Source organism: Schistocerca americana, chromosome 2 (assembly GCF_021461395.2).
Source record: "Schistocerca americana isolate TAMUIC-IGC-003095 chromosome 2, iqSchAmer2.1, whole genome shotgun sequence".
In the NCBI taxonomy this organism is placed as follows: Eukaryota; Metazoa; Arthropoda; class Insecta; order Orthoptera; family Acrididae; genus Schistocerca; species Schistocerca americana.
Window position 1 is genome coordinate 580,589,706 of NC_060120.1, and position 72,089 is coordinate 580,661,794.

The window sequence follows — 72,089 nt, forward strand, 5'->3', positions numbered from 1 at the left end:
GCCCAAGTGACGCAGCACGTCCAGCTTGTGCGGCAGTTCTCCGAAATGACCATCCCGTTCCTCAGAAAGCTACAGTTCGAACCCTTTCACACTCGTTCAATTGGCTGTAAAAAGAGAGTTCGCCTCCGTGCCTGGTTGAGTTGTTCGCTTCACACGTTTGCATCACACTCAGACGTCTGCCTATGAGCTTCCCAGTTAAGAGTCCGACACAGGTGGCGCTTGGGTAGCTATGGCACTATGCTGTCCGTTGACGGACGACGCTGAAGCCATTATCAGTACATTTACTATGCCCCAGGTGGCATATGCCATCATTGGATCAAAGTCGCCAACGTCTTTCAAGGGGTACTATTCATTTTTCCGGCTGTGTAACTTAGGGAATACAGTCAGCTAACGTACTCCACAACTGCTGATATTTTGATAGTTCAACACCCCGCCAATTCAAGAAAAACGAAACTAGAGAGAGCTGTGAATGGCAGTTGAAATCCTCGATGGGCAGAGCTACACCAAAAAGGAAACAAAAAGATGGCGTATGCAGAGAGACAACACATTATCGACACACTAGTGCTGCCTGACAACCAAAGGCTACCGTTCTTCGTACATCCATCCTCTGGTGGATATTGGGGCAACGTCTGTTACTGCCTCTTATATGTTGTAAATATAGCATCACCAGCTGTATTTACATAGCATAGTCAGTAGCATTCGATAACGACTGACGTTGGCAGTCTTTCGTATATGTCATAAGGATAACACCACTAACTGTATGCACTGGTTTTATTCATACGCAACCGATTTCGATGTTACAGTAGAGAATGTTCTGGTCCCCTTTTGAGATTCATCACTTATTAACGCTGACTGCTGGCGTGTCCTTCGTTGGCTTGATTTTTGTCGCTCTAAACTCGCGGTTTTGTCCCGTTTCCAGAAGGCGAATATACGGAGACTGGACGAACCATACGAGGGAATGGGATAAACCCGCGAGTTGACACCGAACGATATCGAGCTCATGAAGGTGACGGGGGCCATCTAGTTCAACAAGACATGCATCTCAGAGGGGATTGAGGATGATGATCCGTAACACCGGTTGCGTAGGAAAACCAGTACACACAGTTGGTGGTTTTATCCGTACTACATATACGAAAGATTGCCAACGCCAGGTGTTACCGACCGCTGTTGACTATTTGAATTAAAAAAACCAATGCTCGAACTGGATTTAAGCTAAATCTTTTGTAAGGATTCTTCGCAGACTATCAAAACTCTTTACATGTTTACTCGCAAATCCTATATCGCAACTACATAAATTCTGTATTAAACTTGCTACCGATAATATCATAGAAGGGAGGAAGCATACACTGTACTGTATTGTATTTTGCAGTCACTAGCTTACACAGATGCTTCTCTCTCTCTCTCTCTCTCTCTCTCTCTCTCTCTCTCTCTCTCTCTCTCTGTGTGTGTGTGTGTGTGTGTGTGTGTGTGTGTGTGTGTGTGTGTGTGTGTGTGTGTGTGTTTGAAGCAGTTGCTCTTCAGAGTCTTTAATAATAAATAAACAGGTATACCACATTACACGTCCCATTAAATAAGCTGCAACACTGTTAAATAATGTATTTTACGTAAATGTGCTTCACTAATTCCCCATGACGAGTTTCCTCTATATTCGCTAATCATCAGTGCATACACATCGTCGCAACAAACGGACACACAAAAACGTTGGCCACATGGGCGGTCTACTTGCAAAGACATTAAAGTGATTCTACTCTGTGGGTGTGTCGCATTATGGGAACAAGATTGCTGTTGAGATAATTTAGTTTCTCTCGTAAATACGATTAACGATTAAGTAACTGAAGCAGTATACTTTTTTCCCTAATTGTATTGCAAAATTGATCATTTTAATTTTAGAAGGGACTGTCGGCACAAGTTCTACCCTTAAATTTGTAATACGATATTTGGCAGTATACGCCATACGGTTCTAAATACGTGACGGGCCCAAATAATATTTGATTAGTCAAACGGAGTCTGGCCTCGTGAACATCGATTGTCTGGCAGAAACTGCAATAACGTAGAGTGTGCCACCCAGATAATCCAGAAACGACAGACACTTGTCCCTAATATCAGTGTGGCCACAGCACGCTGACTACTTGCTGACGATATCGTTGTAGACAGGGAGGTAAGCTCATTAAGTAGGAGCAAAGTTTATCTTATTAACTTGGCGTAGCGAACGGTACTTCACCTTAAAGTATATAGACCCACATTCAGGCGCATGAAAAGGCGTTCGAATAAAGCATTAACATTATGCAAATGGACCCTGTCACACTACTAAAAAATATGTTTAACGTCGCTTAATCACAGTTAAATGGTACTAGTATATTAAAATATTTTTTAGGGATAGCGTTTACAAGATTTTAATTCATTGCGAGATAGCGCATCATGAAATGAACCATGTAAAAGGCACTTGCAGTACCTTGAGTGTCGCTAGTGTCGTGGGACTCACACCAAGTCGAAATGAAGGAGCAGATTCAAAGAATTCAGAAGAGTGCTAATAGATTTGCAGCTGGTCTTTTCAATTAGTAAAAGTGTAATTCAGATGGCCACAGAACTGAAATCGGTATTGGTGTAGAATGACACATATCTCGTGCGTAACGTTACGGCAATTAGTATTTGAAACTCCACAAAACGATTCCATTGCCGCTGTTTCGCACAAGGACTGTAAGAACATAGTGTTCATATCACTCCTCAATGTGTTGAAGTTCTGAAAGTGAATAAAACTACACAATTGTCGGTCGGAACTTTCGATGTCAATACAGTACAAGAGTATAGAGCACCAATCTATTTCTGAACGTGAAAATAACTAATAACGGTATGGAGTATGTTGCACTAAAACAGTGGCGGGATACTGTCCACTTCGCTCGTGTTGAAGGCATTAAGAACGTGGGTCCCGCTTGTACGCCATACTCCTCAATTACATGGCAGTGTTGTGCATGTGATTTGTGCGCGGTCCATTGTAGCGTCTTCCTGGTTGTTCCATCTGTCCAGGGGCAGGCGATGGACCTTGTTCGCTGTCGCACGCCCTCAAAGTACAAGTGAATGATCACGGCACGGACAGATACACGTACTGGCTGCGGGATTAAATCAGTTTGTCGCCGCAACAGCGCTGTAAACGGCCCTGCCACACGGCACGCCGTTACGAGAGCTGCATATCGGATCGAGCCGGCCTGTTACCTTCTAATAGGATCCCATTCTGTCATGTTACGTTCTCAGCGACGCGCGCAACCTCGCCAAATGGACTCGCCCTCTCCCCCTCCCCCTCCCACCTTCTGCTAGTTATTTATTCTGATGTTACCATTCCTGTAACCGTTCCTGTTTTCAGATCATTTATGTACGTAGTACTAAACTGATGTTACTCGCCCCGTTTCCGTGTATGTGAAGGCCTATCTCACGAACTACAGTAGTCATTTTGATACGGTTTTTACTGATACGCACACTGATGAACGAGGAAGATTTGTAAATATAATTTATCACCGCTACGTCAGACAGGTCGCCCCGTCGTAGATGGTAAGTGGTACCAGTGCAAAGCGGGGATAGGTCGCTAGTGAGTTATCACTGATACGCAGCACACATTAACTACGCTTCACACAGTACCACACAGTACAACAACGCTCTCATATGACATAAAAAACAACGAAAATACGTGAATGAAATGCGACAAAGTCAAACTGGAGCACGAGACCTGCTTTGAAAGATAAAATTTTATTCACAACTAGCCTAGGGCCCGCTGTTTTGCTCACGTAGACTATGTGGTCTGTACAGATTTATTTTTTGTAATCTAATTTTCATACTGTTCACAAATTACAACACCTACTAAATTTTTCACACTGCGGCAATAGAAGCATGGTTTTTCTCGAATGTACTTCTGACGAAAAGGGATTTTGGTAGCAAGAGTGAGAGGTTTCTGTTAATCATGCCTTTTGAGTTCTTGGAACGATGTTGTTGTTGTGGTCTTCAGTCCTGAGACTGGTTTGATGCAGCTCTCCATGCTACTCTATCCTGTGCAGGCTTCTTCATCTCCCAGTACCTACTGCAACCTACAAACTTCTAAATCTGCTTAGTGTATTCATCTCTTGGTCTCCCTCTACGATTTTTACCCTCCACGCTGCCCTCCAATACTAAATTGGTGATCCCTTGATGCCTCAAAACATGTCCTACCAACCGATCCCTTCCTCTGGTCAAGTTGTGCCACAAACTTCTCTTCTCCCCAATCCTATTCAAAACTTCCTCATTAGTTATGTGATCTACCCATCTAATCTTCAGCATTCTTCTGTAGCACCACATTTCGAAAGCTTCTATTCTCTTCTTGTCCAAACTATTTATCGTCCATGTTTCACTTCCATACATGGCTACACTCCATACAAATACTTTCAGAAATGACTTTCTGACACTTAAATCAATACTCGATGTTAACAAATTTCTCTTCTTCAGAAAGGCTTTCCTTGCCATTGCCAGTCTACATTTTATATCCTCTCTACTTCGGCCGTCATCAGTTTTGTTCCCCAAATAGCAAAACTCCTTTACTACTTTAAGTGTCTCATTTTCTAATCTAATTCCCTCAGCATCACCTGACTTAATTCGACTACATTCCATTATCCTCGTTTTGCTTTTGTTGATGTTCATCTTATATCCTCCTCTCAAGACACTGTCCGTTCCGTTCAACTGCTCTTCCAAGTCCTTTGCTGTCTTTGACAGAATTACAATGTCATCGGCGAATCTCAAAGTTTTTATTTCTTCTCCATGGTTTTTAATACTTGCTCCGAATTTTTCTTTTGTTTCCTTCACTGCTTGCTCAATATACAGATTGAATAACATAGGGGAGAGACTACAACCCTGTCTCACTCCCTTCCCAACCACTGCTTCCCTTTCATGTCCCTCGACTCTTATAACTGCCATCTGGTTTCTGTACAAATTGTAAATAGCCTTTCTCTCCCTGTATTTTACCCCTGCCACCTTCAGAATTTGAAAGAGAGTATTCCAGTCAACATTGTCAAATGCTTTCTCTAAGTCTACAAATGCTACAAACGTAGGTTTGCCCTTCCTTAATCTAGCTTCTAAGATAAGTCGTAGGGTCAGTATTGCCTCACGTGTTCCAACATTTATACGGAATCCAAACTGATCTTCCCCGAGGTCGGCTTCTACTAGTTTTTCCGTTCGTCTGTAAAGAATTCGCGTTAGTATTTTGCAGCTGTGACTTATTAAACTGGTAGTTCGGTAATTTTCACATCTGTCAACACCTGCTTTCTTTGGGATTGGAATTATTATATTCTTCTTGAAGTCCGAGGGTATTTCGCCTGTTTCATACATCTTGCTCAGCAGACGGTAGAGTTCTGTCAGGACTGGATCTCCTAAGGCCGTCATTAGTTCCAATGGAATGTTGTCTACTCCGGGGGCCTTGTTTCGACTCAGGTCTTTCAGTGCTCTGTCAAACTCTTCACGCAGTATCGTATCTCCCATTTCATCTTCATCTACATCCTCTTCCATTTACATAATATTGTCGTAAAGTACACCCTTGTATAGACCCTCTATATACTCCTTCCACCTTTCTGCTTTCCCTTCTTTGCTTAGAACTGGGTTTCCATCTGACCTCTTGATGTTCATACAAGTGGTTCTCTTATCTCCAAAGGTCTCTTTAATTTTCCTGTAGGCGGTATCTATCTTACCCTAGTGAGATAAGCCTCTACATCCTTACATTTGTCCTCTAGCCATGCCTGATTAGCCATTTTGCACTTCCTGTCGATCTCATTTTTGAGACGTTTGTATTCCTTTTTGCCTGCTTCATTTACTGCATTTTTATATTTTCTCCTTTCATCAATTAAATTTAATATTTCTTCTGTTACCCAATGATTTCTACTAGCCCTCGTCTTTTTACCTATTTGATCCTCTGCTGCCTTCACTACTTCATCCCTCAAAGCTACCCATTCGTCTTCTACCGTATTTCTTTCCCCCATTCCTTTCAATTGTTCCCTTATGCTCTCCCTGAAACTCTGTACAACCTCTGGTTCTTTCAGTTTATCCAGGTCCCATCTCCTTAAATTCCCACCTTTTTGCAGTTTCTTCAGTTTTAATCTACAGGTCATAACCAATAGATTGTGGTCAGAGTCGACATCTGCCCCTGGAAATGTCTTACAATTTAAAACCTGGTTCCTAAACCTCTGTCTTACCATTATATAATCTATCTGAAACCTGTCAGTATCTCCAGGCTTCTTCCATGTATACAGCCTTCTTTTACGATTCTTGAACCAAGTGTTAGCTATGATTAAGTTATGCTCTGTGCAAAATTCTACCAGGCGACTTCCTCTTTCATTTCTTAGCCCCAATCCATTTTCACCTACTACGTTGCCTTCTCTCCCTTTTCCTACTACCGAATTCCAGTCACCCATGACTATTAAATTTTCGTCTCCCTTCACTATCTGAATAATTTCTTTTATTTCATCATACATTTCTTCAATTTCTTCGTCATCTGGAGAGCTAGTTGGCATATAAACTTGTACTACTGTAGTAGGTGTGGGCTTCGTATCTATCTTGGCCATAATAATGCGTTCACTATGCTATTTGTAGTAGCTTACCCGCATTCCTATTTTCCTATTCATTATTAAACCTACTCCTGCATTACCCCTATTTGATTTTGTGTTTATAGCCCTGTAGTCACCTGACCAGAAGTCTTGTTCCTCCTGCCACCGAACTTCATTAATTCCCACTATATCTAACTTTAACCTATCCATTTCCATTTTTAAATTTTCTAACGTACCTGCCCGATTAAGGGATCTGACATTCCACGCTCCGATCCGTAGAACGCCAGTTTTCTTTCTCCTGATAACGACATCTTCTTGAGTAGTCCCCGCCCGGAGATCCGAATGAGGGACTATTTTACCTCCGGAATATTTTACCCAAGAGGACGCCATCATCATTTAATCATACAGTAAAGCTGCATTCCCTGGGGAAAAATTACGGCCGTAGTTTCCCCTTGCTTTCAGCCGTTCGCAGTACCAGCACAGCAAGGCCGTTTTGGTTATTGTTACAAGGTCAGATCAGTCAATCATCCAGACTGTTGCCCTTGCAACTACTGAAAAGGCTGCTGCCCCTCTTCAGGAACCACACGTTTGTCTGGCCTCTCAACAGATACCCCTCCGTTGTGGTTGCACCTACGGTACGGCCATCTGTATCGCTGAGGCACGCAAGCCTCCCCACCAACAGCAAGGTCCATGGTTCATGGGGGAAGCTTGGAGCGATATTTCCGTAGAAACTCATCCCCTAACGCACAGTTCTTCATGTGTAATAGAGGTGTCAAGTACCTATTTCATTTATGTAGGTTTTGCTTTAGTAGCATTTTAGTAATGACTTATTTGCAAAAAAAACTTTCACCAGGTAGTGACTTAATTTCCAAAAAGCTGAAACATGTATTTCTTTGTGACCGAGAAACCAAGTACCAATTTTCGTAATTCTAGCTTCAATATTACCTTAATAGCGACATTTTTTCAAAAGAGGTTTCTTCCCATATTTCACCCATTACAATATAAGATAAACTAAAAAAAAAAACTCCGTCCGAACAAGTCTCAGAAGACCCTAACAGTACTGGCCAAACGCAGTCATCCTAGCGCTACGGGCGTCACTGGATGAAGATATACAGTCTGGAACCGAGCGACCGCTACGGTTGCAGGTTCGAATCCTGCCTCGGGCATGGATGTGTGTGATGCCCTTAGGTTAGTTATGATTAATTAGTTCTAAGTTCTAGGCGACTGGTGACCTCAGATGTTAAGTCCCATAGTGCTCAGGGATTGTCTTAATCACATTTAATGGACTTACTTTATCGGTTTCGATTCAGATGATTCTCGAAGGAGCCAAAATCTTGTTGCAAAAGAAATTCAACAAATGATCATGAACCATCACCATGGTCACTTGAAATCAACAAGGTGATAGGCATAATTATTCGTAGCAAGATACTGTTGCTACTGATAACTAGATAAGAGTAGCTTGGTTGCAGTTGTCTGAAAACCTTGATTCACCACAGTCCCATTGTTCCACATGGCTGCTTGTCCTGTTCCAGAGGTTGCCCCTCAGTCTGCAAGATCCGGGCAGTTGCAGAGGGTGGGCTTACTGGTAGTTGGGAGCTCCAACGTCAGGCGCGTATAGTCTGTCTGTAAACTGAAGAGTGAACAGCGCCTTTGGTGGGGGAAGTGGCCTTTCCCGGAAGAACGCTGCCACTGGCCTACAGGGCCACCCAAAATCAGTTGCCCTGTTACCCGTCTAGCGGTGTAGTTCAGCGTGCAGTGATATACTGATATACGTCGTTTCTGTTTGTGGAATCTTTGTTGCCAGCGTCAGTAAGTTGACTTTGTGTACTCACTGATATACTTCAGTATCCCGAAGTGATGGATAATCGCCCTGCATTGCAAGAAAATGTGCGGAATACGAAGAAGAGGAGGTATTTGCGGAGTAACGAGCGTTCGATCGTCTCTAACGTTATTACAGCGTGTGTTAAGGAGGCAACACAAAAAGAACTGTTGGTTAACATTAACAGCCCCAATCAAAGGGCTGCAGTTTATGCAAACGTCAGCCTCGCCACTATAGGACGCATAAGGAAGGAACGTGAAAACAAGCCGCATGGTTTACTGGAATCGCCGCGAAGGAAAACTGATAATTTAGGGAGGAAACCCATCGTCATAGACAGTTTCACAAAATCAGTCATTCGACAAACGATGGAGGACTTTTACATAAACCAAAAAATAGTGCCGACATTACGGAAATTGCTTAATGCCGTGAAACAAAAAATACATTTTCCTTGGCAGAAAGATGTTTTACACAAGACATTGCGTGAAATGGGATTTACCTGGAAAAGATCTGTAAGTAAACGAAAGATTCTCGTAGAAAGAACGGATATAATTGACTGGCGATGTAAGTATCTGATCCAAGTGAGGAAATTAAGGGAGCTAGGCAGAAAATTCTTTTATATTGATGAAACTTGGGTGGACAATAACATTACTTACAGAAAATGTTGGCAGGGCCCTGGCGTTGAGGGCATTATGGACAATGTTAGCGGAAGCAATAGGATTATAGTGGTGAATATTGGATCAAAAGATGGGTTCTTACCCAAAGCACAGTTGGTTTATAAAGCGGGTTGTGCAACAGGAGACTACCATGGGCAAATGAACTACGAAAATTTTTCTAATTGGATATCGAATAAAGTGATTCCGAATCTGCCACCGAACTGTGTTATTGTTATGGACAACGCTTCATATCACAACAAGGAACACAACAAAGATCCAACTAGGTCCTCGAATAAAAGCGAAATGATTGAATGGTTATTAAAAAATAAGGTGGAAGCTGAGTTGACAATGAGAAAAACAAAATTATTTGATTTAATTAAACAACATAAGCCGGAAGACAAAGTATTTGACATTAATAAAATACTTGAAGCCCATGGACACACTGTGCTGCGACTTCCACCATACAACTGTGACTTAAATCCAATTGAAATGGCGTGGGCAAAGCTCAAGAATTTCGTCAGAGGAAGAAATATTCTTGGAGATATTTGCATGACGAAGTTGCTGCAGTTGGTGAAAGAAGGTATGTAGACATTTTCTGAGCTTCCATGTTTTATTCCGAACTAAATTTTGCCGTAACCGAAAGAGAGCGTATACAAAAACTTGTCCCAATTGTTACAGGTTTTGAAACGATAAGTCAAGATGACTGGAGTGCATACTGCCTCCATGTGGAGAAACTTGAAAGAGAATATTGGGTTAAGGATGGGGTTATGGAAGACATAATAGACGCTATAGTTATTAATTTAGAAAGTGATGACGACGAGGACGACGACGACGACGACAGTAATGATAGTGACAATGTTGATGATGACCTCTAAAATACGATGTATGTAAACAGGCAATGAATATTTTTTTGAAAAATATGTTGTGTGTTCTTTCAAGCCTGACTCTGCTCATACACTATGAAATTTCTTTTGGTAGAAATGTAGTACATGGTAGTAAAAGATTTTCCAAGATAAATACAGTCAAATGTTGTCCAAAGCAATAAATACCATTATCACTTGTTGTACAAAACCAGGAATAACTTGAGAGCTTCATGGTAAAATCAATTAACGTTTCGCTAGCAGAACGTGATTCAATCACGTAATACATTTAATGCCTAGAGAACAGCAGCATTTGAATATACTCTGTCACTAAAACTCTATCTCGGTTACTATTCACATGATTCTAAGGAATATTGCTTAAAACATGTGTGCAATAGCTAATCTAAACACTACTGAAATTTCTTTCGAGACACGTATACCGATTCTGGACTTCTATGTAAAAAGCTTGACATACAAGGTGCGTTCACATATTAATTTTTATTTTTTGGTAAGAACTTTACTTGTTAATCTACAACAATGTTATCCTATTCAAAATATTCCCCAGTACATGCTATACACTTATGCCAGTGCTTTTTCCAATTCCCAAAACACTTTAGGAATTATTTCCTCGGGATAGTTCATGTTTGTAGTAGAATACTGACTTCCGTTCTTATGTTAATATTATTTACTCTATAATGTTTTGTTTCGAAGAAGCTATCGTCTTTTGTTTTCCTTATACTCTTAATGCATTTGTCTAAAAATAAACACAGCCGGGACGTATCTATACGCGGCGTCGCCACAGATATGAAGCGCGCACCGCCGCAGGGCCGGTACTACGTTGTGAAACAGCCTGTAGAAGCGCCCTGTGACGTAGCAGGGTAGGCAGAGTGGGGACTCGCTTGCTCGCTCTTCAGTTTACAGACAGACTATAATGGGGCCCCTTAGGGAAATGGCAGCAAGAGAGGGGAAGAAAACCAATGTGCACTCCGTGTGCATACCGGGGGGAGTCATTCCAGATGTGGAAAGGGTCCTTCCGGATGCCATGATGGGTACAGGGTGCACCCATCTGCAGGTGGTCGCTCATGTCGGCACCAATGATGTGTGTCGCTATGGATCGGAGGAAATCCTCTCTGGCTTCCGGCGGCTATCTGATTTGGTGAAGACTGCCAGTCTCGCTAGTGGGATGAAAGCAGAGCTCACCATCTGCAGCATCGTCGACAGGACTGACTGCGGACCTTTGGTACAGAGCCGAGTGGAGGGTCTGAATCAGAGGCTGAGACGGTTCTGCGACCATGTGGGCTGCAGATTCCTCGACTTGCGCCATAGGGTGGTGGGGTTTCGGGTTCCGCTGGATAGGTCAGGAGTCCACTACACGCAACAAGCGGCTACACGTGTACCAGGGGTTGTGTGGCGTGGGCTGGGCGGTTTTTTAGGTTAGATGGCCTTGGGCAAGTACAGAAAGGGCAACAGCCTCAACGGGTGCGGGGCAAAGTCAGGACATGCGGGGACCAAGCAGCAATCGGTATTGTAATTGTCAAGTGTCGAAGCTGCGTTGGTAAAGTACCGGAACTTCAAGCGCTGATAGAAAGCACCGAAGCTGAAATCGTTATAGGTACAGAAAGCTGGCTTAAGCCAGAGATAAATTCTGCCGAAATTTTTACAAAGGTACAGACGGTGTTTAGAAAGGATAGATTGCATGCAACCGGTGGTGGAGTGTTCGTCGCTGTTAGTGGTAGTTTATCCTGTAGTGAAGTAGAAGTGGATAGTTCCTGTGAATTATTATGGGTGGAGGTTACACTAAACAACCGAACTAGGTTAATAATTGGCTCCTTTTACCGACCTCCCGACTCAGCAGCATTAGTGGCAGAGCAACTGAGAGAAAATTTGGAATACATTTCACATAAATTTTCTCAGCATGTTATAGTCTTAGGTGGAGATTTCAATTTACCAGATATAGACTGGGACACTCAGATGTTTAGGACGGGTGGTAGGGACAGAGCATCGAGTGACATTATACTGAGTGCACTATCCGAAAATTACCTCGAGCAATTAAACAGAGAACCTACTCGTGGAGATAACATCTTGGACCTACTGATAACAAACAGACCCGAACTTTTCGACTCTGTATGTACAGAACAGGGAATCAGTGATCATAAGGCCGTTGCAGCATCCCTGAATATGGAAGTTAATAGGAATATAAAAAAAGGGAGGAAGGTTTATCTGTTTAGCAAGAGTAATAGAAGGCAGATTTCAGACTACCTAACAGATCAAAACGAAAATTTCTGTTCCGACACTGGCAATGTTGAGTGTTTATGGAAAAAGTTCAAGGCAATCGTAAAATGCGTTTTAGACAGGTACGTGCCGAGTAAAACTGTGAGGGACGGGAAAAACCCACCGTGGTACAACAACAAAGTTAGGAAACTACTGCGAAAGGAAAGAGAGCTCCACTCCAAGTTTAAACGCAGCCAAAACCTCTCAGACAAACAGAAGCTAAACGATGTCAAAGTTAGCGTAAGGAGGGCTATGCGTGAAGCGTTCATTGAATTCGAAAGTAAAATTCTATGTACCGACTTGACAGAAAATCCTAGGAAGTTCTGGTCTTACGTTAAATCAGTAAGTGGCTCGAAACAGCATATGCAGACACTACGGGATGATGATGGCATTGAAACAGAGGATACCACGCGTAAAGCTGAAATACTAAACACCTTTTTCCAAAGCTGTTTCACAGAGGAAGACCGCACTGCAGTTCCTTCTCTAAATCCTCGCACAAACGAAAAAATGGCTGACATCGAAATAAGTGTCCAAGGAATAGAAAAGCAACTGGAATCACTCAATAGAGGAAAGTCCACTGGACCTGACGGGATTCCAATTCGATTCTACACGAGTACGCGAAAGAACTTGCCCCCCTCCTAACAGCCGTGTACCGCAAGTCTCTAGAGGAACGGAGGGTTCCAAATGATTGGAAAAGAGCACAGGTAGTCCCAGTCTTCAAGAAGGGTCGTCGAGCAGATGCGCAAAACTATAGACCTATATCTCTTACGTCGATCTCTTGTAGAATTTTAGAACATATTTTTTGCTCGCGTATCATGTCATTTCTGGAAACCCAGAATCTACTATGTAGGAATCAACATGGATTCCGCAAACAGCGATCGTGTGAGACCCAACTCGCCTTATTTGTTCATGAGACCCAGAAAATATTACACTCCTGGAAATGGAAAAAAGAACACATTGACACCGGTGTGTCAGACCCACCATACTTGCTCCGGACACTGCGAGAGGGCTGTACAAGCAATGATCACACGCACGGCGCAGCGGACACACCAGGAACCGCGGTGTTGGCCGTCGAATGGCGCTAGCTGCGCAGCATTTGTGCACCGCCGCCGTCAGTGTCAGCCAGTTCGCCGTGGCATACGGAGCTCCATCGCAGTCTTTAACACTGGTAGCATGCCGCGACAGCGTGGACGTGAACCGTATGTGCAGTTGACGGACTTTGAGCGAGGGCGTATAGTGGGCATGCGGGAGGCCGGGTGGACGTACCGCCGAATTGCTCAACACGTGGGGCGTGAGGTCTCCACAGTACATCGATGTTGTCGCCAGTGGTCGGCGGAAGGTGCACGTGCCCATCGATCTAGGTCCGGACCGCAGCGACTCACGGATGCACGCCAAGACCGTAGGATCCTACGCAGTGCCGTAGGGGACCGCACCGCCACTTCCCAGCAAATTAGGGACACTGTTGCTCCTGGGGTATTGGCGAGGACCATTCGCAACCGTCTCCATGAAGCTGGGCTACGGTCCCGCACACCGTTAGGCCGTCTTCCGCTCACGCCCCAACATCGTGCAGCCCGCCTCCAGTGGTGTCGCGACAGGCGTGAATGGAGGGACGAATGGAGACGTGTCGTCTTCAGCGATGAGAGTCGCTTCTGCCTTGGTGCCAATGATGGTCGTATGCGTGTTTGGCGCCATGCAGGTGAGCGCCACAATCAGGACTGCATACGACCGAGGCACACAGGGCCAACACCCGGCATCATGGTGTGGGGAGCGATCTCCTACACTGGCCGTACACCACTGGTGATCGTCGAGGGGACTCTGAATAGTGCACGGTACATCCAAACCGTCATCGAACCCATCGTTCTACCATTCCTAGACCGGCAAGGGAACTTGCTGTTCCAACAGGACAATGCACGTCCGCATGTATCCCGTGCCACCCAACGTGCTCTAGAAGGTGTAAGTCAACTACCCTGGCCAGCAAGATCTCCGGATCTGTCCCCCATTGAGCATGTTTGGGACTGGATGAAGCGTCGTCTCACGCGGTCTGCACGTCCAGCACGAACGCTGGTCCAACTGAGGCGCCAGGTGGAAATGGCATGGCAAGCCGTTCCACAGGACTACATCCAGCATCTCTACGATCGTCTCCATGGGAGAATAGCAGCCTGCATTGCTGCGAAAGGTGGATATACACTGTACTAGTGCCGACATTGTGCATGCTCTGTTGCCTGTGTCTATGTGCCTGTGGTTCTGTCAGTGTGATCATGTGATGTATCTGACCCCAGGAATGTGTCAATAAAGTTTCCCCTTCCTGGGACAATGAATTCACGGTGTTCTTATTTCAATTTCCAGAAGTGTAGATACAGGCTCCCAGGTAGATGCTATTTTTCTTGACTTCCGGAAGGCGTTCGATACAGTTCCGCACTGTCGCCTGCTAAACAAAGTAAGAGCCTACGGAATATCAGACCAGCTGTGTGGCTGGATTGAAGAGTTTTTAGCAAACAGAACACAGCATGTTGTTATCAATGGAGAGACGTCTACAGACGTTAAAGTAACCTCTGGCGTGCCACAGGGGAGTGTTATGGGACCATTGCTTTTCACAATATATATAAATGACTTAGTAGATAGTGTCGGAAGTTCCATGCGGCTTTTCGCGGATGATGCTGTAGTATACAGAGAAGTTGCAGCATTAGAAAATTGTAGCGAAATGCAGGAAGATCTGCAGCGGATAGGCACTTGGTGCAGGGAGTGGCAACTGACCCTTAACATAGACAAATGTAATGTATTGCGAATACATAGAAAGAAGGATCCTTTATTGTATGATTATATGATAGCGGAACAAACACTGGTAGCAGTTAAGTCTGTAAAATATCTGGGAGTATGCGTGCGGAATGATTTGAAGTGGAATGATCATATAAAATTAATTGTTGGTAAGGCGGGTACCAGGTTGAGATTCATTGGGAGAGTGCTTAGAAAATGTAGTCCATCAACAAAGGAGGTGGCTTACAAAACACTCGTTCGACCTATACTTGAGTATTGCTCATCAGTGTGGGATCCGTACCAGATCGGGTTGACGGAAGAGATAGAGAAGATCCAAAGAAGAGCGGCGCGTTCCGTTACCGGGTTATTTGGTAACCGTGATAGCGTTACGGAGATGTTTAATAAACTCAAGTGGCAGACTTTGCAAGAGAGGCGCTCTGCATCGCGGTGTAACTTGCTCGCCAGGTTTCGAGAGGGTGCGTTTCTGGATGAGGTATCGAATATATTGCTTCCCCCTACTTATACCTCCCGAGGAGATCACGAATGTAAAATTAGAGAGATTAGAGCGCGCACGGAGGCTTTCAGACAGTCGTTCTTCCCGCGAACCATACGCGACTGGAACAGGAATGGGAGGTAATGACAGTGGCACGTAAAGTGCCCTCCGCCACACACCGTTGGGTGGCTTGCGGAGTATCGATGTAGATGTAGATGTAGATATTGGATGAAAGCTTTAAATTGTTGTAAATTCACCAGATGTGACAAGATAATTGTGAATAAAAAAACTGTTAACATCGCGTTTGCATCGTCCCTAAAATGAGTCATTGCACTATAGGTCCCCTTCTGTCAGTGAAGACAGTTTCCTCTTAGTCTTCTGTGCCCTCGAAGTGTGTGCAGTTGGCGCTACTTCAGGAGTCGTGGCTTAGGTGAGAGCTGGTTTGCCTACTGTATCATTATGCGTGCGCAGCTACTACTGAATCACAATACTCTTGACTCCCTTCCAAGCAACAAGCATGCCAACTTCTAGTTATTTCGTCTTTGAACTACTACTTTTTCGTAACTATGCATCTGCATTGAAAGAAGTCCAAAAAAACCGTTCAAATTTTTGTTCCTTTGCTCTTCATATGTACATTAAGAACATCATATTTCTTTACTTGAATGGTTGTTGGTAATCCTTGCCGTACGAGCTTTCATCTCTTCTTTTCACATGCAAGATTTCTAAGTAGTCTTCTATTCCCTTTAAAGGGCGGCCTGTTCAGTACACATGGTTAGCTATCGTTGACTTGTAGTAATTCCTATGTCATTAATCTATACTGCTATACAAGGAAAAGTCTAGTTCACATATACCGTATAAAGGGAAACGTCTTTTTGCAAAAATCTGGAAAAGTGTTAACCGATTTACTTCAAATTTTTATACGGTACTTCATTAAAGTTCGGACAGACAGAGGCAATACATTTTAATACATACGATATATAAGCATATAAGCACTCTATCTATGGGAAAGGTTGTTAGGAAAAATCTCCAAAGCTTCTTCACATTTTTGTTACTTCGTTTCAAGATGAAAACGCTTTACGTTCTGTGCAACCGAACAACTGCGATACACTATCAGTATCGAAAATAAATTTACGTATTTTTCCTTAATCTTATTTGGGTGCTTTGGAAAATGTCCTATAAATAGTAATGCCGTTGCTGTTTGTCCACTTACTGTTTAATGGTGAATGAAATAGGGCGTTGCTGTTCGAAACGATTCACGCCGGCGGTCTGCTGGAGTGACTTAGGCAAACCACGGGAACTCTAAAGCCGACTGGCTTCCCGAGGATTTGTAACCCGCTCGTTCACGTACGTATTGACCATTATTTAAAATCGCTCTCCAGCTGAGAAAGAGCTGAAAGCGTTTAGTGCCCTACGCCTAATTTGAGTTACGGAATAGAAAACAATTCACTGTTCAACCTTTAACTGCAGCGAGGCTAATAAATGCGGGAATTTTACCTGAAAATATCAGAATACGAGAGAACCTATCAATGCTTCGCAATTGCTGATTATGTTTGGGATTTGGATATACGTCACTCTCTCTGACCTACAGCCTTGTTTATTATTACGAGTGAAACCTTGATTTGGCATTGAAGTCACTTAAAATGAATGGGTAAATTGGTAGGGATCATTGGTATATGGGATATGAAAGAAATCACCTGCTGTTTGATCTACGAGGGTATTTTGTCTGCGAACAGGTGGGATTACAAAGTTCCAGACGATTTAGATTTTGAGGTAGTATTCTAATGATAAACTGATAAAACAGTCTCTGAGAAAGAAAACAAAACCGCATATTTTCTAAGTGTAACGCTCCTCACCATTATCTTTCTCTCAGTCGATGTTAACGTGAAGCATTTACTTTGTTGTTTAAAGGATAAAGCCCATGTCTGCCTGAATGTTCATTAGAGAATTGTGTGACAATATGAAGTAAGTTGGTTAAGAAGTTTGAAAGATTTTTGCTAAAAATTATTAAATATAGCCTACGTTTCCATAAAATCTGAAGTAAATCGCTAACGAAATCTGAGATTTTTGGTAACAACCCATAACGACGACTTTTCATGTAGTAGCATAGATTAAGTTAACGAGGCGATCGTGCAAGAAAAACATTGGCATGTTTAATGTGTGCCGCCGCCCCCCCCCCCCCCCTCCCCTCCCGGTCGCAGACTTTGGCAAATAAAGTGACCGAACGAATCGGAGCACATAAAGTGCTGATGACTACAGTCCACCTACTAGAATAATAAAGATGCGACCAGAGAAGAGGACCAAGCAACTCTGAACTGCCAGATGGCGATAAAGTATTATTTAAATAGATGGCCTAGTCGTGGGAATGACAGATCCGCTCGCACTGTTGTCGCACAGCACAGATCGTAATTCTGCCTGGCTATAAAAAAGCGAGGATTCCGCTGTGCGGAGAGCAGAGCGCACGTGTTGCTGGCGCCAGCGAGAGTTAGTGGCGCGCTTTTTGCCCACCCGGAAGGCGCCCGACTGCGGACCGCATGCCCAGATTCGTTTTAATTGGTTCTTTGTGGCCGCCAACTATGGTCCGGAATTGACCCGTAGGCCACAGGCCGAGTTCTCTTTAAGGGGTCAGTGGGCACACGCGCACTTCGCTGCCGCCTACTTGTTATTAGCAAGTAGTCTTCTGGTACTCACGCACGCCACCTACAGTCCTCAAGATCTCATATGATAGTTGCAGGCGCATTTTCCCTGCTGTTTGGCTCGGCAGATATTTCCTTTTGTTTTTGCAGTATGTAGATGGAATCCAGCCGAAGAAACGCTAAACATAAGAAGTTTCATGCGACGTCCAGTGTCGTCAGAAAGCGTCAATTTCTTCCCCGCTACAAACATGATAATTCGTAAACCGAAATTTTACGAGCACGTTCGATAGACCAGTCCCAGATTAGTCTAGTGCTATATTTGTTTTATCGATATGTATAAACAGGGACAGTAAAACGCGAAGAATGACGAGTACTCAAGCAGCGACAGCACCGCCAAGCATGCAGCGCTACTTAGTTGCTGCTGCACTACTGTTTATTCTTCCTGCCTTACTGTCCTTGTTAATACATATCGATACCACTAGTACCTCACTACACTAACTTGGGAGCCCTCTATCGAACGCACACGTAAGAAATAATTTTGTTTACAGTGGAAAACAAACCGACGCTTTCCGTCGACACTGGGTGTCGCATGAAAGACGTGACGAGCAACAATTGTTCCGGCTGACTCCAGCTACACAATGCAGAAAGAAAATTGCAAATATCTGTCGAAATACCAGAGAAAATGCTCCTGAAGACTCTTAAAGGAATACGCACACAAGTCAACTGCCCCTATCGTTGGGTTTTATGCAACCTGCAACGCCTTACTGCAGGTTAATCGTCAGAGGGTGGGTGTTTGCAGATACTTGTTGTTTTGTGTCAAGTGCTGATAGCTTCTGGAATCATAACGGCGTCATATAATCCCGGAACCTTTAGAAACACTATAAAGCGTCTGGTAGAAAGACCCGGATACAATTCGTTAACTATTTCAAACCCACTCTTAGTGTTCAATGTCTTCAATGCATGAGATTAAATACTTTTATTTCAGAATTCTGGAAGTTTAGCAATGTGATACGGTGGTCGCGAGACTGGACTTTCATACTGGTTAATCGGGTTGCAAATCTCCATCTGGCCATTCAGAGTAAAGTTCTCGTGGACTTCCTAAAGATCTGGGGGCGATTGTCGGGATGACTAGTTATTCATTCATTCATTCATTCATTCATTCATTCAAATTCAGTCATTCATTCATTCATTCATTCATTCTAGTCTACGTTCGTCATAACAGTGGACCGTTACACATCAGATTCCATTTAGGCACATTGTTGCAACAATTTTTAGAACGCTTTCTTTCCAGTACTGAATCTCAAACTAAGTTTAATAAACTTATCATATAACTTTTTTGTTTATTTCTGATACTTTTACTAACATTTAGATAGCTGGCTTCGAGTATATGCACCCAGCCCTACATCTTCCTCTACTTCTGTCAGACGGTACTTTCCTGCAACTGAAAAAGAACTGCAGGTAATGGTGGCTCTGAGCACACGACCGATGTCATTCTCTATCTGTGTCTATTCTAAGCTTGTGCGTCATCTCTAATGAACTCTTCAGCGCCGGGACGGCAGTGCCCAATCATTCTCTCTTTCAGAATATACTAGCGTCCACAGTTGCAGAAAGCTCCCAAAAAGCAACGTTACTTGTAAATATTATGTACCGAATGTAATAAAAGATTGGCATAGTGTATCTCGCGTGACACTGCACAGACAAATGAGTCGTCGTATCGACAATTCAGGGAGGATGAAAGTGTTTTATAGCATAATAGAACAAAAATATTCCCAGCAGAAAGAATTACAAAGGTGAAAGCTGATGGGTGCATGAGCGTCGTCCGATATTAATATCGAGAGAGAATCTGGGAAACAGGAATGCAGCTTCTTCAGCAAATTCCACAGCCACCCGGAAGGTTCAAAAAATGGCTCTGAGCACTATGGGACTTAACATCTATGGTCATCAGTCCCCTAGAACTAAGAACTACTTAAACCTAACTAACCTAAGGACAGAACACAACACCCAGTCATCACGAGGCAGAGAAAATCCCTGACCCCGCCGCCACCCAGGGATCCTGCCCTAGATCCACCAGTGTCTGGTGGCAACCCTTGCTAGCCCGTGTTCCGATCGGAAAGCAATTTATTCCGTTCACAACTACCTCGATGCCAAGATACATAATAATCCAACCACTGGCTCTTCGACGAATTCATCATTTGTTGGGCAAAAATTCCTGTAGCTTTCCCTCCGTTTTTCCTTCAAATCGAGGAAGGTAATGCAAACAGCTTCTTCAAAAACTCATCCGTACATGTTCTGCAGCACGGTAAATGAACTATATACCTTGAATCTCCTCCGGTGAGTGATACACACTAACGAGGTGAACTCTTAAAGTGCCATCACCCGTTTTCCCAGAAACTTCCCTCAGTGGAAGAGGGGTCAAAATACACGAACATGTCTCGGATTATTCGCAGATGCTCGACCGATTCTGAAAAAAACGGTCAAATTTTTTCGATGCGTTTTCATGTATTTCGTTCTTTTCACCGCGAGGTATCCTCAAACGAAATGGTGACGCAGTGGTCAGTCTGGCAGCTTCTTAATTTTGGCCCCTTATTCGAAACTAGATTATTACTTTTATTTTTGTTTTTCATTTATATACTCATGTTTGTGGAAGATTCATACAGGAACGTTTTCCAGTGTGTGTTGATATAACATAGTCCTTATTCTTCTGTTAATTGTACGTCAGATGATGGAATTAAAGAATATAATGTGAAAATTATTTGAAATTGTTTTCGGTGAAATTCCTGTAGCGTATCGTGGTTCGTAATAAATTGCAAGCGGACGTTATGAATGGTTTGCCGTGAAATTATTCCAACAGGCGAAGTCTTCGGCAGTGTTAACTGCGTTCCTTTTCCGAGTGAGATTCATACGAAGAAATGACGCTGTGGCAAACCTACCTTCGCGTGATGCTCGTGGTGTTCGGAATATCTGTTTTTCGTAAATGTGTGCGCGATCAGTATCCTCCAAGAAATCGTACCAAATCTTCATGAAGAATAAACATGTGAATAAAATATAATTAATGAGAATAACGCCCTTGTATTCCCTAATTTGATTAGAAACATTCGTGTAGTAACAGTCTACGAACATGGGTAGATAAATCACAATAGAAATAAAACAAATAAAAACAATAGTGTTTAGAAGACGGGACGCTAACCACTAATGTCCTCACTTTGGCGGAGGATATCGCGCGGTAATACCTTTAAAATTTTGAGCAGTGGCTTCTCAGAAACGGTCGAGTAGCTACGGATAAGCAGAGACTCGTGTCGTGTTATTTGAACTTCTCTTCCATTCAGTGAAATTCCTGGGAAATCGGATGCCGGCACTTACCGTTCTCGTCGTACGGTACAGGAACACAACTGGATTTTATCCATTCAAACGGAAAGCGTGGATCGTTTCCTCAACATTGTGCATTAATGCTGCTATCTAAACACATTCCGATGAAGTTCCTTGCGTTGCCGTAGCATTACATCTTTTAATGCCATAAAAGAATGTTACGTGCATAAATGTTTGAAAGTGTAACATGTTTCCAATTTGCAAACACAAACCATCAGTTTAGTTTATGCCAACAAAGGTAGCTTCAAAATGTTATTACTCAAAGTAGTTCCACGTCATATACAGTGGCGTACTCGTAATTATGGTGTCTTGAGTTGTACAGTAGTGAAAGCCATTCCTCTAGGAAATTTAATGATGTAAGAGGATCGAAATAATTTCAGCCGAAAAACTCTGGGAGGTTGCACGGGAGACAAAACAAACATTTTTCTTTGTCGCAATTGCCTGTGAGCATTATTTTGATCCGGTAGAGGGCGTAATCGCTCTCAGTACTAAGATTTCGCGTAACATGGGGACGAATCGGACAAATAAAACAAAAAACCATCATCAACAATTGTTAATCCAGTTTGCAGCGTGTGTACAACCTGGAACCAGATGATGATTACGATGATCACTCCCTGTGCAGAGAAAGTCCCCAACCCGGTCGGGAATCGAACCCGGGACCCAGAGGCAGCAACGCTAGCCACTAGACCACGAGCTGCGGACCTGGAACCAGATGATGGTCCGCTTAGAGCATAGTTTTCGCAGCGGTACCTGGAACAGCGTCAAATGCATACTACACCTCCGTCCTCTGTGCTGTTTTAGATGAAACAACGTTCGGCCGTGATAGGGTCTTCACAATCCACAACTCTCACGGTTTGAGTGAAGTTACTTCAAATGCCACATTTACACACGCTCACAAAGTGCGGTTCTGCCTGAACATGTGGGCAGGTGTTGTTCGTAACTGTTTAATTGGGCTATATCTGATGCCTTTAAAAGAAAGACATCATAATAATTTCTTCTCCAGAGTATTGCCAGATTTACTGGATGAAGTGCCACTCGCTAAGGGACAACGCATGTGGTTCCAGCATGACGAATAGTCGGCACATGCTAGTTGTCCGGTGTGTCGATTCTTCAACCGACAGTTTCCAGAAAAGTGGACTGGCAGTGGTGGTCCTGTGCCACGGCCTACTCGATCCCCTGATTTGACCCCTGTGGACTTCCTTTGTGCAACGCTGTTTACAAGAGCCCTGTTGAAGGAGAAGAGGATTGGTTTTCCCGGATAGTAACAGTAACAGTAGCAACAGCAGCAGCAACAGTAGGAATTAAAACACTACTGCAGCCTTTGAACGTGTTAGATACCACATGAGCCGCGGATATAACCTCTGTTTAAAATTCAGCGGAGCAATTTTTGAACCTCTAGTACAACTCAAGTAGTTTTGTTAATGCTCTTGTCTCTTGGTAATAAATAATTAAAATTTGTTTCTGTTTATTTTTTTGTTCTCACGGGAAAACACATTAGAAAACGTATTCTCATTGTCCCATACAACCTCCCAGAGTTTGTTAGCTTAATTTTCATCCGATATAAAAAATCGCCCTGATTTTTTGGTTTAAAGAATTTGAATCTTGTATTTCCGGTGCATGTAGGTAACTCTTCAGGTAAAATTCCATTCGTTGCATACTAGCCTTTCTGTAAAATGAGTTGCAGATGTTGTCATCTGTATTTCTTATCTAGCGATGTCCTAATCTCTCTTACGTTGGTGTTCAATAGCGTTCTTGAATTTAGATCTACTAAGCGAAGGCTTGATAGGACCCCAAGATCTTAACGAATTTGCATACGGAGACTTTTCTCGCATAGGGACGTTTCTCCACGCTTAAATACTCTCCGTTCGTGGACAACACACATTTTCATTATGTAACAGTTTATTGATGAAACTATCAAACGCTTCAGGATGTTCACCAAAAGCGCGTAGAAGGTACGTGTTCTGGTCCCTTTTCATTGTAGAACTTTCCATTCTGTGAGTCCTTATAAAGAAGTAAGAGGTATTACGGTATATTGATAATTTTTACTTATGGACCGTCTGACAGCAACTGAATGAAACACAATTTTAGTGCCATACGCGTTTCGCCTTTATTTTCTGCAAGGCATCATCAGTGGCAGGTTGCGTGGACAATTTCTTACATATTACGCTCCTGTTGCATTTTACGTGTCGTTCTTCTTCTTATGAACGCCAATTTGCGGTTTTTTCCCCCACATTCCACAGCACTGTGAACTGAACGCTTGTTTTAATGCAATGTTTTGGTTTATGGCACTAAAATTGTGTTTTATTCAGTTGCTGTCAGACGGTCCATAAGTAAAAATTATCAATATACCGTAATATTACATGCAACTGAGGAAGACAGGACTACAAAAGTTGAAGGTGTCAAGTAAGAGGTATGTCCAGAAATCTTTTTCCGCCAGAGGAAAACTGGTGTCATCCCCAACAACGGAAAGGAATGTCATTTTTAATGTCTCCACCGGCAGAGATGATTCACGTTACACATTCAGAGCATAAAAGATTGCGGTGGGTTAAATCCCTATTTGCAGTATGTCGCGGCACGAGCTCATGAAAAGCTATCCATGGTGATCGTAACGTCAGATTAGGGCATAAAGAATTGCAACCTTCAACTAACTTGCCAGAGCAGCAGTCTACCTGGCTGAATTCACATCCTCCTTTCTCTCAACCCCATCGTCATTAACAACGCATGCGCCGTAGTCCGTTTTAGATACACTCGGACAACTCATTACTGCATCAAATACAACGATGATACCACACGTAAGAGCGGCGTGATCGTACGAGACAATATCTGTAGTGCGGCAGTACAATGTGATCGCTAAGTTATTTTTTGTTTCACATTGTAACATTTGTAAAGTCCTAATTTGGAGAGCAGCGCATCAAAGAAGGTACACATACAGAAATAACTTTGTTACAAAAAAGAAAAATCTAAGTACGGAGTAAGTTCTGGAAAAACCACATAAAAGGGTTGTAAACGAAAAGACAATGGAATAGAAATATTACAGCATTACTGACTTGGCGATTACTTGTCTGCAGTAGTAATTTACATCAGTAAGAGTTTCAACTGCTTCGCAGAGTGAAAATGCTTACAGTAAGACAGACACTGAGAATTGCGAACCAAGAAACTAGGATGTTCTTTAGGCAAATCGTAGCTATATCTTCCATAAACCTTTCATGGACAAGTCCAGTGTTCGAGACGATGATTTAGGGGATTTAAACATGAAGTGGTTTCCACAGAGCACTTTATTTCGTTTGCCTATTTTGTATATTTTCTACGGTTCTCAGTCTATACGCGAGGCACGTTTCATTCAAGCGGAATAAATGTACCATGAAAAAAGGTACATTTCAGTCTTCATTTGCGTTAGTGAAATGGTGTATTATATTAACCTGATTTGTAGTATAAGGCTACTGACAAGGCTGTGTGTAGTACGCTCTTTATTTTTCATTGGAATGTTCTTCAGGAGTACGTATATTCAAATCCCAATATGACCATTCATGTTTAGGCTTCCTGTAGTTTCCCTAAATATCTTCAGCAATTGTCGGGATGGGTCGTTGGAGGACTCGCCGATTTACTTCTTTCGCCCTTCCCAATCAGAGTTCATGTTCCGTCTCTAATTCCGCCATCCTCGAAGGGACCTGGCACCCTTATCTCGATTTCTCCATTTTTTACAAAATTTAAGAAGACAGAGTAGGTCACAAGTAAGGCTATCTGTAGTCGTAGCGTTTCGGCTTTTTTCGTTGAGCATGCTGATATGCATTCCTAATGATTTAGAATATTCGCTAAAATAGCTAAATTGTTGTCACGTGGTAGGCACTTCACTCACAGTTTGTAGCAAAGGTAACAAACTCGGACAGCTTGTTGATACTGCATTCTTCATGGGATCTCTCCAGTTCCCTGTTTACACCTTTCACCGCGCATTATTATTATTATTATTATTATTATTGCTGTTTTTGTTTCTATTTTAACTGATTGGCTGACTCATTTTTATGATATAATGATGATACAAGTACCAAGTTATCACTCAATTACCGATGTTCCCCTAGAACCCGATGCACTGTCCTGCACAAGTTCGCTCCAACTGCCTTTCACAGTGGTCAGTAGAGCGGAGGACTCAGTTCGGGGTCGATAGGCTTTTCACTGCTCTTTTTGGGAAAATGTTGGTGTGCGATACCACAGGCATGAGGTGTACTGACGTCTATTTCCACGTGGCTTTTATCTCATCTGCCAGATCCCTTTATTTAGCCATTTTCTCTCTGCAGGAGTATCTCCAGTTACGGGAGTTACGTACAGCTATCCCCGTGAGGAAGGTACCTAGCTCAGCTTTATTACTCAGTATTACGTTAGGTTTTTACGACGGAGTATTTTATCGGTTATGCAGCGGTTCAAGTAAATTTTGAAATTTCCATTACCTACAACACTGAGAGGATCGTATGTGTAGTACGGAGTACTACTACGAGTAATTATTACTATTACTACTACTACTATTATTATTTCTATTTTTCTCAGACCTTAGGTCTGGTTAAAAATGGAAAGTGACGCGGCCCTTCATCAAGCGTGACTTCCTTTTAACTGTACAGTATATGTTACATTGTATTTAGTAACTTTCGGGTTATTGAACACGTATCAATAATTACGGATTTCTGTAGTTGTATATATACGTTTGGATGTAGCTATATTGCGTTGATGTACTGGTGGATATTGTGTGGTATGACTCCCGTAGTTGATAGTATAATCGGTATAATGTCAACTTTATCCTGATGCCACATGTCCTTGACTTCCTCAGCCAGCTGGATGTATTTTTCAATTTTTTCTCCTGTTTTCTTCTGTATATTTGCTGTATTGGGTATGGATATTTCGATTAGTTGTGTTAATTTCTTCTTTTTATTGCTGAGTATGATGTCAGGTTTGTTATGTGGTGTTGTTTTATCTGGTATAATGGTTCTGTGCCAGTATAATTTGTATTCATCATTCTCCAGTACATTTTGTGGTGCATACTTGTATGTGGGAACGTGTTGTTTTATTAGTTATGTTTTATGGCAAGTTGTTGATGTATTATTTTTGCTACATTGTCATATCTTCTGGGGTATTCTGTATTTACTAGTATTGTACATCCACTTGTGATGTGATCTACTGTTTCTATTTGTTGTTTGCAAAGCCTGCATTTATCTGTTGTGGTATTGGGATCTTTAATAATATGCTTGCTTTAGTATCTGGTGTTTATTGTTTGATCCTGTATTGAAATCATGAATCCTTCCGTCTCACTGTATATATTGCCTTTTTTTAGCCATGTGTTGGATGCGTCTTGATCGATGTGTGGCTGTGTTAGATGATACGGGTGCTTGCCATGTAGTGCCCTCCCCCTCCAATTCACTTTCTTCGTATCTGTTGATGTTATGTGATCTAAAGGATTGTAGAAGTTGTTATGAAATTGCAGTGGTGTAGCCGATGTATTTATATGATTGCTTTGTGTATTTTGCTAGTTTCTGCTCGTTCTATAAAGAATTTTCTTAAATTGTCTACCTGTCCATAATGTAGGTTTTTTATGTCGATAAATCCCCTTCCTCCTTCATTTCTGCTTAATGTGAATCTTTCTGTTGCTGAATGTATGTGATGTATTCTATATTTGTGGCATTGTGATCGTGTAAGTGTATTGAGTGCTTCTAAGTCTGTGTTACTCCATTTCACTACTCCAAATGAGTAGGTCAATATTGGTATAGCATAAGTATTTATAGCTTTTGTCTTGTTTCTTGCTGTCAATTCTGTTTTCAGTATTTTTGTTAGTCTTTGTCTATATTTTTCTTTTAGTTCTTCTTTAATATTTGTATTATCTATTCCTATTTTTTGTCTGTATCCTAGATATTTATAGGCATCTGTTTTTTCCATCGCTTCTATGCAGTCGCTGTGGTTATCCAATATGTAATCTTCCTGTTTAGTGTGTTTTCCCTTGACTATGCTATTTTTCTTACATTTGTCTGTTCCAAAAGCCATATTTATATCATTGCTGAATACTTCTGTTATCTTTAGTAATTGGTTGAGTTGTTGATGTGTTGCTGTCAGTAGTTTTAGATCATCCATGTATAGCAAATGGGTGATTTTGTGTGGGTATGTTCCAGTAATATTGTATCCATAGTTTGTATTATTTAGCATGTTGGATAGTGGGTTCAGAGCAAGGCAGAACCAGGAAGGACTTAATGAGTCTCCTATTATTATTACTAGCTGTACCCGGCCACGCGTTGCTGTGGTTCAGTCTGATTAAATGGACACGTGAGAAGAGAGAGATAGCACACGTTTCTGATAGGTATGGGAATTGCATATACGACCTAGCTTTTCTCTCCTGTCTATGTTCATCTCCTCTTCTTTCTCTTCCTCCCCCCTCCCCCATGCCGTCCTGCGCCCTCTCAGTCCACCTGATTTCCGCTGTATCCACTTACCCTACCCCTGTGTCCATCTCTTCTCGCCCCCCCCCCCCCCCCCCCGACTTTTCCTCCGCACAGCTCTTCGGTCTTGTTTATTGTTACAGCAAATTGTTTTTTATTTTATTTTAATTGGATTACGGGACCTGCCCATACAGTCAATTCACGAGCGTAATGTCGATTACGACCTCACGAACGTAAGGACAATGCACCACCTTGTCCCGGAGCGGAGAAAAATCTCTGACTCGGTCGGGAATCGAACATGGACCCCCCTGTTTACCAATCCCCTACGCTGACCGCGCCGCTACCGAGGCGGGCAAATTCACATTCTGTAGTACTCCTAGTATTCTAATCCTGAGCCGTTGAGCCAGAAATATAACTTCCTGTTTTATAAACAGTCTGCGAGGAAGAAAACAAAAAAGCTATTGTTGTGTATACAATTTACGTTAAGAAAGTAAGTAATGAGAATATATATGGGAGAAGTAATTTGTCTAATGGTTCAAATGTTCCGTTATCGTGGTTAAAACTGGCAACGACAAAGTAAACAAAACAGCACATTTTTGCAGCAGAGGATTTTCTTTCTCTGAGTCGGATTAAATAGAAAACCACTACATGGTTGTTCAAAAACTATATAGGCTATGTCAGTCGGATTGTTTAATAGTGTATCGTTTAAAATTTGAAGCGAATCTGTCAAGAACTTCTCGTGATTTTGGCAACAAAATATATTGCATATCTATTTACATATATGTTAAAACAGGTATATGAAAGCGTGAAGCATAATCGCATGCACCACTATCAAATCTCAAAGCAGTGTTTGAAGAACTTCCGGGGATATAACATTTTGAAGAAGCGAACATCTAAATTTTTATTTATATAGGTAAATGTTAGTGAATGTGATAACGTGTTAACACTTCGCAAAGATTCTTTAAAAATATATTGAACCTATGATATTTGGCAGCTTTCTTCTCTTAGCTCGGGCACTGTACAAATACGTCTACCTACGGTGCAAAACTTAAAAAGAGGTAGGGCAGTGGTCTCGCATTCGGGAGGACGACGGTTCAAATCCCCGTCCGGCCCTCCTGATCAGGGTTTTCCATGGTTTCCCAACATCGCCTCAGTCAAACGCCGGGATGGTTCATTTGAAAGGGCTCAGCCGACTTCCTCCCCTATCCTTTCTTGATCAGAGCTTGCTCTCCGTGTCTAATGACCTTGATATCGACGGAACGTTAAACACACTTTTTTTTAAGACTTGAAAATGGGTACTAGAAATCCTAAACTGCTTGTTTAATAAAAGTTGCTGTGGAAGTTCTACTGTTTTACTACCGTGGTCGTTTCCCTGTAACAAGTATGAATTGCCGCCTGTAGTCCAAACTGCAGTTGCATCGACGTCATAAAAACGCGATGAAAGGACGGTTCAGTGTGCTGCGGAGGAACAAGCTTATTTCCCAGTGACCCGCGTCGCTTCGGCTACCCCACGCTCCGCCGGAAACAATTACTGCTGGCTGCCGAAGCGCTCCGCTACCAAAACTCATAATCGATTGCTGTAAAACTCCCGCCGTAATGAAAAGGCTTTGTCCCGCCTCCCGGGCGGAAGCGACAATGGCTGCGCAGTTACAACCCTCCACGCCTCGTCTAACGGCCCATGCGCCCCCTCCCAGGTCTTAGAATTAACCATCGGAGGCCGCGCCAGGCATAAATAATACGTTTTGTAAACAAGCACGTAGGATATACTAATTGTATGCGGCACAAGTTGCTTCCTGCGCTGTCGCTCAAACCTTTCCCTTTGTTAGTTCAAATCGTAACAATTGAAATTCTTTTTATTTGCTTTCCTTTGATAAAAGCTCCTTGTTGTAAATTTCCAACGTCATTCTCTTTGTGAGCGTTTGAATTACAGAAGATGGTTACCTTTTTCACTCTTTCGACATCTAGGTCATCCGACATCAAGGTGACCAAAGTCAGGGGACAGCGATATGCACATATACAGATGGCGGTAGTATCAGGTACACAAGGGATAAAGGGCGGAGCTGGCGTTTGTACTCAGGTGAGACATATGAAACCGTTTCCGACGTAATCATGGATGCGCGACAGGAATTAAGGCTTTCAAGGCTTAATGGTAGTTGGAGCTACACGCATGGGACCTTCGATTTCAGAAATCATTAAGCAATTCAGTATTCCGAGAGTCAAAGTGTTAAGGATGTTGCGAGAATACCAGATTTCAGGCATTACCTCTGACCATTGACAACGCAGTGACCGGCGGCCTTCACTTATCTACGGAGAGCAGAGACGTTTGCTTAGAGTTGTTAGTGCTAACAAACAAAGTGGGTGAAACAACTGCAGGACTAACGTATCCATTAGGCCGGTACTACACTATCAAATTTCTTTGTCAAATATCTTTGTCCAATATCTTTGTCAAAGATATTGGATAGTGTAATACCGAACTTTGTCAAATGTCGTCCAATATCTGATCAAATCTAGGGCCTCGCTGTAGATTTTATCAAAGAAGTCGCTTGTCTTCTGTTCACTGCACTGTGACATGTTACCAAATGGAGCGCCAGCATCGCTGCAGCATTCTGTCGTCTGAAGTGTTTTAATAAACATTTCCGGTAAATACAATTGGTGTTTGCCAACAACTACAAAATTAATGGAGATGTATGAAGCTGATGAGGCGCTTTACAACGTGAGGCACTCTTAATATATAAATAGATTAAGAAGATTGGAGACCTGACCTAACCTAACCCAACCCTCTCCTGTAGCAAGGAATCGGAGTGTTACAATGAGCCTGTCTTCTGCAGATGTAGCAGTTCTTAAGTGAATATTGTGCTTTGTGATATGAGGATACACTTCACTGAGCACATACAGAAATGTATGCTCATCCATTCTTAAGTAATTGATGTACGACTTGACGTCCTCCACTATAAGCCCACGTAACAAGTTTTGTTTAATGCTTTTATCGTGTCGTCGTAAAACCTACGGCTTCACCCAGGTATGTTTCCTTTTTTCCCCCGCTTCTCTTCCGCATGTGCACACAGTGCAATTGTGGTACATGCAACTGCTGCGGTTAATAACAAGTTGTTGTTGTCAGCCATCTTTAACTTTGACGAAAAACATGACAGTGTAACCTTCTAGCGCTACATCAAAGATCTTTGTCAAATATATTTGACGGAATATTTGATCACATCTTTGATCAAATCTTTGACAAAGAAATTTGATAGTGTTCTTTGACAAAGAAATTTGATAGTGTAATACCGGCCTTAGGACAGTTCGTGAACTTAGGAGTTAAAGGGCTATGGCAGCAGATGACCGACGTGAGACCTTTGCCATCAGCACATCACTTACAGATCCTCTCGGGGGCGCGTGACTGTATCGGTTGCACTCCATACGACTGGGAAACAGTGACCTGGTCACACGAGTCGCGATTTCAGTTGGTAAGTGCTGATGGTAAGGTCAGTGTGTGGCGCAAACCCCACAAAGTCAAGTTAACGAGGCACTGTGCGAGCTGGTTGTGGCTCCGTAATGGTTGCACTGGGTCCTCTGGTCGAGGTTCGAACCTGAGCAAGATAATTTTATTCCGTTGAAATATGTTTCTGAAATTCAACTGAACTGTGATAGACTCAAATGTACTACATAAATACGAAAACCTCTGCCGGACCGGGTCTGGAACCCGTATTCCCTGCTTACGAACTGAGAATACGTTGTAACGTCCCCTTAGAAAAATTTGTAAATGACAGTGCTGGAAAACCTCTACGTTATTTGATTTTCAAATAGCTGAGCAAAACTGAACGTACTCAGACATATTTCTCTCTTTACTTATTCTGATCATCATTGAACTGACACACAATATTTTTAGCGCAACGCAATCTGACTTTCAATAATCACTACAAAAGAATGGCCCTGACTAACAATAACCTATACCTTTCATGAATCACTTGCCTCACAAAAATCTTCGTTACTCGAACTACTGCAATACACCGAGCACCAATACTGTCAGCTAAATAAAAGATTCTAACAACTGAAGGCACTAACTACTGATAGGCATAGTTAGCAAATGAAAGATTTTGATAGAGAACAAACAATGTATTTACCTTACTAGTGTTCAAAAGTCATAATATATATATCAGTTCATGACATCCAGTCTTACACACGTCCAGATCGTCCGCTCTCAAAACTCTGCCATCTCTATCCACATCCACATCCACCACTGCTGGTGGCTCACCTCCAACTGCACAACGCTACGCACCGTTCACATCCAACTGCCCAACACTACAGTAGCAACAATGCAAACCAGCTACAGACTGCATACAGCACAGTGATCTTCATACAGAACGCTATGTGGTGTTACCAACATAAAAACCTAAACAGCCTACTTACAGCTCTCAAGGTTAGCCTCTATGTTATTTTTCTCTGAGCCAGCCGGCGCTCCTGGCTGCCTGCGGTGCAAGTCATTGTCTGTTACCTATGTTGTCGCGCGTCGTTATTGGGATTTGGAGATCTAACTTCTACAAATTCATCTCTCCGAGAAGGCGTTGCCCTGTTTGAATCCCGCCAGTTCTGATTAAATTCTGGTCTCTTGTTATAATTATATCGTCTGTCGTCATGTCGGTAGTTTCTGTAATTTCTTTCTTGTCGGTTACGTGGTGGAGAACTTCTCCCTGAGTCGTAACTGCGCGGTGGACCGTTGCGTCTGAAGTTACTCTGTCTCCCTTGATAATAATTATGTTGTTTCCCATATTGTCTCTCTGATTGTCTCTGCCATAGTCATGACCGTGGAGAGGTTATCTTTCCTTGTAATTATTATTACTCTGCCAACGGTTGTCATACGGGTGGTATATGTTTTGGTCACGATTTGCGTTGTAAGAATAGCCTTGTCGTGTCCAGTTATTATTTCTGTCATCGCGGAATTGTGACGGATGGGACCTGTAATTGTTGTCCCTGTTTTCGCGTCCCGCGATTGTCAGTGTCATTTTCCAATTCTTGTAACAGTCCCTGAAAAGCTTCAATGTCGTCTTTGCAACGTCTTGCCAAAATATGTCGTAGATGTTCAGGCAATTTGATTAAGCAAATGCGGATGAGTTCTGAGGCGCTGTATGGGTTTGAAAGATAATGATTCTTATGTAACATGTCTTCGAAATATTTGACAAGACTAGAAAATTCAGATTGTTCAAAATGTTTCATCATGATTATGCTATGTTTTACGCGATCTTTAGTAGCTTGAGACCAATATGCTGAGGGGAAGGCATGATAAAATTCTCCTTGACTGTCACAATCGTTAATGACCGATCGCATTCTTACAGCTCGTTCATTCTGTTAGCAGCCACACATAAATTCTAATCTGTGCTCCAGTGACCAGCTAGGAGGAAAACAATGAAAGAATTGATGAAGCCACGCTTGTGTCGTTGCCAGAGTTCGTAAATGTTTTGAATTTACGTGTAGTAATGAACAGCTTATAGTCGAAGTCATCGTGACGGTGAGTCGCATATCGGTCATTGTTACGTCTAAAAATATGGAATCAATTTGACATCCCCTGTCGATAACGCTCATTACTTCATGACTATAAAGAGCTAGTTGTGTTTCAGAAGAACGATATTTTCTGAATCCGTACTGACTATGTGTTAATACAGCGTATGTACTGCAAATAGACGTTAGTGATATGGGCCTGTAATACAGCAAATTACTACTACTCCCCTTTTTGGTGTTGGTGTGACTTGAGCAATTTTCCAGTCTTTCGGTACGTATCTTTCTGTGAGCGAGTGGTTGTATATAATTGCTAAATATGGAGCTATTGTATCAGCATAATTTAAAAGGAACCTGACTGGAGTATAATCTGGACCGGGGCCCTTGCCTCTATTAAGTTACGCTGCTTTGCTACACCGAGGATATCTACGTTTCTCGTCTTGGCAGTTGTTCTTTATTGGAATTCAGGAAGTATGGTTATCGACGTTTGTAAGCGAACCTTAATGACTAGTTGCAGCTGACTTATGGAACGCGCCTCAGTTTTCAATCAAACGTAAACATTGATCACCTGAAGCCACGGACCGCAGGAGGATGAACACCGTTGAGCCTTTTTGAGGCGCTGACCTGTCGTTGCAGTGATTCCAAGCTTCCAATTACACACTATCGCAATTCATCAGACATATGTAGCGTATTAGTAATTGAGCAGGGATTCGCGTATCAACACATTGCAGAACAATCTTAATACAGCTGCACAATGCCTGTTGCGTTTCTGGTACTGTGTGTATGAGACAAAGTTTCACCTTCCTGTCTACTGTACCTTTTGCAAAGGATTTTGTACAATACAATTTTATTCGTTAAAAAGCACAAATCAGGTAATTCATCTCGAGAATGACTTCTCGTTACCACTAAAAGCGTGTGTGTGTGTGTGTGTGTGTGTGTGTGTGTGTGTGTGTGTGTGTGTGTGTGTGTGTGCGTGCGCACTACTGGCCATTAAAATTGCTACACCAAGAAGAAATCCAGATGATAAAGGGGTATTCATTGGACAAATATATTATACTAGAACTGACATGTGATTGCATTTACACGAAATTTGGGTGCATAGATCCTGAGAAATCAGTAACCAGAACAACCACCTCTGGCCGTAATAACGGCCGTGATACGCCTGGATATTGAGTCAAACAGAGCTTGGATGGCGTGTACAAGTACAGCTGCCCATGCAGCTTCAGCACGATAACACAGTTCATCAAGAGTAGTGACTGGCGTATTGTGACGAGCCAGTCGCTCGGCCACCATTGACCAGACGTTTTCAATTGGTGAGAGATCTGGAGAATGTGCTGGCCAGGGCAGCAGTCGAACATTTTCTCTATCCAGAAACGCCCGTACAGGACCTGCAACATGCGGTCGTGCTCTATCCTGCTGAAATGTTGGGTTTCGCAGGGATCGAATGAAGGGTAGAGCCACGGGTCGTAACACATATGAAATGTAACGTCCATTGTTCAAAGTACCGTCAATGCGAACAAGAGGGGACAGAGACGTGTAACCAATGGCACCCCATACCATCACGCCGGGTGATATGCCAGTATGGCGGTGACGAATACAAGCTTCCAATGTGCGTTCACCGCGATGTCGCCGAACACAGATGCGACCATCATGATGGTGTAAACAGAACCTGGATTCACCGAAAAAATGACGTTTTGCCATTCGTGCACTCAGGTTCGTCGTTGAGTGCACCATCGCAGACGCTCCTGTCTGTGATGCAGCGTCAAGGGTAACCGCAGCCATACTCTCCGAGCTGATAGTCCATGCTGCTGCAAACGTCGTCGAACTGTTCGTGCAGATGGTTATTGTCTTGCAAACGTCCCCATCTGTTGACTCAGGGATCGAGACGTGGCTGCACGATCGCTTACAGCCATGCGGATAAGATGCCTATCATCTTGATTGCTAGTGATACGAGGCCGTTGGGATCCAGCACGGCGTTCCGTGTTACCCTCCTGAACCCACTGATTCCATATTCTGCTAACAGTCATTGGATCTCGACCAACGAGAGCAGTAACGTCGCGATACGATAAACAGCAATCGCGATAGGCTACAATCCGACCTTTATCAAAGTCGGAAACGTGATGGTACGCATTTCTCCTCCTTGCACGAGGTATCACAACAACGTTTCACCAGGCAAAGCCGGTCTACTGCTGTTTGTGTATCACAAATCGGTTGAAAACTTTCCTCATGTCAGCACGTTGCAAGTGTCGCCACCAGCGCCAACCTTGTGTGAATGCTCTGAAAAGCTAATCATTTGCCTATCACAGCATCTTCTTTCTGTCTGTTAAATTTCGCGTCTTTTAATTAATTTTATATTTCGAGCAAGCCACAATTTTGAGGTAACACATGCGTTATCAAGCAATAGTGTCGAGAAACTCCAACCGCAACAACACAGCGTCCCCCTTCACGGTGCAGAGCGCTTAGCCTGCCCGAGCACGCCTCTGTGGGCCCTCCTACACAATGTGGGTGGTGGTTTGTTGAGCGCCACAGGCACACAATGGACTCTGGCCTAGGTCCCGCCAGTGCAGGGCTGCCTTTGTAAGCCCATGGCCGATGCGGCTGCGACTGAGCTGCATCCACAAATTTCTCTGCCGAAAGAAACCCGGTAGTCTAACGTGCTGTGTCAAGCAACTCCACGCTTCTCTTCGCCGTTAAATTCCAGCTCTTCTTCAAAATTTACAGTTACAGTTACAGTTATAAACTAGTCGCTGATCTGGCTCACAAGTAAAAGTCCGAATATTGAAATTAGCGAGGAAAATGTGGTCTTCTTTGGCTTTGGTTGTCTCGTTTGCGTAAGAGTAATTTATCAGCGATTCTGTGGAGGGAAATACTGACAAAGAGAGAGAGACAGCTAACTGAATGGTGTGGAATTCAGTGCCTCACTGATATCTCTCTGTACATCGAAATTGCTTGTATGGAGTGTACTTAACGTAACGATTAAATGCACAGCACATTGCAGCTGAGGGATACGAGGACCAGCACTGAAACTCACAGCATCGATGTGGTACTCCAGCTAATTCTATCCTGTGGCTTTGTAGCGTAATAATTCTTCATAGTCTTTTAGAGTTTTCTGCCGGATCCTAAAATCAACACGATTCGACATTTCGGGTATCCGTCTCCTTGCTATTTCCAGGAGAACTGATGCGGCGTTGTCCAGGGTTCCACGTGCTACTAAGACGAAAACCATTGTCTCTCTCCTAAACAAATTGTCTGCCAACCTAACTTCAATTGTCTTTTTAAAAACACTACTCCACGAACCAGAAGTATTGGCAACTCTCACAGTCTAATTACATTTCGTCCCGTGTCCGCCGTTCACGTAATATCCTGCTACAGCCGATTTTTCAGGCTGTTGAAGACTCGCGTGACGGGGATGTTCCGCGCACTTGTCCTAAACTGTACGAATCGAGCGGTCGATATTGAGCCTTCCCAAAATGGCAGGGAATTTTACATGTGCCATGCTTCTTAAGTCTCAGATCTTCACAGAGCCGGGTAGTTCACTAATCTTGAAAGGTGGTCAGAACACACTGTTAATGTTAAAACTCCTTAACATTCTTCCCTCCTTAGGCGGTATGCCCGCAGCGTGAGGAATAAAGGCAACGTACCTAGTGTCCTCTTAGTTCACTTCAGGGGATGGTCGATACTAGATACCTCGACGAATCTCCTTCTTACGGTCCCCATTCTCCTCAAACACAGCCGTAAAACGTGCAAGTTCTTGGGTTAAACTATCCACGTCGGAAAAGACATATCTTCTGTGTGTCAGTGACCTAACGATGCCATTGCGTTGGTACAATTCTTAGCATGCAGACACCAATCGATGTGTGTCGGCTTTCGGTGAACAGTATGTCCCAGAGTACCATCTTACTTTTTATAATCCATTACATCCAAAAATAGAAACCTTCGACCTCTGGGGCAAATCTAACGCTGGGATAAAAACGTTAAAAGTCTGCTGAGACACGTCCCTGAAGCCAGATAAAAAGGTATCGTGTGCGTATTTCCAGAAGCACGTTGGTTGCAAAGCTGAAATGCGCAATGCCCAATCCCCGAAATTCTCCTTGACTCAACTGGCGACTATGGGCGATTAAGGACTGCCCATAGCCAGTCAGTCTTTCCGTTTATAAATGTTTCCATTAAATGAAAAAGACGTGGAGGTGAGCACATGACGACAAAGCTTCACTATCTCTCCATCCCACCCCCCCCCCCCCAGGGGGTCCACAACTCTTTTGTGGATACGTGCGTGGCAAGCACGGGACCCCGAGCTAGTGTGGCCTTCCTTCCTTTCCGGGCTGCATACCTTCCCTTTACGCATCCTTCCCTATCCCCAATCTTCGCCCCCCCCCCCCCCTCCCCTCACCTCTGGCTCTTTCCTTCCCTTTGTCCCCCTCTGGGAGTATGGTTTGTGCCTACGTCCGTAGACGGACGCTCATAAATGTAACGCATTCTTCGCCTTCTCTGCTTGTATCTCCTTTGTCCTTCTCTTTTCCTTACCTCTTCTCTTTACCCTTTTCTCCGCTGCGGCGTTTGAGACCTCTCTTCTTTCCTTTCCCTTTTTTTGTTTTTCCCTTTCTCTTTCTTCCTCCCTGTGCGTGTCTGAAGGCCGACCCACGCATTTTTGTGCGTAGCCGGTGACGGGGTAACGCGTAATTCCCCGCCCCGGGTAGACAGGTGGGACACGTACGTACCCCCTGGTAACGGCCAGGCCCAGGGAGGGGTGATTACCCGAGCTGATACCTTCCGAAAGTGCCGATTGGTCCCTCCGTCCGTTTGTCGGGAGGTGTGACCTGAGGTGTGAACAATCACCTAAGGCGGGAGTGCCCTCAGAGAGGGCCCCCACAAGGGAGGAGCGCACCATTGGAGACGCCAGTAATCATGGGGGATTCTTCCGCAATGGTTTCCTCACCTTCCATTATGTCTGCTCACAAGTGTAAGTTCACTGAGTCTCAGCCAGAGACAGTTCTTCCATCGTTGCCACAGTTCCTTGTTGTTTCTCGGTCTGACGAAGGTCACGACTTCTCCACGGTCAACCCTTTCGTTATTCAGAAAGGGGCGACGCAATTGCAGGTCCTGTAAAGTCTTGTTCCACATTACGAAATGGCACCTTGTTGTTAGAAACAGACAGTGCCCTCCAGGCACAAAAATTGCTGTGTACTTCACTGCTCCACACCTTTCCTGTACGGGTTGAAGCGCACCGCACTTTAAATTCCTCGCATGGAGTCGTTTATACACGCTCCCTCGATGGATTGTCTGACGAAGAAATTCAGCACTACCTGTCTGAACAGGGCGTAACGGCTGTGCATAGAATTATGAAATGGGTTTACACGAACATCATTCCAACCCACACTGTCTTCTTGACATTTGACAAAGTTCAACTCCCATCGAAAATCAAAGCAGGCTATGAGATAATTTCCGTTCGCCCTTACGTCCCAAACCCTACGCGTTGCTATCGGTGTCAGCGGTTCAATCACACCAGCTAGTCCTGTTCCAATCCGGCCAAATGTGTTACGTGTGGCAAGGATACCCATGAGGGTGCTTGTCCACCTCCATCCCCCCGCTGCATCAACTGTATGGGTGAACACGCTGCTTCCTTTCGAGATTGCCCCGTTTTTAAAGACGAAAAGCTCATCCATGAAATCAGAGTGAAGGAAAAGCTGTCGACCTTTGCTGCTCGAAAATTATTCGCCAGTCTACAGCCCACCGTGCCTCAGACGGGAAAATACAGCACTGTCCTTGCTTCTCCTCGGCCAACAAAGGAGGCGGCCACGCAGACTTGCGACCTCACGTTTAGTGCCACGGTCGTCAGATCGGCCAGCGCAAAGATCGCCTGTTCAAACTCACCACTTTCGCCTGCCCACTCTATGGCTCACCCTTCGTCGAGTTCTGCTAAATCTCGAGCTCAAAAGTCAGACACCAAGACTTCGGAAAAAGAGCATACTCGTGAAGATTTTTTACGTACCCCAACTTCACAACCATCGGTTCCTCCTTCATCTAAACATCATATTTCCAAGAATGCTACTAAGAAACCCAGTTCATCTCCTTCTCCGCCAAGGCGTGTCCCATCTACAGCACCACCTGGCGGAAATCGCCCTCAGCCATCTTCTGTGTCGCCGAGGCGCACTGCTGGCGGCCGATCAACCGGCTGATCGCTGGTGGCAGGAGCTGCTCCTGAACAACCTATGGATCAGAATCTTCTGCCTTCGGCTGAATGCCATTCCATGCTGTCGGTCGCAAGCTCTGAGCAGTCGTTGAGTTGACAGCGACCTTGGTCACAGTCCTCAATTTTCTGTTCACCCTATGTCCATTATCCACTGGAATATCCGCGGCATTCTAGCCAATCGGGATGAATTGTCGATCCTCTTACGATCCTACTCGCCGGTCATCTTCTGTCTTCAGGAAACAAAGCTGCATCCCCATGACCGCTTTGTTCTCCCCCATTTTCAGTCCGTCCGATTTGATCTCCCCTCTGCTGAAGGCACTCCAGCCCATGGAGGACTCATGATTCTTCTCCATGATACTCTCCATTATCACCCAATCCACTTAAACACTTCCTTCCAAGCTGTCGCTGTCCGTCTTTCCCTTTCTGGATATACCTTTTCTCTTTGTACTGTATATATTCCATCGTCTACACCAATGGCACGAGCTGATCTCCTTCATCTTCTTGGTCAGCTTCCACCCCCCTATTTGCTGGTTGGGGACTTCAATGCCCACCACCCGCTTTGGGGATCTCCACATCCTTGTCCACGTGGCTCACTATTGCTAGACGTCTTCCACCAAGCGGATCTAGTTTGCCTCAACACTGGGATCCCTACATTTTTGTCTGCCTCCACGAGAAATTTCTCTCATTTGGAGCTTTCGGTCGGTACTGTTCCGCTAGATCGGCGCTTCGAATCGTTCGCCCTTGATGATACACACTCGAGTGACCACTTTCCATGTATCCTTAGACTGCAGCCTCAACTGCCATACATGCGCCCGCGACGCTGGAAGTTTGCCCAAGCCGACTGGACACTTTTTTCGTCTCTAGCGACATTCGATGACCGTCACTTTCCCAGCGTCGACGATGAGGTCACACACATTACCGACGTTATTCTTACAGCTGCGGAACGTTCAATACCACGCACCTCCGAATTGCCCCGGCGCCCCCCCCAGTTCCTTGGTGGAACGAGGCGTGCCGTGACGCAATACGTGAGCGGCGACGTGCTCTTCCGTTTTCCGCCACCATCCTACTTTGGCCAACTGTATCCGCTATAAGCAGTTCCGTGCGCGATGCCGTCGCGTCATCCGCGATAGCAAGAAGGCAAGCTGGAAATTCTTTACTAGCTCATTTAACACCTTCACTCCCTCCTCGGAAGTTTGGAGTCGGCTTCGACGGTTCTCAGGCGCGCCTAGTTTCTCCCCGGTCTCTGGGCTCACTGTCGCGCATGATACATTAGTGGACCCCGTCGCAATTTCTAACTCATTGGGTCAGCACTTTGCTGAGATTTCGAGCTCTTCAAATTACCCGCGAGCGTTTCTCCCGAAGAAACGTGCAGCGGAAGTGCGACCTCTTGCTTTCTCCTCTCAAAATCGCGAAAGCTACAATACTGTTTTCTCCATGCGGGAACTCCAACATGCACTCTCTTCTTCTCGCTCCTCCGCCCCAGGACCGGATGGTATCCACGTCCAAATGTTGCTGCATTTATCAACTCATAGTCTGCGTTACCTCCTTCGCCTTTATAATCGAATTTGGACCGACAGTACTTTTCCCAGACGATGGCGGGAAGCTATCGTCGTCCCTGTTCCGAAACCTAGAAAGGACAAACATCTCCCCTCTAGCTATCGCCCCATTTCTGTCACGAGTAGTGTATGCAAGGTTTTGGAGCGTATGGTGAATTGCCGTTTAGCTTGGTGGCTGGAGTCCCGCAGTCTTTTAACACCTGCCCAATACGGATTCCGAAAGCATCGTTCTGCAGTTGACCATCTTGTTGCTCTCTCCACTTATATCATGAACAATTTTATCCGGAAACGCCAAACAGTAGCAATATTTTTTGGTCTGGAGATAGCATACGATACCTGTTGGAGGACAGGCATCCTCCGCACACTGTACTCTTGGGGCTTTCGAGGTCGGCTGCCCCTTTTTCTTCGCGAATTTATGGCAGAGCGCACATTTAGAGTGCGGGTGAACACTACTCTCTCCCGTACTTTCTCCCAAGAAAACGGGGTACCCCAGGGCTCCGTGCTGAGTGTTGTACTGTTCGCCACTGCCATAAACCCAATTATGGATTGTCTCCTTCCTGATGTCTCGGGCTCCCTCTTTGTGGACGATTTTGCGATCTACTACAGCTCTCAACGGACCGGCCTTCTTGAACGACGTCTTCAAGGATGTCTCGATCGCCTCCACTCTTGGAGCATCGAAACCGGCTTCCGTTTTTCTCCCAGTTAGACCATTTGTGTTAGTTTTTGGCGACGTAAGGAGTTTCTTCCACCCTCCTTACATCTAGGACCTGTCAACCTTCCGTTTTCGGACGTCGCTAAATTCTTGGGTCTTATGTTTGACAGAAAACTGTGCTGGTCCTCCCACGTTTCCTATCTTTCGGCTCACTGTCTGCGATCCCTCAACACCCTCCGTGTCCTGAATGGTACCTCCTGGGGAGCCGACCGAGTGGTCCTTCTCCGCCTCTATCGCGCCTTAGTGCGCTCGAAATTGGACTATGGAAGCATAGTCTACTCCTCTGCTCGGCCGTCTATTCTTCGGCGTCTCGACTCTATCCACCACCGTGGATTACGTTTAGTGTCTGGAGCTTTTTACACCAGCCCTGTGGAAAGCCTTTATGCTGAGACTGCTGAACCTCCGCTGTCCAATCGGCGAGCAGTCCTTCTGAGTCGTTATGCTAGCCATCTGTCTTCCATGCCTGCTAATCCAGCCGATGACATTTTTTTCGACGCCTCCTTTGATGTAGGGTATGCAGGCCGCCCCTCCTCCGTACTACCACCACCGGGAGTCCGCTTCCGTCAACTGCTCCATTCTCTTTCCTTCCGCTTTCCTAAAACCTTCTTGACAACTTGGGCTACAGCACCGCCTTGGCTCCGTCCCCGGATCTGCCTGCTCCGTGACCTTTGTCAGTTTCCCAAGGATGGTACCCCTTCACTTGTTTATCGTCGGGCATTTTCTGCTCTATGTGCACAAATGAAGGAAGCCACATTTATTTACACTGATGGCTCAAAAACATCGTTTGGTGTAGGGAGTGCCTATATTGTTGGCGACACCCCAAATCAATTTCGGCTTCCCGACCAGTGTTCGGTTTATACTGCGGAGCTTTACGCTGTTCTCCAGGCTGTCCACTACATCCGCCGCCATCAGCGGATACAGTATGTTACGTATTCAGATTCTCTCAGCTCTCTCCTCAGTCTCGAAGCTCTTTACCCTGTCCACCCTCTGGTCCACCGGATTCAGGACTGTCTGCGCTTGCTCCACCTGGGAGGCGTCTCGGTGGCGTTCCTCTGGCTCCCGGGACACGTTGGTATCTGTGGAAATGAGGCGGCAGATATAGCGGCCAAGGCTGCAGTCTCTCTTCTTCAGCCAGCTATTCAATCGATTCCCTTCGCCGATCTACGGAGCGTTTTATGTCGTTGTGTTGTTCTTTTATGGCACGCACATTGGTCGACACTTCCCCGTAATAAATTGCGTGACGTGAAAGCACTTCCTTGTGCTTGGACCTCTTCCTCCCGAACGCGTCGTCGGGAGGAGGTAATTTTAACTAGACTCCGGATAGGGCACTGTCTTTTTAGCCATCGACATCTTTTAGGCGGCGATCCTCCCCCACTCTGTCCCCACTGCTCTCAGCTGTGGACGGTAAGACACCTTTTAATTGAGTGCCCCTATTTTACCCCATTACGCGCCCGTCTACAGCTGTCGCCTGATATATCGTCGATTTTAGCAGATGACACGCGCTCAGCCGATCGCGTTCTCGAGTTTATTAGTGCCAGTAAAATGACGTCAGTCATTTGAAGCTTTTTTTGGGACAACCAACCACTTTCTGTAGTGGATTTTGAAGCCTTCCTTCTGCTTTTAGTTTCTCCAATTTTATGACTTTCGTTCCCATTGCTGCTGGTTTCCATTTTCGGTTTTTACCTGTTTCCTAAGTCACGGACCGGGCGCTAATGACCATAGCAGTTTTGCGCCCTAAAACCAAAACAAAAAAATCTCTCTCCATCCATTTTTTCACTAACCAAAATGAGGGACTCTGCCAGAGGAACTCAAGTCATGAGGCAATTACCACACTGCTCAGGAAACCCAGTACTGTATATTCTCGGTCAGCGTGTGAATGTATTCGGAATGGAAATGCCCAGCTGTTGTTGGGACAGCCTTACTCTGTGCGTAGATAAACTTGAATCGACAACTTCGCCCTGTGCAATGCTCGACTGCCAATCGCTTAGTTATTCTGATACAGGTATGCTTGGTAATACGAGGGGCATTCAGTAAATTAACAGAACAGGTGTTTTTATCGGCCAATTTTGGTTGAAGAAATCCGGATTTTGTTGTGGGACATCGTTGAACCCGCTTCAGCCCCTATTCTTCTAAGAATTCTCGTAGGCGGCGCCCCTATACGTAGCTTCCAAAATGGCGTCTTAACAGAGGTGCGTTTCTTTGGCGGAAAACCAGAGCATCGCAGATATTCATACGCGCTTGCAGAATGTCAGAGGAGGCGATGCAGTCAAGAAAAGCGGTGAAGAAAAGCGCGATGAGTTGTTGGGCTAGGCGTCTGTCATTATCGCAGCAAGGTCGCACAAACCTGTCCTGTCACCGCGTACCGGCCGGCCGCACACGGCTGTGACTCCAGCAGTGTTGGTTCAAATGGCTCTGAGCACTATGGAACTTAACACCTGAGAGCTTCAGTCTCCTAGACTTAGAACTACACTACTGCCCATTAAAACTGCTACACCACGAAGATGACGTGCTAAATACGCGAAATTTAACCGACAGGAGGTAGATGCTGTGAAATTTAACCGACAGAAGGAAGATGCTGTGATATGCAAATGATTAGCTTTTCAGAGCATTCACACAAGGTTGGCGCCTGTGGCGACACCTACAACGTGCTGACATGAGAAAAGTTTCCAAACGATTTCTCATACACAAACAGCAGTTGACCGGCGTTGCCTGGTGAAACGTTGTTGTGATGCCTCGTGTGAGGAGGAGGAGAAATGCGTACCATCACGTTTCCGACTTTGATCAACGTTAGATTGTAGTCTATCGTGATTGCTGTTTATCGTATCGCGACATTGCTGCTCGCGTTGGTCGGGATCCAATGACTGTCAGCAGAATATGGAATCAGTGGGTTCAGAAGGGTAAGGCGGAACGCCGTGCTGGGTCCCAACGGCCTTGTATCACTAGCAGTCGAGATGACAGGCATCTTATCCGCATGGCTGTAACGGATCGTGCAGCCACGCCTGCATCCCTGAGTCAACAGATTGGGACGGTTGCATGATAACAACCATCTGCACGAACAGTTCGACGACGTTTGCAGCAGCTCGGTTACCCTTGACGCTGCATCACAGACAGGAGCGCCTGCGATGGTGTACTCAACGACGAACCTGGCTGCACGAATGGCAAAACGTCATTTTTTCTGATGAATCCAGGTTCTGTTTACAGCACTATGATGGTCGCATCTGTGTTCGGCGACATCGCGGTGAACGCACATTGGAAGCGTGTATTCGTCATCGTCATACTGGAGTATCACCCGACGTAATGGTATGGGGTGCCATTGGTTACACGTCTCGGTCACCTCTTGTTCGCATTGACGACACTTTGAACAGAGGACGTTGCATTTCATATGTGTTACGACCCGTGGCTCTACCCTTCATTCGATCCCTGCGAAACTCAACATTTCAGCAGGATAAAGCACGACCGCATGTTGCAGGTCCTGTACGGGCGTTTCTGGATAGAGAAAATGTTCGACTGCTGCCCTGGCCAGCACATTCTCCAGATCTCTCACCAATTGAAAACGTCTGGTCAATGGTGGCCGAGCGACTGGCTCGTCACAATACGCCAGTCACTACTCTTGATGAACTGTGTTATCGTGCTGAAGCTGCATGGGCAGCTGTACCTATACACGCCATCCAAGCTCTGTTTGACTCCATATCCAGGCGTATCACGGCCGTTATTACGGCCAGAGGTGGTTGTTCTGGGTACTGATTTCTCAGGATCTATGCACCCAAATTGCGTGAAAATGTAATCACATGTAAGTTCTATTACAATATATTTGTCCAACGAATACCCGTTTATCATCTGCAGTTTTTCTTGGTGTAGCAATTTGAATGGCCAGTAGTGTACTTAAACCTAACTAACCTAAGGACATCACACACATCCACGCCCGAGGCCGGATTGGAACCTGCGACGTAGCAGTCGCGCGGTTCTGGACTGAAGCGCCTAGAACCGCTTGGCCACAGCGGCCGGCAGCAATGTTGAAACGCGCGGACACTCTCATTCGAGTAGATCGACAGATAACCAACGATCACTTCGCTGCTCAACTGGACGTCTCTGTTTGTAGCGCTGACACAGTCGTGCATGATTTAGGTTATTCAAAGATGTGTGCCCGCTTGGTTCCTCGCCGTCTAACAGAAGACCATCATACAGAGTAACGAAGGATCACTTGAGTGGAGTTGCTTGTCCGTAACGAGGCTGATGGTATCAATTTTTTTCTCGAACACCGTCACAGGTGATGAAACATGGATTTATCAATTCTAACCGGAAAGAAAACGGCAATCCACGTAGTGGCTGCATACTAACTCTTTTCCGAAGAAAAAATTCAAAACCGCACTCTCAGCCGGTAGTCATGGCGACGGTCTTCTGATACTCTGAAGGGATCATTGTGTTTGATGTCATCCCTCATCGTGCCTCGTTCATCACTAAAGTGCGTTGTACTACCACAAGGAAGTTGGAGAAACGACTTCAGTTTGTGCGTCGCCACAAAAAATGCAAATGAACTCCTACAAGACAACACAAGTCAGCGCAGTCGAGAGAACTCCGCGTTGGACAGTTCTTCCTCGTCCAACCTACAGCTCGCATCTTTCACCTGCTGACTTCCAACTGTTTGGCCCAATGAAAGCACTCCGCGGGATTATGGGGAGGTTACTGATGCAGCAAGACGTTGGCACCGACGTCGACCAGTAGAGTGGTACCATGCGGATGTACAGGCCTTCCCAGTAAGATGGCGTATGGCCATCGCATTGGTCGGAGATTATATTGGAAAATGTTTTGTAGCCAAAAGAGTGGACAACGATATGGTATATTCTAATGCTGAATAACTCCAGTTTGCTTTTAGAAAAATAAAAAGATTGCATTACTTACTGAACGCCCTCTTAAAACAGCGGCTGCGAACACTGGCTCCACATGTGGAGTTGAAATTGCCTGATGTAACTGAAAACGGCAACCGCCAGAAAAAATTGAAATTAATGCAATTAAAAAGTAATGCCGTTGCAGCTCCAAAAAGGCTCAAATAAAAATGCTTCTTTCCTCGATTTCTACCTTTAATTCTTCTCCCAAACTCACTGAGAAGAAGCGTACTGCAGCATAAAGACATGTGGTAAATTAAATGGCCGCCGCGACACGACATTTAGGCTGAGTCTGTCAACGTTCCAGAGGGAGGCAGGCAGGGCGCGTAGCCGGGTCCGTGTGAAGCGCTGCAGGTGAGTGCGACACGGGAATTCGTTTGCCGCCGTCCAGCGCAGCCCAGCCCCCAGCGCAGACAGAGGAGCTGCCGCCGCCTGGCCAGCCTCTGAATTATTGATGAGCGCTGCTGGCTCGTCACCACCACCAGACACCCCCCTCCCTCCCCCCCCCCCCCACCCTCCCTCTCCGCCCTGCTGCCGCCTCTGCCAGACACGTGTTCCTTAGCGCACAGCAGCGCCTCCACCAGTTGCTCTCGCTACGTTCCTCCGCGGAAACGAAGGGAGGCCAGAGTTCACGCGCTCTGTCGCGTCCAGGTGGGGTCATTAGAGCCGCTCTAGTTCGGTGCTTCAAGTTGGAGTTGGTCTGTTTGACTGATCCGTCCGGATGTTCGCTTGAAAAGATTTCCGTGAATCATAGGGAAGCTGTAAAACAGAATGATTCGACACGATACGAATCTCGAACCTGCCGAATACGAGACGTTTGTCGTACTTCTATCGCGATTTGTACCCCTTTTCAGCTGATAACCTGTCGATGATGATGATGATGATGATGATGATCTTGTCGTCTTCATTCAGTTTTGCCAATAGTGCGCAAGCCTCTTCGTCTCTGCATAACTTACGCAGCCTACGTCTGTTTGACCCCCGCCGCCACGCGCGCACACGCGCCCACTTTTCCATTACCAAACTACACTCCTGGAAATGGAAAAAAGAACACATTGACACCGGTGTGTCAGACCCACCATACTTGCTCCGGACACTGCGAGAGGGCTGTACAAGCAATGATCACACGCACGGCACAGCGGACACACCAGGAACCGCGGTGTTGGCCGTCGAATGGCGCTAGCTGCGCAGCATTTGTGCACCGCCGCCGTCAGTGTCAGCCAGTTTGCCGTGGCATACGGAGCTCCATCGCAGTCTTTAACACTGGTAGCATGCCGCGACAGCGTGGACGTGAACCGTATGTGCAGTTGACGGACTTTGAGCGATGGCGTATAGTGGGCATGCGGGAGGCCGGGTGGACGTACCGCCGAATTGCTCAACACGTGGGGCGTGAGGTCTCCACAGTACATCGATGTTGTCGCCAGTGGTCGGCGGAAGGTGCACGTGCCCGTCGACCTGGGACCGGACCGCAGCGACGCACGGATGCACGCCAAGACCGTAGGATCCTACGCAGTGCCGTAGGGAACCGCACCGCCACTTCCCAGCAAATTAGGGACACTGTTGCTCCTGGGGTATCGGCGAGGACCATTCGCAACCGTCTCCATGAAGCTGGGCTACGGTCCCGCACACCGTTAGGCCGTCTTCCGCTCACGCCCCAACATCGTGCAGCCCGCCTCCAGTGGTGTCGAGACAGGCGTGAATGGAGGGACGAATGGAGACGTGTCGTCTTCAGCGATGAGAGTCGCTTCTGCCTCGGTGCCAATGATGGTCGTATGCGTGTTTGGCGCCGTGCAGGTGAGCGCCACAATCAGGACTGCATACGACCGAGGCACACAGGGCCAACACCCGGCATCATGGTGTGGGGAGCGATCTCCTACACTGGCCGTACACCACTGGTGATCGTCGAGGGGACACTGAATAGTGCACGGTACATCCAAACCGTCATCGAACCCATCGTTCTACCATTCCTAGACCGGCAAGGGAACTTGCTGTTCCAACAGGACAATGCACGTCCGCATGTATCCCGTGCCACCCAACGTGCTCTAGAAGGTGTAAGTCAACTACCCTGGCCAGCAAGATCTCCGGATCTGTCCCCCATTGAGCATGTTTGGGACTGGATGAAGCGTCGTCTCACGCGGTCTGCACGTCCAGCACGAACGCTGGTCCAACTGAGGCGCCAGGTGGAAATGGCATGGCAAGCCGTTCCACAGGACTACATCCAGCATCTCTACGATCGTCTCCATGGGAGAATAGCAGCCTGCATTGCTGCGAAAGGTGGATATACACTGTACTAGTGCCGACATTGTGCATGCTCTGTTGCCTGTGTCTATGTGCCTGTGGTTCTGTCAGTGTGATCATGTGATGTATCTGACCCCAGGAATGTGTCAATAAAGTTTCCCCTTCCTGGGACAATGAATTCACGGTGTTCTTATTTCAATTTCCAGGAGTGTATATAAGATGGCTCAGGATGTGTCACTATCAGTTGGGGTGGGTGAAACACGTAAATTATAACACCCTTAATATACTGAAGCGCCGAAGAAATTGACATAGGCCTGCGTATTCAAATACAGAGATAGATAAGCAAGCATAATACGGCGCTGCGGTCAGCAACGCCTATATGAGACACGTGTCTGCCGCAGTTGTTAGATCGATTACTGGTGCTACAATGGCAGGTTATCAAGATTGAGTTTCAACGTGGTGTTGCAGTCGGCGCGATGGGACACAGCATCTCCGAGGTGGCGATGAAGTTCCCATGCGAACATTTCATGATTGTACCGCGAATATCAGGGATCAGGTAAAACATCAAATCTCCAACATCTTTATGGCCGGAAAAAAGATCCTACAAAAGCGGGTCCAACGACGACTGAAGAGAATCGTTCAGCGTGACAGAAATCCAACCCTTCAGCAAATTGCTGCAGATTTCAAGGCTGGGCCATCAATAAGTGTCAGCGTGTAAACCATTCAACCAAACATCTACCTCAGCTTTCGGAGCCGAAGGTTCACTCGTGTTCCCTTGTTGAACTGTAAGACACAAAGCTTTACGCCTCGCCTGGGTTCAACACCGACTTTGGACTGTTGATGACTGGAAACATGTTTCCTCGTCGGACGAGTCTCGTTTCAAATTGTGTCGAGCGGACGGTCGCGTACGGACCCATGGACCCTGCATGTCAGCAGGAGACTGTTCAAGGTGGTGGAAGCTCTGTAATGCTGTGGGACGTGTGCAGTTGGAGTGATATGGGATCTCTGATACGTCTAGATACGACACTGACAGTTGACAGGTACGTAAGCATTCTGTCTGATCTCCGGTATTCATTCATGTCCATTGTGCATTCCTACGGACTTGAGCAATGAGAGCAGGACTAAGTGACACCGCACACGTCCAGAATTACTACAGAGAGGCTCCAGGAACACTCTTCTGAGTTTAAATACTTCCTCTGGCCACCAAACTCCACAGACATCAAAACTGAGCATATCTAGAATGCCTTGCAACACGCTGTTCAGAAGAGACACGCAGCCCCTAGTACTCAGACGGATTTATGGACAGCACTGCAAGATTCATGATGTCAATTCCCTCCAGCACTACTTCAGACATTATTATAGTCCATGCCACGTCGTGTTGCGGCACTTCCGCATGCTCGCGGGGGCCCTACTCTATATAAGGCAGGTGTACCAGTTTCTTTGGCTATTCAGTGAATATACAGTGTGTCCTATTTCCGTTGGGACTTCTTGTGTGAAATTACAAACTGCAGTGTTACTCCGTGGAGAGCTGCAGCATTGCTATGCTTGAAGTTTCGACAACAGCCGTGTAGAAGACCAAAGCACACATCCTGGCCTGACGCTCGTCGGAAAATGGCGGTGGAGCATTTTGTTTGGTAGCTTTGGATACAGTTGAGTCTGTCCAAAGGTTTCTAAACTTTTCCTCTGACTTAATACTTTGAGAATGCTGGTACTCTGATGGAAAATCTTGTTAGTTTCGATGAGTAAAAAAAATTCTAAAAATGAGAAAGTTATTTTATTCATTGATTACTTCAAAGTATAACTGATAACAAAGAAATCACAAAATTAAAAAAAAATAGATAATGGGAACCCCAGGTGGGAATATCAGCAATGTAAGGAAAATATAGATTGCTACTTACCACAAAGATAAGTTAAATTGCAGACAGGCACCATTAAGACCCAAATTAGCTTTCGGCCACAGCCTTCGCCAGAAAAAGTAACACACCATTCATTCACACAAGCAAGCACGCCACACGCACACATGACCGCCAACTCCGATAGCTCGGCCAGAATACATTCTGCCGGAGTTGGCGGTCATGTGCGCGTGTGGTGCGCTTGCTTATGTGAATGAATGGCGTTACTTTTTCTGGCGAAGGCTGTGGCCGAAAGCCAATTTGTAAGTGTCTTTTAATGGTGCCTGTCTGCAATTTTTGACTTTACTGTAAGTAGCAATCTATCTTTCCCTTACATTGTTAAAAGAATAATTAGACTAGTCAAAATGTCGAAGACGTAACACTTTGTAATTAAGATTTTCATGGAGCACTTCTTCACTTCCCGCGGAACACCAGTGTTCTGCGGAACAGATTTCGGGAAACGCTAGCATCTTTCCTGCCGAAATTGAATCCTTCCAGTATTTTTGAGATGTTTTTGCTCCTGCTGTCATAGGCAGAGTGAAATCGCTGATCTAGTAAGATAACGGAGAAAGATAAGTCTTTTGGTTTCAGTTTGTTACCTTCAGGTAACGTACACTAGTTAATTATTGTGAGTTGTACTATTCCGGCTGTTGGGGGCTACAGTTTTTTTTTCCATCACGAAACCACATTCGGGCGCTTAGACGGAGATGCCCTGTCTTGTAGTAGAGACGCAAGCGCGGGTCGTTCGCGCCGCGGTTGTGGTCGTCTGTTGAGGGGGCTGGCACACCGCGGGGGCAGCTAGTGCTGCATGTAATCGCGGGTGACGGGGGTCCGCCAGTGATCGATACCAGACGGCGAACACTGTCCGGCCGTGACGTCAGCACAGCTGTGCGCGTCACTCAGCAGTGATTTGTTTGGCGGCGCCCCCTCAAAGCGCTCATTGTTGCGAGGCCGCCCGCTGCGCGAGAGGTCTCTGGCTTCGGGCGCGCATGCACAGGTCCTCCGAAGAAACTCGTACAGTTCGGCTTTCCTAAGTACCCCGGTATCATCTCCATAAGCTGCGTACACTATGCATCTGGAACATGTTGCAGTTGTTCTCGTCTACAGTCCAAGACCGGTTTGATGCAGCTCTTTGCGTTAGTTTAGCCTGTGGAAATATCTTATCTGTACTTCAGTCTACATCTATTTTAACCGGCTTACTGCAGTCGAGCCTCTTTGATCTTTCACAATTTTATCCCCCCCCCCTCTCTCTCTCTCTCTCTCTCTCTCTGTTTCCTCTCTCTCTCTCTCTCTTTCTTTTCTCTCTTTCTTTTCTCTCTCTCTCTCTTTCTTTTCTCTCTCTCTCTCTCTCTCTCTCTCTCTCTCTCTCTCTTTTCTCTCTCTCTCTTTCTTTTCTCTCTTTCTTTTCTCTCTCTCTCTCTCTCTCTCTCTCTCTCTCTCTCTCTCTCTCTCTCTTTCTTTGCTCTCTCTCTCTCTTTCTTTGCTCTCTCTCTCTCTTTCTTTGCTCTCTCTCTCTCTTTCTTTGCTCTCTCTCTCTCTTTCTTTGCTCTCTCTCTCTCTTTCTTTGCTCTCTCTCTCTCTTTCTTTGCTCTCTCTCTCTCTTTCTTTGCTCTCTCTCTCTCTTTCTTTGCTCTCTCTTTGCTCTCTCTCTCTTTGCTCTCTCTCTCTCTCTCTCTCTCTCTCTCTCTCTCTCTCTCTCTCTCTCTCTCTCTCTCTTCTCTCTCTCTCTCTTTCTTCTCTCTCTCTCTCTCTTTCTTCTCTCTCTCTCTCTTTCTTCTCTCTCTCTCTCTTTCTTCTCTCTCTCTCTCTTTCTTCTCTCTCTCTCTCTCTTTCTTCTCTCTCTCTCTCTTTCTTCTCTCTCTCTCTCTTTCTTCTCTCTCTCTTTCTTCTCTCTCTCTCTCTTTCTTCTCTCTCTCTCTCTTTCTTCTCTCTCTCTCTCTCTCTCCTCTTTCTTTTCTCTCTCTCCCTCCTTCCCTCCCTCCCTCCCTCCCCCCCCTTCTTCTTCTTCTTCCTTAATGCCCTCAGTACGTGTTCTGTCAACCATGCCATTCTTTTAGTCAGGTTTTGTCTCCGTTCGTTTCAGTACATTGTTAATATACCCGAGGTGTAGAGGTAGCGTCTTTGCCTTGTAAGTAAAATGTCCTGGGTCTCGGGTTGGAAGTTAAATCCTGAATAAAAGTTAACCTCAGTGTAGGCCGAAGACTTCCGGCATAAGAAGTCACCTTCGCTCTGCCAACGGCCTTGTCAAAGAGGTCGGAGGAGGGGACTGAGGTTCAGGACACTCCATGTCCTTTGGGGTGGTACACTTCACCAAAAAAAAGGTGGAAGAAGCAACAGTGCCAACGTGTTCAGGGCGCAGAAGGCAATGGAAATCATTGCATTAAAGATACACAATTTTATTCAAAGGACACGTTGTCTGTAACTGAAAAAGTGTCATGATCACTTTTTTTTTTTTTTTTTTTTTTTTTTTTTACAGGATTCCTGACTGGTCTTCCATTCGGATCTCGCGGAAGGGTTTGACAAGGACTGGGGAGTGACCATGAGAAAAAGATGGAATAACCAACGAAAGGGTAACGTTCCACGGCTTGATGAGTGGAATGTCAAAATTTTGAACGTGGTAGGGAATCTCGAAAATGCGAAAACGCAAATGCAAAGGCTCAGTGAAGTGGAGTGAAAAGATACAGATTTCTGGTCAGATGAATATATGTAATACCAACAGCAGTAGAAAACGGTATAACGGGAGTAGGATTCGTTACGGATGGGAAGATAGGACAGCGAGTGAGTTATTGTGAACTTCGGATTGACGACGATAACTACTACTACTACTACTACTACTATCGATACGATATTGCAGTGCCTGTGTCATTCCGAATTACGATGCAAAGTTCCTTCGGAATAACACAGGCACTGCAATATCGTATCGATAGTAGTCCTCGTTGTCGTCGTCATTCCGAAGACCGATTTGATTGAGTTCACCATGCTACTGCATCCTGCAAGCCTCTTAAACTCCGAATAATTACTGCACCCTACATCATTCTGAATCTGCTTGCTGTATTTATGTCGTAGTCTTCTCCTACGTTTTTCACCCGTCAGACTTCTGTCCAGTATTAAATTGGTGATCACTATTTCTCAGAAGTTGCCCTATCATCCGACACCTTCTTTTAGACAAGTTTTGCCAGTTTTTTTGTCTTCCCAGTATTACTTTTGAAAAGCTTCTATTTTTGTCTAAACTGTCTTTGTCCAAGTTCCACTTCTATTCGTGGATACACTTCAAATGCCTTCAGAAAAGGCTTCCTAACACACAAGACTATGATTGATGTTAACCAATTTCTCGTCTCGAGAAACGATTTTCTTGCCATTGCCAGTCTACTTTTTATATCCTCTCTTTTTCGGCAATAATCAGCTGTTTCTGCCCAAATAACAAAACTCGCTTACTACTTTGTCTCTCAGTTTCTAATCTAATTCCGTCAGCATCTCCTGATTTAATTAGACTTCATTTCATTTTCCTCCTTGAAAGACGCTATACATTCCGTTGAACTGCTCTTCCAAGTCCTTTACTGTCTGACACAATTACAGTGTCACTGGAAAACCTCAAAATTTTTATTGCTTCTCCTTGAATTTTAATTCCCACTGCAATTTTTCTTTGGCTTCCTCTACTGCTTGCTCAATGTATAGGTTGAGTAACGCTGGGTTGTAAATAGTCTGTCATTCCCGGTATGAAAATTGTCACGTTACTGGTATTGCTATCGACACATGTTGCGGGAATATCCACAAAAAATTTTCGGCTAAAACTGCTATTGTGTGGAGCAGGTAATATGACCGTTATAGTGATGCTTAGCGATTCCGACTAAATAAAAATAACCCAAGACAATCGATCGCATGATTTCCAGTTGTTATTTCAGTCGTTATCGTAGACATCTGTTTAACGAACAGTGTCTTCATGTGAACAAAGTAAAATTTTGGTTTTAAAGAAGCAGCTTGAAAACTGATACATTAGTTATGACTATTTCTTGTACCTGGAGAAGTCTTGTCAGGCCACACTGCTGACACGTCCACAGTAGGTGACATAGTCTGGATTCCGTGGCAGTCACAGTATCTTCCCTTAACCATCAGGCGACTTCGTCTCCGTGCCCTGTGCTGATGACTTTTAAGTACGCGACGGCTGTGTTTGCTGGCTTGATGTGGTTAACTTTGACACTGTGACCGGGCGTTACTCGCATGACTTGTCTCAAACTGGTAGAACGATGTTTGTAGAACATGTTTTATATGCGTGTATTGTAAATACGAATGTAAGTTAACGTTTCCTCAACGACCTTAACACTGTAATGAGTGTCTCACTTATTCTCTTGTTTTAGACACCGTATTTTTGTGTCTTGATCTAAAGGTGATCGTTTAAGCGGTTGAAACTAGTCATCACTGTTTTCTACTTCGCTATCTCGGCCAAATAAAGTTTTATTAAATCTGCAACACTCAGGTTTACAGATGGCTGTCTCCATGTTAAGTATGTGAGGTAATTAATTTCCCTAAATCTGCAAATGCCATAAACACAGGTTTGCCTTTCTTCAGTGCACGATGGATCGCAAGGTCAGTATTGTCTCGCATGGTCCTACATTTCTCCGGAAACCAGACTGATACTACCAAGTGAGGTGGCGCAACGGTTAGCACACTGGTCTCTCATTCTGCGGCACACGGTTCAAACCCGCCTCCGACCATCCTGATTTAGATTGTCCGAAATTTCCTCTAAATCGGTCCGGGTAAATGCCGGGGTGGCTCCTTTGAGAGGTCACAGCCAATTTCCTTCCGTATTCTTGTGATAATCCGAGCTTGTGCTCCGTCTCTTACGACCTCTATGCTGGCGGGACGTTAAACCTTAATCTTCCTTCTGTCCCTCCTCCAAACCGATCTTGCCCGACGATGGCCCCTACAAATTTTTCCATTCGCATCAGTAATTGGTAACTATGACTTACCAAATTCCCAGTTCAGTAAAAGTCACACCTGTCCGCACCTGCCTGCAGATGAACTCGACGGTATCCTCATTGGCGCAGGATTTTATCCGCAAAGTACCGGGTGATCAAAAAGTCACTATAAATTTGAAAACTTAATAAACCGCGGAATAATGTAGATAGAGAGGTAAAAATTGACACACACGCTTGGAATTACAGGGGGTTTTATTAGAAAAAAAACAAAGTTCACAAAAATGTCCGACAGATGGCGCTGGACAGCAAAACGTCAGTGACTGCCACCGTGACGGTGAGAGGTACGCCGGTATGTTACAGAATCGCATCATCCCGAGCCTGGCTGATAAACACCTGCTGGAACGTACGATGTTTATGCAGGATGGCACTCCACCCCATATTGCTAGGCGCGTGAAAGATCTCTTGCGCGCGTCGTTTGGTGATGATCGTGTGCTCAGCTGTCACTTTCGTCATGCCTGGCCTCCCAGGTCCCCAGACCTCAGCCCGTGCGATTATTGGCTTTGGGGTTACCTGAAGTCGCAAGTGTATCGTGATCGACCGACATCTCTGAAGACAACATCCGACGCCAATGCCTCACCATAACTCCGAACATGCTTTACAGTGCTGTTCAGAACATTATTCCTCGACTATAGCTATTGTTGAGGAATGATGGTGGACATATTGAGCAGTTCCTGTAAAGAACATCATCTTTGCTTTGTCTTACTTTGTTATGCTAATTATTGGTATTCTGATCAGTTGAAGCGCCATCTGTCGGACATTGTTTGAACTTTTGTATTTTTTTGGTTTTAATAAAACCCTATGTCATTCCAAGCATGTGTGTCAGTTTGTACCTCTCTATCCACATTATTCCGTGATTTATTCAGTTTTCAAATTTATACTGACTTTTTGATGACCTGGTATATACAGGGTAAGCGCAAAGTCTTGCCCTGATCATAAAAATTTATGATACAATAACCGTTTGACATAATAAGCAACATTTGACGCCGTTACATAGGTTAGTGTTACTAGTTTAAGACCACTTACGTTAGTAACCCTCAACGTGTGCTCCCTTGGTAGCTCGGAGATTGTCGAGGCGGTATTCCAGTTACCGCCAGGTGTTTCGTAACATGTGTTCTGTCACAGTACCCACAGCAGCTTATATCCTAGCCTTCACTTCGACTGGTGGGACGAAGACTCTGTCCTTGATATAGCTCCAAAAAAAAGTCAAGGAGCGTAATGTCTGGAGAGCGGGGTGGCCAGGGTGTTGGACTGTTCCTTCCAGTCTACCGATGCGGACATTACTCCCCTCTGTAATTGTTATAATCAGGGCAAGACTTTGCGCTCACCCTGTACAACTGCGGATATCCGTATTCACGCAGAGCCAGACGGGCAGCAGCGGTTGCCGGGGCGTCGCCTGCGGCAGGTGCTCCGCGCCGCCACCAGACTCGGCGGCGCCGGTGGCGGTGGCGCGGCCGTATCGACGCGGACAACAGGTGTGGCCAGACGGGAAGGCGCCGTGCGCCGTGCCGCGCTGCACAGACGCGCCGCCGTCGCCATGGAAACCGACGTCGCGTCTCCCTGCCGCAGTCAGTGACGCCTCCTGTATCTCCATGCAGCCCCCTCTGTTCCGTACCATCGCCACCTTGTATTTAGGGGTACATTCTTTTGAATCTACGAGGGTTGGACAGAAAGTAATGCACTGCATTTTCTTTTCTCAGCCGAAAACTATGCTACGAATGCAAAACGTTACATATGTATTATTATAAGTCTCCTGAGTGAGCGCACCAAGGTTGTCACTGCCGACAGATAGCGTAGCTGCAGGACAGTTTAAAAATGGCGTCCGTAGGTGATGTACGTTACAAGCAACGTGCCGTCATGGAATTTGTCACTGCAGAGAAAGAAACTGTGAGAAATATTCGCAAACGCTTTTGCAAAGTCTACAGAGCATCTGCTGTAGACAGAAGTACAGTTAGTCGCTGGGCATGGAGGGTGAGGTCACCAGAAGGCGGCTCGGCGGAGCTCCATGATTTGCAGTGGTTGGGGAGACCATCCACGGCTGTCACACCTGACCCTGCCTCCTCGGACTTCCACTTGTTTGCACCATTAAAGGACGCCATTCGTGAAAGACATTTTGAGGACGATGAGGAGGTGATTCACACAGTGAAGTACTGGCCCCACCACCAGGACAAGGTTTGGTACTGGCAGGGAATACACGCTCTTGTTTCGCGCTGGAGGAAGGCCGTAGAACGGGATGGAGATTCGGTGGAAAAATGATGTGTGTAGATAAAACAACGTTCTTTAGTGTGTGTGATTCTCATTATGTTCAATAAAGAATTGTTAAAGGAAAAAATGCGGTGCATTACTTTCTGGGCAACGCTCGTAGCTTTTCCCGTCTTGAATCGGAAGGCAAGAACGCGTAATCGATCTCGAAGGCTCTGCAATTAAAGAAGACTGTAGAGTAGAAACTGTAACAGCGTTGTAGAAAAACGTGTTCGTTTATGTAACGGTTGTTTTACGCGAAACGAATGTTGAAGCACGGCTCTTTCACTTGAAAGCGCATCTCGTAAGCGGTCTGCCCTTTTTGAAATGCTGTTGCCTATTGTGAGATACATAAAACGTATCCGGACTTCAAATACTTTGTCATATTATAGATGGCGTTCTGGTCCGTGTAACAATAATGAACGCAATCTAACTGCAACAAGACAAATGAAAGCTGATTGAGCAGAGTGGACTTCTGTTAATAGCGCAACGTAAAATTATTAGGCGTAGTGTCAGCAGATCAGACATAAATAAACCTGAAAAAACTACAGGTTGATTACAATTAAACTTCCGCTGCTTGAGAGGGCCTCCATGAAATACGAGTGATTGGAGGGTAACTTCGTGGAAACATTTCTGACGACCTGTGGAAGAGAAGTAACGAATAAACCATTGAAAGATACATATTTCAATTTCCACCTGAGTGGGTTTACATCTGGTCGTCTTGGTGGCTACGTAGCTAAGAACGATCGGCCAATGATTTGGTTTACTCCTGGGAGAAGCTGACGGCTAATTGCGCAGCAAATTGTTGAAGTTTCTGACGTCATGGCTGAGAATGGTGGACGCAATATGCCATTTTCAAGCAGTGCACTAGCTGTGTCAGTGCAGCTGAACATTTCATCGTCCACCGTTCGAAAAGTGCTGCGAACAATTGTGGAATGGTATTTGTACAAGCTTTACGTTATGCACCAATTTCTGCCACATGACGAACACATTCGAGTAGACTTTGCTCTTCTGTTTTCACGACATGGGCCTTACAATATTTTTTGGAGTGATGAAGCACACTTCACGCTCACTGCAGCAGTGAACACACACAACTGTGGCATTAGGGGATCACAACATTCAACTTACGTTCATGTACACGTGAGTGTGTCATTGCTCCACGGCACAGATCGTGATCGGTCCACTTTGCTTTCAGGAACTCGAACGCCAATGACCAAGGATATACAGCGAGAACGCCACACATTAGTATGATTTCCGTCGTCAACATATGATCCCAGCTGTGCTGGAGAGCTTTATACTAAACTGCTCCTATGCACGATGGAGCTCCCCCTAACATAGCTCTTCAGGTCATTCGGTTACTCCGTAATACGCTTGGAGGAATCGAATGATTGGCCGATCGTTCTAAACTGCGTTGCGACCAATATCACGAGATTTGAACCCTCTCATCCGAAGATCAAAATGTGTTTCTTCCAATAGCTTATTCGTTATTTTTATTCCGCGTCTCCTTGCATATGTTTCCACGAAGTTCGTCATAAGATCACTCGTTCTTCATGGGATCCTCTCAAGTAGCCAAAGTTCATCTGTAAGCACCCTTATAATAAGATTCCAGCAAAAGTAAACATGTACTGGGAACACGATTCAAAGTTGGTCCAGTGCTAATTTGCTCTGAAAGATTTGGGTATCCCTGTTTATAAAAATTTAAAAAAAAGCTCGAAAAACTCTTCGTGAGTGCTTCTGAAACACCGAATAAGCATACTTCGGCAGAATCACATTCAGCGCCTCTCTCAACAGCGACAGCGTCAAACCTCTCTTACTAGCTGCAAAATTCGTGTAAAGAACGTGGAATCGTAATGTTTAAAATCGGGTGCGTTACCTGTCATTGGAAATATTAAGCGAAATGTCAGATGCCTCTGTCAGGTGACACAAAGGGAGCGGCTCGCAACACGCTGTCATGCAATAGCGGCAGAATTAAAGTAATGCCCATACACAAAGTGCCAAATCCATGACAGAGGAGTTCAAATGAAAGAAATGCCATTTCCAAGAAGTAAATAAATTCAAAAAGCCATTGGGCGGCGCGTGACAAGTAAACCAGCTATGCAAACATCAAAGAACACCAGAAAGCTGTACTGAACACGTTAGAACACAAGGCATAGATTATTTTTGGCGACAACCATTTAGCGTCTGAATTTCAGCATTCGAAGCGCGAGCTCAGAGAAAATGGTTACAGCAAGGGGGAATTTGCTAAGGCATTCAGATGCCGCCGTCGAAGGACGCCTCATGAATCGTCGATAGAGGCCAACCCAGCTGTATTCCTCGTATACTGTGGGTCCACTACGAGCAAAATAGAACGCGTGTTGAAGAGACGTGGACTGAGACCTGTGTTCCGGCCCGCCTCCTAGATAGGAGATAGGTTACGCCCCATTAAAGGCAGCCTAGCTTTCAGAGTTTCTGGCGTATATGGTACCACCTGAGACTGTGCTAGCATTTACGTAGGTTAAAGTATTTGCATTGTTGCCAAGTGATGTCAGCAGCAGTCGCTTCATATCAAACGAAGGGAATTTGACGAGTCGGCCGTGGCTGGACATCGTCCAAAAAATGAGCATAAAATACAATTTGAAAAAACTCTAGTTTTGGCTCAAACACCATTATACTGGGATTCTGCTGTTGAAGAAGCGTCCGGAATTACTATAAACAGCAACAGTTTTGAGACCAGTGGTACACACTTAATAGGGAATGGCGGCGGACTTCGGGTACTGAACGGAAGCAAAAATGTAGGCTTGACGCTTATTGGGACACGACGGCTGCAGTTTCAAACGTGGCTCCGGCCACTCGCGCCATGTGACGTCACTCGGTCCCAGGCGAGGCCCACGAGAAAGACAGGCCAGGCGCTTACGTCACAGCATGTGACACTGCTGGTCTTACAAGTGCCAGCAGCCGTCTCTGGCGCAGAGCGAGTAACTATTTCAAACGGGTTAAATAATTCATGACTGCGCTATTAAATGCATGCGATTTCTCGATAGCGTACGACAAAATTAAAATCTTCAGTCGGCACCTTTTCAATTGAATATTGATTTCCCGTGGATGCTGCACGAACCCGAGCCTTCCCGAAGTACAGCGGACAAGCCCACTAGTATGATGTCACAAGATCTCTGCAAGGCCCATATATCTGTTTGGCTCCGATCTCGTGGCGGGCACGTGCGCCACCCCGGCCGTCTGTGGAAGGTTTCGGACGCTGCCATTACATCTATATAAGAACAGTTAACGACACATAATGTGTATTCACAGGACATGTGGCCTGTAATTGAAGAAGTGTCATGATGATCTCTCCATTGGCAAAAGATTCCGGAATAGTCCCCCATTCGGATCTCCGGGAGGGGACTGCCAAGGGGGAGGTTACCATGAGAAAAAGATTGAATAATCAACAAAAGGATAACGTTCTAAGAGTCGGGGCGTGGAATGTCAGAAGCTTGAACGTGGTAGAGAAACTAGAAAATCTGAAAAGGGAAATGCAAAGGCTCAATCTAGACATAGTAGGGGTCAGTGAAGTGAAGTGGAAGGAAGACAAGGATTTCTGGTCAGATGAGTATCGGATAATATCAACAGCAGCAGAAAATGGTATAACAGGTGGAGGATTCGTTATGAATAGGAAGGTAGGGCAGAGGGTGTGTTACTGTGAACAGTTCAGTGACCGGGTTGTTCTAATCAGAATCGACAGCAGACCAACACCGACAACGATAGTTCAGGTATACATGCCGACGTCGCAAGCTGAAGATGAACAGATAGAGAAAGTGTATGAGTATACTGAAAGGGTAATGCAGTATGTAAAGCGGGACGAAAATCTAATAGTCATGGGCGACTGGAATGCAGTTGTAGGGGAAGGAGTAGAAGAAATGGTTACAGGAGTATATGGGCTGGGGACAAGGAATGAAAGAGGAGAAAGACTAATTGAGTTCTGTAACAAGTTTCAGCTAGTAATAGCGAATACCCTGTTCAAGAATCACAAGAGGAGGAGGTATACTTGGAAAAGGCCGGGAGATACGGGAAGATTTCAGTTAGATTACATCATGGTCAGACAGAGATTCCGAAATGAGATACTGGACTGTAAGGCGTACCCAGGAGCAGATATAGACTCAGATCACAATACAGTAGTGATGAAGAGTAGGCTGAAGTTCAAGACATTAGTCAGGAAGAATCAATACGCAAAGAAGTGGGATACGGAAGTACTAAGTAATGACGAGATACGTTTGAAGTTCTCTAACGCTATAGATACAGCAATAAGGAATAGCGCAGTAGGCAGTACAGTTGAAGAGGAATGGACATCTCTAAAAAGGGTCCTCACAGAAGCTGGGAAGGAAAACATAGGTACAAAGAAGGTAGCTGCGAAGAAACCATGGGTAACAGAAGAAATACTTCAGTTGATTGATGAAAGGAGGAAGTACAAACATGTTCCGGGAAAATCAGGAATACAGAAATACAAGTCGCTGAGGAATGAAATAAATAGGAATTGCAGCGAAGCTAAGACGAAATGGCTGCAGGAAAAATGTGAAGACATCGAAAAAGATATGATTGTCGGAAGGACAGACTCAGCATACAGGAAAGTCAAAACAACCTTCGGTGACATTAAAAGCAACGGTGGTAACATTGAGTGCAACGGGAATTCCTCTGTTAAATGCAGAGGAGAGAGCAGATAGGTGGAAAGAATACATTTGAAAGCCTCTATGAGGGTGAAGATTTGTCTGATGTGATAGAAGAAGAAACAGGAGTCGATTTAGAAGAGATAGGGGATCCAGTATTAGAATCGGAATTTAAAAGAGCTTTGGAGGACTTACGGTCAAATAAGGCAGAAGGGGTAGATAACATTCCATCAGAATTTCTAAAATCATTTAGGGAAGTGGCAACAAAACGACTATTCACGTTGGTGTGTAGAATATATGAGTCTGGCGATATACCATCTGACTTTCGGAAAAGCATCATCCACACAATTCCGAAGACGGCAAGAGCTGACAAATGCGAGAATTATCGCACAATCAGCTTAACAGCTCATGCATTGAAGCTGCTTACAAGAATAATATACAGAAGAATGGAAAAAAATTGAGAATGCGCTAGGTGACGATCAGTTTGGCTTTAGGAAAAGTAAAAGGACGAGAGAGGCAATTCTGACGTTACGGCTCATAATGGAAGCAAGGCTAAAGAAAAATCAAGACACTTTCATAGGATTTGTCGACCTGGAAAAAGCGTTCGGCAATATAAAATGGTGCAAGCTGTTCGAGATTCTGAAAAAAGTAGGGGTAAGCTATAGGGAGAGACGGGTCATATACAATATGTACAACAACCAAGAGGGAATAATAAGAGTGGACGATCAAGAACGAAGTGCTCGTATTAAGAAGGGTGTAACACAAGGCTGTAGCCTTTCGCCCCTACTCTTCAATCTGTACATCGAGGAAGCAATGATGGAAATAAAAGAAAGGTTCAGGAGTGGAATTAAAATACGAGGTGAAAGTATATCAATGATACGATTCGCTGATGACATTGCTATCCTGAGTGAAAGTGAAGAAGAATTAAATGATCTGCTGAACGGAATGAACATTCTAATGAGTCACAGTATGGTTTGAGAGTAAATCGGAGAAAGACGAAGGTAATGAGAAGTAGTAGAAATGAGAACAGCGAGAAACTTAACAGGATTGATGGTCACGAAGTCAATGAAGTTAAGGAATTCTACTACCTAGGCAGTAAAATAACCAATGACGGACGGAGCAAGGAGGACATCAAAAGCAGACTCGCTATGGCAAAAAAGGCATTTCTGGCCAAGAGAAGTCTACTAATACCAAATACCGGCCTTAATTTGAGGAAGAAATTTCTGAGGATGTACGTCTGGAGTATAGCATTGTATGGTAGTGAAACATGGACTGTGGGAAAACCGGAACAGAAGAGAATCGAAGCATTTGAGATGTGGTGCTATAGACGAATGTTGAAAATTAGGTGGACTGATAAGGTAAGGAATGAGGAGGTTCTACGCAGAATCGGAGAGGAAAGGAATATGTGGAAAACTGATAAGGAGAAGGGAGAGGATGATAGGACATCTGCTAAGACATGATGGAATGACTTCCATGGTACTAGAGGGAGCTGTAGAGGGCAAAAACTGTAGAGGAAGACAGAGATTGGAATACGTCAAGCAAATAATTGAGGACGTAGGTTGCAAGTGCTACTCTGAGATGAAGAGGTTAGCACAGGAAAGGAATTCGTGGCGGGCCGCATCAAACCAGTCAGTAGACTGATGACCAAAAAAATAAAAAAAAACAAAAAAAAACAAAAAAGTCAGCCCCAGCAGTCAGTGATTTCAACCCCTGATGACGATGGCGGAGATAACTATCGAAAACTGGAGTATTTTATTCGAAATGATGCGGCTTCTAAACTGAGGAGATTGTATAATAACAAAGTTACATCTACATCTACATTTAAACTCCGCAAGTCACCCAACGGTGTGTGGCGGAGGGCACTTTACGTGCCACTGTCATTACCTCCCTTTCCTGTTCCAGTCGCGTATGGTTCGCGGGAAGAACGATTGCCGGAAAGCCTCCGTGCGCGCTCGAATCTCTCTAATTTTACGTTCGTGATCTCCTCGGGAGGTATAAGTAGGGGGAAGCAGTACATTCGATACCTCATCCAGAAACGCACCCATCGAAACCTGAACAACAAGCTACACCGCGATGCAGAGCGCCTCTCTTGCAGTCTACCACTTGGGTTTGCTAAACATCTCCGTAACGCTATCACGCTTACCAAATAACCCTGTGACGAAACGCGCCATTCTTCTTTGGACTATAGTTCATAGGCGAAGTAACGGTGTTAAACTGTTCGCTTTGATCCTGTGCCCATTACACATGTTGTACAAATGGAGATGATATTTTAATTATTGACGACGCCTTTTGGCATAATTGTTTTATTATTCTCCAGTGCATGATGTAATTTTAGAAGTTTTACTTCTGATGAAGATATATTTATATGTACCGAAACCTTGGTCAAGAATTTTAATAAAAAAATTCTATCCTGCAACTGTTTTTGGCTGTCATCCTTTATTGTGAAGAATTTTAACAGTTGCTGCTGCAGCCATGTTTAAAATCTTGTCATTTATATGTATTGTGAAAAGCAATGGTCCCATAACACTCCCCTGTGGCACGCCAGGTTACTTCACTTTTTTTGGAAAAACAGTTGACCTGTGTAGCAGCTGCACTGTAAATAGAACCACCTGGTAGTTCCCCGAGGTGAATTCCATTTTTTAAGATTTGGGTAGGCGGTTCATGATAGCAAATACTGGAATCTGCTCTTTCAGTGTTACCAGCGAGGAGGAGAACAAAATGCATTATGGAAGAGGGAAAGGGAGCGATTGTCCCTGCCGCCGAGGTACAAACGCGGCGAGCCCACTCTCTGTCGGGGCTAGAGCACAGTAGGAAGGCTGGGCGGGCGGGCTCGACGGCCACTTTCTGGGACCGCGCCGCTGGTCGATACGAGGTGGCTGGCTCTTTCTGCCTCTACCAACTCCTTTGTCTTTTGTCCGAGAGACCATCGATCTCTTACCAAATAGCGCCGTTATTACTCTCTCTCTTCTGGCCACCAGCAATTCAGGGAACTGTAGCTGCCATCTATACACCTTGCAAGACACCTCCGATCCACATAATGCTGCGGTATTGATAACTGGAAATTGAAGGCTGTCATTCTGACTGTTGCTTATGAAGAGTTCGTTGACATACTTACACTCTTCGACAGTTAGATATTGCAGATGTCAAAGCTGCCATTGTTCTGTATTTTAGCAGGCCCTGGAGCTGTATAGCTGTAGGCCGGTTGCGTTTCTGTCGAAAACAGTCACAGCCAGTTACGCATTGTCTGTATGGTTCAGAGACAGTAAGCAGAGTGCGCAATCTTAACTCTTCGGAACTAGTCTATATCGTGTTAAAACACTAACGATGGCAATAAACTACTAGTAGGCCCTGTATTAAAGCGTGAAATACATTTGGCGCTAGAGGATCATTTCTCTGCGATATGTATAGATTCTCCGTACATAGCATGGAGCTCAGGATGAGTTCGCGGTACATAAGACTTTTTGTGAAATTCCGTGTTCTACGGACATTTGTGTAGCGAATGAGCCACACAGAAAACTTAGACGCAATTCATATATAGCCTATGGAAAAAATTCTCCTGTTGAAGTACTGCCGGCAGCTGTGACCGAGCGGTTCTAGGCGCATCAGTCCAGAACCGTACTGCTGCTGCGGTCGCAGGTTCGAATCATGCCTCGGGCATGGATGTGTGCGATGTCGTTAGGTTTAACTAGTTCTAAGTCTAGGGGACTGATGACCTCAGATGTTTAGTACTTAGAGTCGTTTTGGAGAAGTACTTTGTTGTAATTTAGTTAATCTTAAAGTTAAACTTTTGATATACACTCGTGGGTATTACTTTCTTCATCACATTTAGTTGGAAGTGAATAAATGATGCCAACAGTTTTCGTCGACAGCCTCTGGACAGTCCACATGATTGAGCAGAAACGACTTACCGAAATACCAGTATGGATCAGACTACTTAACTTCAATTTTTTTGTGTCGGATTAGGATTCTAATCTGAACCTTGCATCCTGCAGGCAGGTCTTACCGGCTGAGCTATCCAAGCGCCACTGTCAACTCGCCTTCACCGCCTCCATTCTGCCAGTACTTACGTAAGATCGTTCCTTGTGAGCGGCAAGAGTCTCGCTCTTAGTTGCGAATCGCCACGATATTTTAATGTCTGGTAGCTTCCGTGTTAGTACCACCCTACATACTGGAACAGTACGACGTGCTGACCGACCCTGTTGCGGAGAAATCAGTGGTCGGGTTACAGCATTTGCGTTTCCAGTATAACATTTGAACAGTTGAGAGCATGGTACTATGGCTTCAAGCAGTGACATTTTTCTAAGATGCTGTGGGCTCCTGTACATCATCGAACGTGGGAAGCAGCTTCACATCTGCAGTCACCTTAGTGGGGTCGCCATCATCATATTTCTGTGGAGGTATTGTAGCCAGATATTACAAAGACCTTCAGAGATAATATTTTGTATGAAAACTGACATGTAGGGAAAAATGAAATACCTGAGATGAGGTATGAAATGACATGAAGGATTCAACTTGCAAATTCACTGTGACAAACTGCACGCTTATTTCTAAGTGGGGAAAATGGCGCAATAATTAAAAATAGTTACTATTGTTAATTTGTAAAATAAAAATACATACATAAGATAATATTAAGTGGTGAAACGCTTAATAGCATAAGTTCGATCGACATTTAACGAATACTATTTTCTATTTTTTATGTAGTTCTTAACACGTACCTTACTGTGAAATGAAGCCAAAAATTAGTAAAATTCTTATACCCGTTTCTTCTGTTACAGGTGAGTGTTGGGAATCTTCTTGCTGGCTGCTCACATAGCCCGCCCTGTTACGTGGTTTGGACTGTCTGGTAAATATGGACTACAAACCTGATAATAAGTGTATTATCCCTTCTTGGAGACGAATGGGAGCGACTGTTGGTCGAGGCTGTGTTGCAGTCCAGATAATGTCACACCCCTGCGCCCAAGTTTTTTATTCACTAAGCACTAATAAAATGTTGCTAGGAATAAATGATACTTAGCGAGAAATATACTTCTAAACTAATATGACTTAAAAAGAAAGGTAGCAGCTAACAACATACTTTGTATACGTTAGGTTCTCCTGTCTCATATGATGTGTAGGACAGCGTGACACATCGGCCGTCCCATGGTCATTCATTATATCTCATCAGATTCGCCTTATTCTTCACAATTTCGTCGTTCGATAAGATGCTACCCAACTATTAGAAATAACTTACCTTGCCGTCCACACCTTCCCGTACCTGAGATTAAATGGCTGTGCAATATACTCTATAGCACGCTGTCAAGTAAATCCCATCTGAAATAATCCTATTTGTTCCTTTCAAAAACCTCCAGGCTTCGTAGATTCCGTTGACTTTGACTGCTTCATCTCGCATCACTAGACGTGACTCATTCAGCCGTCTAACATTCGCTATCGCTCTTCTACCGCTGCTGAACCATGGGAGTCCCTCTGGTCATCTACTTCCGGTTCCCGCTTCGACAGCTGACTACAGCTACTAGGAACATTGCCTCCTCATTGGTTTGAAATTGATTCTATTACTGTGATAGGATTACAAAAAATTTTCGCCTTCTCCGTGTGTTAATGACACGTCATGGCGATAGTTTTTACAGTGACTGTAATCTCTTCCAGAAGTTGACTATCAGCTCAGTTCGCCTACTTGCCCTATTGTCCACAAATCTCTTGGTCTCCTTATACTGACACACGACTCGTCTGGACACCATCTGCTTCGAATGTTCATGTTCGAAAGACAATTCACTTGGACTCACTTCAACCGTTTCAGGCTTCACTCACTTTCGCCAATATCTGCTCGAGAATCCCAAAGGTACTCCTCTCCGCTGCAAAAAGGCGTTACACGGTGTCCATTTCCGTGCAGAGTAAAAAAGGGCTGACCACGAAATGAAGACTATTCACATCACGTGGTACTAAGCTAAAAACTACGGCCGAACAGCAGTCAGAAGACCTAATAGTACCAGCCGACTGCCGTGTTATCGCAGCCAATAGGCATCGCTAGATCCAGCTGTGGAGGACGTGTGGTCAGCATACCGCTCTCCCGGCCGGTTTTCGTGACCGGAGCCGCTACTGAAGAAGCTCCTCAGTTGGCGTCAGAAGGGCTGAGTGCATCCCCCTTGCCCACAGCGGTCGGTAAACCCGGACGGTAACGCGCCGACGTGCTAGCCAAGCCCTACAGCGCTTACCTAACGGGAAACAGTGTTATTACTGTGGCATGGCCGTTGCACACTGACGTGCTACATGGTGTCAAAGTCTTCCGTATTTTGAGAAGTGGCAGTATGGACCAAAACAAGACACAAATGACCAGTAAACATGAGCTCTAAAATCCATACCTTAAGAGCTATGAGCGTTGCTAACCTTCGCTGCTGTGGGATACATCTCTCTTATTGCAAGCTCTTTGCAGTTACGAACGAACTTCAAATATGGTAAACAAATAAGGATAGATTCCTCTGTTCATGGGCACAGTATGCAGTAAACTTGAGTTAGTATGGTTACTGTAAACTGTACATTAATCTTAATGGCACCAGTTTGTGTTCTGAACAGTTGGTGAGATGCTTTTACGTTGTAGTACAGGACAAAGCATGCCTTAATCTCAACTGGCACCATACTGAGCACGTTTCTTCGCGATGGCTCACGAGTGCAGCTTGTACGTAATAACAAGCAGATTACATTAGAAGCTTTGCTGTTTCACTGACTGTGTCCTCAAAACTTCGTTTGTTCACTAAATTCTGAAGGACGTTCGTGATGGCAAAGAGCTTGCATCGGAAGAGATGTTTCACAGTAGCGAAGAAGAAATAATGCTGATGACTCCAGAGGTATGCATTTTAGGAGCAAGTTTACTGGGCATTTTTCTTGTTTTGGCCCATACCATCACCTATGAAAATACGGAATCCTTTAACAGTCTGTATTTGTCACGCAGTTCGCGTGATACTAAATTCGAAATGTCGTAACGGCTGTGACAAGTTTAATAGAAATCCATTCGACGCAAGGACACGCCTGTAGTAAACAGCTCGTCCGCTGCCGCTGAATTTAGCCAGCAAAATAATTCGTCAGAGTATGAGCGCCCAGATCAGAGTGGAAATACGCAGGTCGCGCATTAATAGAAGACACAAAATACCTCCTTAGTAATGCCACAGTCTAACATAAGCCACGACAGTCCGTCTCTTTCTTGTTACCCACAGCGATAGCAGCGTGCCAAGCGGCCAGCAAACGAAACTTCTGAATACGATATTGTATGAGTGCGAATACCATCGTTTATGTTGATTTGTAACTTACTTTATATAATAGGGTCATAAAAATCGATAGTAACTAAAAAATGACACCACATTTGTCATATTTTTGTAAGCGTCCAGGAAGGTCACGGACGTCATGATAAAACACCAAAAGCAACAAAACTCTTTCCCAACACGGAAGAAACCAGTTCCACAATATTGTTTCTAAATGTCAACTATAAATGGCAAGAACCGTACATTCCAGGGGAGTTCATTTATAATTCTGTTGTAATGTGTAGATTTTTACTAAAGAATGTCGTTTTTGTTTAATAAAAAAGTTAAGTAACATCAGAAGACCTGACTTTGCAGAAAGACATTGTATATCCACCCAACACTTCAGCTACACTTTCAGCTAGATCAGTGAATGTGGACCGTAGGAAACATATAGTTATGTTATTTAATGTACCAAATACGCCACTGCAGCTGTAGCTGAAGGGGGAGCCACACGGACGTCACTATAAAACACCAAAAGCAACAAAACTCTTTCCCAACACGGAAGAAACCAGTTCCACAATATTGTTTCTAAATGTCAACCATAAATGGCAAGAATCTTCAATACACTCGCTTTTGAAACTAATTATATTTACAAAAATATTCGTGTATTGGAAAAGAGTGAAGTAGAAGAATGGGCGAACCATTAGACTCCATAAAAAGTTTTTAGGTGTGAATGGAATTTCCTATCATAATACGAACAGGCAACAATCCATATACGTTCGTCTTATGCATTAAGTATGTTCTCTTGCTTTCAGCTGAGTAAGCTACAATTATGTAGGTATTCGTAAATATTTCTTCGGGAGTAAGTTGCAGCTTATGTTACTGAAATAGTGAGGCTAGGTTGTTTTCGCATTTATTTCACATTCATTCATATCTTCTGATATTACACAGACTCTTTGAGGCATAACAACTTTCCCAGTAGAGACTGTCGTGACTACGTGTATTAGACTGTGGTAGTGCAAGCAGAGTTGGTGCTCTCTTTTTCTGATTCTACGTTCATCCCAGAAAATTTTATCCTTCTGTGTGACTTGCTGCAATCTCGATGGGAAGCTGGTTGCTAAATCATTTTTCTAACTTGAATGGAGTCTAGCTGTAATTCGTTTCATGCGTGAGGATTCTAAGTTTGCGAAACAGTGTGTTATTGAACGCAGTGCTCCAGAAGCTGAGGGGAGACACTCGATTGTCGGCGGCGACGTGCAGCGAATGGAATCGATGGTAAGCGGGGCAGGCGTGAAGTGGAGTGAGGTGAAGTGCGCCCGAGGACCCCGCAGAGACAAGCCCTTGACACGCGCGCCGCGCCGTGCCGTGCCGCTCCTCCAACCAGGACCACCCCCTCCTCTCACCTCCCCACTCGCAGCACGTTCAGTGCGCCGTCCGTCGTAACACCTCGTTTGCTACGAACTCGCAGAAATTTAAAAACCCTTCCAGCCTTCTTTCCGTCGTTCCTTCGGCCACGTTGCGCCTTTTCACAGAGAGGTGGAAGTTGTCGAGCCCTCTTTATGCGATTCACGGTGTTCACGCTAGCGAGCGCCAGCACACCGGGCCTTGGCGCATATTCAGAGCGGTTTGTTTCGGAGCGCTTTTTCTCTAAAGACACGTTCTTGCTCCTCCCGGCGGCTATCACTGAATGGTCCATGTAACGCGGGCTATAAAATACAGCAAAACGGTATTATATATATATATATATATATATATATATATATATATATATATATATATAACACACACACAAAATTATATATGAGAACACTTATTTTATTTAACGCCCGGTATCGACGGAAACAAAATGATTTGTGAAGCGGAACTCTACATCCCCCATTAGATAGAGCGGTCCCAATTTCGTCTATTCTGATACTTGTTTTGTCGATATGTGTTAACAGGGACAGTGAAAGACGAAGAATAACAAATACTCCAGCAGCGATAGCACAGTCTTGACCCGCGCTGAGCGTTACAGCAATCCAGCAGCGCTTTTCAGTCGCGGCTGGCTGTGTGTGTGTGTGTGTGTGTGTGTGTGTGTGTGTGTGTGTGTGTGTGTGAGAGAGAGAGAGAGAAAGAGAGAGAGAGAGAGAAACTGTCGAGAAAAAAATGATACATTACCCCGTTTACGAGTTAATTAGCATTGACGTTAGCCAATCACGCCGTTGCTGAGCAGATTCAAGCGGCCAGCCGGAGAATGTTTCGCCGTAC

At 44.7% G+C, this 72,089-nt stretch overlaps 1 protein-coding gene across 1 annotated transcript; it reads left to right on the forward strand.

The window, feature by feature from the left end:
- Positions 1 to 9,564: 9,564 nt before the first annotated feature.
- Positions 9,565 to 10,224, forward strand: LOC124595705 (calsequestrin-2-like). Its single transcript, XM_047134571.1, has 2 exons — positions 9,565 to 9,603; positions 9,702 to 10,224. The coding sequence occupies exons 1-2, from the start codon at positions 9,573 to 9,575 to the stop codon at positions 9,896 to 9,898; spliced, it is 228 nt and encodes a 75-aa protein (XP_046990527.1). The 5' UTR covers positions 9,565 to 9,572; the 3' UTR covers positions 9,899 to 10,224.
- The last annotated feature ends 61,865 nt before the right edge of the window (positions 10,225 to 72,089 follow it).

Coding starts and splice junctions, on each gene's coding strand:
- LOC124595705 (XM_047134571.1), top strand. CDS start 9,573: ATGACGAAGTTGCTGCAGTTGGTGAAAGAAG. Junction 9,604..9,701: donor GCTGCAGTTGGTGAAAGAAG/GTATGTAGACAT, acceptor CAATTGTTACAG/GTTTTGAAACGATAAGTCAA.